The sequence below is a fragment of the Salminus brasiliensis genome, chromosome 3, assembly GCF_030463535.1.
Source record: "Salminus brasiliensis chromosome 3, fSalBra1.hap2, whole genome shotgun sequence".
Lineage (NCBI taxonomy): Eukaryota > Metazoa > Chordata > Actinopteri > Characiformes > Bryconidae > Salminus > Salminus brasiliensis.
The window spans coordinates 25958596-26010146 of record NC_132880.1 but is presented as its reverse complement, the minus strand read 5'-3'; the positions used below and the strand labels follow the sequence as shown (position 1 = coordinate 26010146).

The following is a 51551-nucleotide window of genomic DNA, read 5'->3' as shown; positions in this document are numbered from 1 at the left end:
AACAAACACGTTGTGCTCTACACAGCAGTGTCACAGCAGGGTGGCCCAGAGCCTTGTTTGTCGAGGAGTGTGATGGCCCAGATGCTGCGGTCGATGCAGCATGTGGTGTTAATGCCCAGGATGGACGGGAGGAGAGAGCGCCTGATTATCTTCTCAGTTGTCCTGACTATTCGCTCTAGGCTCTTGTGGTCAGAGATGTTGTGATTCCCAGACCAGACAGTGATGCAGCTGCTCAAGATGTTATCAACAGTCTCTCTGTGCAACATGGTGAGGATGGGAGGGGGGTCTCTTGGCTATGGAGCTGGTGTTGAGAGACCAGGTGAAGTTCTCAAATGTGAACATTAAAGAACGATTTCTACAGCAGAGCTGCTGATGTTCAGTGGGGGTGGTCACTTCATACTCTTCTGAAGTCAACAATATCTTTAGTAAAATATAAATTTAATAAAATAAAATATAATTTATTTATTATTAATCACTCGCCACTTAATTTCACTTAATAACACAAAACTACATAAATAAGGATAAAAAATCTTTTTAATGAATTAGAAAATAAATGATAACCTCGTTGTCCCCGCCTGGAGAGCGCGCATGCTGAGTCACGGGAGCGCGCAGGAGGGGTGTATGTTTTTTTATTTATTTATTTAAAGTGCAGCGCGCATGCGCGTGATCGTACCGCGGGAGTCTCGCGGGCCTTTCTTTTCCCTCCGCACGCGGGGCAGAGTGCGAGCTGCTGGAACAGAGGAGCGGAGCACGCGGAGTGACAAACAACAAACAAGCGAGGAAGCAAACTCACAAACAAGCAACTGCGGAGAGCGAGCGAGAGAGAAGGGAACGAGAGAGCGGGGGATTTCTGAGTGTTTCACTGTTTCATCTGCAGCGCGTTAGCCCCGCTCTTGTAGCCCGAGTGTGAGGCGTTAATCCGGGATGGAGCTGATAACGATCCTCGAGAAAACCGTCTCTCCAGGTGCCGCTTTCATTTTTAAGAAAACTGCACTCTTCCTCTCAGGCTCTCTGCGATCTAGTTCCCCCAAAATTCAGGGAAGAGGGTCTGAAATGATCTGAGGTGTTGTCTGACAGGCTGGGTGCGGGCTCGTCTCCGCTAGCAAGGCGGCTAACAGTGATGCTAGCATGCTAAGGCCCCAGCTGGGACGCCGCTGAAGTTAGCGCTCTTTCTAACTCGCAGTTCCACCTTAAGCGGCGCAGCGCCACCGTGGACCTGCGGCATTGCTTAAGGTGGACTGAAAATTCGAACGAGGAGGAAGCCGACTTTTGCATCCTCCTTCGGCTCTCTCTGTGATGTAGCCTGATTAATACCTGCTGTAAATAAGTAATTAACAGTTCGGTGGTATTGTGTGGTTGGCGGGGACAGTAGTGTAGGGTTGGGTGAGTGTTGTAGAATGCGCGGCTAACCGTTAGCGTTGAGCGTTTACCGGCCCGTTAGCATGTTAGCTCGCTAGCTAGCTAGCGCACTAACTAGGCGCGGGTTTTCGATTCTGTGAGCCGTTTGAATATTTACTGCGGCCATAAATACTCACACAAACGCTTTACTGTCTTTTTAAAATGTGATATTTTAAAATAAGTGATTTATTAGTTATTAGGCTGGCGGGGATGTCGTTTTATCGGGTATGGTTAGCGGTTAATCATGCAGAGAAGTTGTCGATAAGTTAGCCGGGAGGCTAACTTGTGAGCGCTAGCAGCTAGCCGGCTCATTAAAAGTTTATGGGTTCATAACCGCGCTGTTTTTACTGTCTAGAAGAGGATCAGTGGCTTGATTTGCTCCTATGACTGAGATATTGCGTCTGTGACAAGTTGTGTCTATTTAACGCTGTAGGTGGGCTTGAGTTAGTTGATACTGCAGGCGCGGTTGTACCGGGTGTGTTAGCGGATACCGGGGCAGATTCCCTTCATACCCGGCGGGAGGGAGTGGTGTAAAACAGAGCAGTTTGTTTAGTTAGATATATAAAATATAACATTTTTGAATATTTTTTTTTATGTTTAATGATCCATCCACGATTGGTTGTATTTTGCCGATTGATTTGCCTCAGCTTTATTTTAAAGTCTGTTATTTCCTTCAGATCGAAATGAGCTGGAGGCGGCGCAGAAGTTTTTGGAGCAGGCGGCGATTGAAAATCTGGTAAGTTCAGTGAAGCTTTCCTCTGGATGTAATGCGAACTGACTGAAGAAAAGGGTTTATCTGCAGTGAGTGGACGCATCGGGCTCTTTCTCTCTCCCTCCACACGCTGTTCTGAATAGAGCTCACCGTTAGCAGGCCACTGGGCCCCTGTTAACACCCATATCACTATGATTGTTAATCCCTTGAATTTAAACTCTGGCCCTGCTGCAAATGCCTGCACAGCTGTGTCCATTTCCCCAGTGTTAGAGGTCCAATAAATCGGTCAGACTGTAAAGCCAGTATGTCTCGTTGCACACATTAAAAACTGATTTGGACTATAGCTAATATTATAGATGGCACAAAACAAGCTGAGGTCATTAACTGAGGCTTTTGATTAAAGCTACAGATATACAGTATAAACTTGAAATTTATCCCCCTATGAATGCATTGACATTGATACTTGACAACTGCATCCCAAGCAGAGAAACATCTGAATCAATCTCTGCTTTATGGTTGATTGGTTTGTTAGTTTAAATTTGATCTAAAGGCGCTCTAAAAACTAAAGTTATTTTATAGCTGCTTGTGCTGAGACCCATGTCAGCGAAAGTGAAATGTTAAATGTAAAAACAGGTAGGTTATGCACACAGCACTGACCTGATGGAAGAACAGGGACGTGTGTGAGAGAGAGAGCGAGCGAGAGCATGCGCGCATGTTCATTAAGACCCCATATCTGAAACTTTAATGAGTTAAAAATACCTACAATTTCCTATAATATCAGGGTTCCTCAGCTCCTGTCCTGAAGAGGGAAAGGGGGAGGGGTCATCCTGTCACTTTCCACATCTACTTCAACTTGCCTGTTAATTTGTGTTTGAGCAAGAACAAATTGTAAAGTCTGCTGTGGAGTTGAAAAACCATTGTGTAAATACAGAAAATACCAGCAGTACCGCAAACAGGACACAAAGTTCTTTCAAGTCTGCTAGCCTGAATCCGTGTTTGTCTGGAAGTGTTTTGCATCTTATAAAGTAGCTTTTGATTAAAGGCGTTTTCTATACAGTCCAGTAAGTTGAAGATTGAGCAACGTAACAAAAGTATGAATGTGTTCATGAGCTGTTGTGCATCATATAGTTTATTATTATTATTATTATTATTATTATTATTATTTTTATATATATTTTTTTTTACTAAAGCTGTAAAAGTCTGAAATGACCACATTGGGTGGTGAAAAAAAAACTGACAATTATTGATTATTTAATCACACACTGCCCTAAATTCAGTATGTGCTACCACAGAATTGTGTTGTAGGTAATGTTTGATTTTAGTTGTTCTTCCTTTTCCTCTTTAGCCCACTTTCTTGGTGGAGCTCTCCAAGGTGTTGGCTAATCCTGGAAACACCCAGGTAGCCAGAGTCGCTGCTGGCCTGCAAGTGAAAAACTCTCTCACATCCAAGGACCCTGACGTGAAGGCGCAGTACCAGCAGAGATGGTTGGCCATTGATGGCAACGCTCGCAGGGAGATTAAAAACTATGTAAGGAGCCTCGTCCCACAGTAATTTGTCTTCTTTGAGTAACCTGACTGTCAAGGGGGACAGTCATGCGCTACTCTAGGGTGGGTAGCCACACAGAGAGCTTAAGATCAGATGTTGAAGTTCAAGACAAAGAAAAGCCAAGATGTGGTGGTGTGGCAGTGTCTTTACACTACTATGCTAGAGTGAGCAGGTTCTAGGTCATTGCAGGTTTTTAACAGGATGCTCCAATGCATGAGTCATCGGTCTTATTCTTAAAGGGCCAGTGTGGCTGCAGGTTTTCATAGGAACCAAACAAGGGCTCCTCATAACTACTGTCAAGACTAAAAGCCACTGGTTTATACTAGTGAAATCGAGCTGGGACGCATCTGATTGCAACGGAAGCCTCCAGCTACACAATCACTTTGTAAATTGCATTGGTCACTCTTGCTTCAACATGTCTGTAGTATAGTCACTTTCCATGGTCAACAACTAGTAAAAGGACGTCATCTGTTAACTTCAAAGATAAAATTAAAAAATACCACTTGTTTGAGGGGAAACCTTGCACATTAAACCTTCGTTAAAACGTTATCCATAATATTTCACCATTATTGGCACAGTTTACTCGCTAAAGCTGAACCGAGAAAGATTGTTGAATGTTACCGGATTCCTGAATCATAACCTTTTCATTTTCATCTTTTGATGTTAATCTTTGGGTGGGTGGGTGGTTGGTGGGGACTACCCACCTCTCTAACAATTCTCCTCTAACTGCTCTGCTTTTCTCCCTGTGCAGGTGCTGCAGACCCTGGGCACAGAGACGTACAGGCCCAGCTCAGCCTCGCAGTGTGTGGCAGGCATTGCGTGTGCTGAAATCCCGGTTACCCAGTGGCCGGAGCTCATTCCCCAGCTGGTAGCCAATGTCACTGACCCCAGCAGCACAGAGCACATGAAGGAGTCCACCCTGGAGGCCATCGGATACATCTGCCAGGACATTGTGAGTGACCCCTGTCATGCTGGTCAGTTTTATCACCAGTGTTGGCCTTCACAGATTTGTCGTTTTCAATAGGGATGTACCGGTCTGGTCATTTTTGGGCAGATTACTGTATCCAAACTTTACATATGTGTTCAATACTCGTGTGCGTGTGCGCGCGCATACAATAGATTTAACTGAAAATGTTCATATTTTTTGCTTTTACTTATGTGTTCATATTGTTGTTTCAGGACCCAGAGCAGCTCCAGGACAGCGCCAATCAGATCCTCACTGCCATCATTCAGGGCATGAGGAAGGAGGAACCCAGTAACAACGTAAAACTCGCTGCCACCAACGCACTGCTCAACTCGCTGGAGTTCACCAAAGCCAACTTTGACAAGGAGGTACTTTCTTGTCATATATATCTGTCTGTCTGCCGGAAATCTGTTGATAAACCTTAAAACCAGAGTTTAAGCAAATGGTTGAGATGGATCTGAATTTGAGCCGACCCAACCAAGTTCATCAAGTATATGCAGATCAGCGCCAATGCTGGTAAATAAAAGATGTGCCACATATGAGCAGTTAAAGCTGAATACAATTACATGATCTATCAGGAGTGAGGCTCTGGTTAATGGCACCTAATGTGCCTCATTGCTTTCTGTGCTCTAGCATAAAGGCCTGCGCTCATAAAGGCCTTTATAGTTGAACTGAGTAATTATCTGAAGATGGGGGACACTTAATCTTTTCACTAATTGTTTTTGCCCATTTTCTTCTCTGTAGACGGAAAGACACTTTATCATGCAGGTTGTCTGTGAAGCCACACAGTGCCCGGACACCAGGGTGAGATTTTGACTATGATCTGATTAAATTCCTGGATTCTTTATACTAATTTTCTGTGTATAACTAAACTGAATGTTTCCCCAGGTCAGAGTGGCTGCATTACAGAACCTGGTGAAGATCATGTCCTTATATTACCAGTACATGGAGACTTATATGGGGCCGGCACTTTTTGCGGTGTGTATGCTTAGAAATGACTCCACTTTTAAAAGGCCTGTATCAGTTCAGACCCAATTTATTCCAATATTTTGAAACATGCTATTTAGTCTCTTGTCCAGAAATGGAGACTTGGATGTAAAAACACAACCAACCACTTGTACATTTGTCCACCTGTTTCATGTTCAGAATATACATCTGCCATAATTTGTGGTTTTAAGAATTGCAAGGGTGAAAGGAAACAGGACAATGGAAACATTTGTTGTAAAATGTGTAGCATCAAATATGATGTAGTTCAGAGTCTGTTGTACCCAAAACAGCAAAGAGAATATTAGGAACTTTTAAAAAAAAAATTCTCTACATGTTTTTGATTAATTGGCCTTTTAAATGACTATACTTCTAGTACTACCCTAGTTGTAAGAGATTGTGGCCTCCTGAACAAATGTAGCAGTCCATGACCTTTTCTTTTCTCTTATAGATTACAATAGAAGCCATGAAGAGCGATATTGATGAAGTTGCCTTACAAGGAATTGAGTTCTGGTCCAATGTGTGTGATGAGGAAATGGATTTGGCTATTGAAGCCACAGAGGTAAGGGATTCACCAAAGCAGGCTTTCTGCTCTGACTTCTTTTCCATGGTCCGCTTCTTTGGATGGAAAACAAATGCCATGTTAATTAAAAAAATTACCATGTCATCAAACATTTCACCTACAAGGCAATGGGCAGATAATTTTGAAGGAGTCACCCAAACAGGGCCTCTATTCTCTCAAGTCACATTGTATGGTCAACAGAATACAAACTTGATGTTACATGAGTGTTGAAGTTGGTTTCAGTTTCTTGTTTTGTATTTTGTTGATAACCGCTTTTCCCATTTATATCTTTATTTTCCTATTTGTGTGTCTTTTTGTATTCGTTTTCTGATATAAAATCTCCATGGAAGGAAAGTCAGTGTCAGACTCATACGATGATCCTCCTCCTAACCCTTGAATTCTTTTGCCCTCTCAGGCGTCGGAGCAGGGGCGGCCCCCAGAGCACACCAGCAAGTTCTACGCTAAAGGCGCTCTGCAGTACCTAGTGCCCATCCTCACACAGACACTCACCAAACAGGTACTCGTCTAAAACGGCCATCTCCATCCAGTTAGCAGTTTTGTTAGATTATCAATAATGGATATGACTGTGACTGGCGTAGTAAATATTGGAGACTCATTGAATAGAATGGTTCAGTGCAATCTGAGGCAATTCTGCAGGTGTTCATTAGAAAACCACAAGATTCGAGACCTCTTTCTCTGTGACCATACTCCTGGATGTTCTCTAGATTCATCTTGCTTTAGCAGGATGTGACTGGAGGAAACACTTTAATTTAAGTTCAGAACATAGTTTGTGTGTAAGGTAGTTTTTGGTTGCTTCCTACGTTGGCAGGGAGTCTGTTAGGTGGTGGGCCGTTTGTGGGTGCAGTCCTGACTCATTTTAGATAGGTGTGTTAAGAAAATAAATAAGGAAATCAGCACTTTATTTTGTCACGATATTGAGAGCCTTGTTTTTGAATGGATCAACAGGATGAGAATGATGACGATGATGACTGGAACCCCTGTAAGGCGGCTGGTGTGTGTTTGATGCTGTTGGCGACGTGCTGCGAGGATGACGTGGTGCCCCACGTTCTCCCCTTCATCAAGGAGAACATCAAGCACCCAGACTGGCGCTACCGCGATGCCTCAGTCATGGCTTTTGGATCCATCCTTGAGGGCCCTGAAGTCAACCAGCTCAAACCTCTTGTTATCCAGGTGGGTAGCTTATACACCATGTTTAAAGCATGAGTTTTTGTGATGGATTTATTTATTACAATTTTTAAATATCCTTGTGAAACTTGAAAATGAAACACGGTTTAATGTTTTAGAAGTTGCAAGACACCACACACTGACTTTACATTCTGTGAATTTACAAATAAGGTATTCTACACACCCTTATTAATGTCCAAAAACTAATGCCAGTATAGTTTAAATAACAGTGCCCATCTGTAGTCTACAGAGTATAGTCTTTTAAACATGACTTACTGGCAGCTTTGCACTGCAACTTTATAATGCTGAGACAGCACTCGTGACTTCGTCACTCATGATTTTCAGATGTTTAGTGCGCTGCAAGGTGTGGGATAGAGGAAAGAGCATTTATGCAGCATTTTTAAATATTCGTTGGTCACTTGGCTGTGCGCTCTTTGGGTAGAAGAGAGGGCAGGAGTCCCCTTATCCTCGTTACTAGGCAACACACATCAGCCAGTCAGGTGTCTGTGCTGATGAGTTTATTGTGCTGAGGTGCAGTGCACTTTCACCAACCGTTAACCACAGCATTGGCTTTTTGTACCAATTTGTCGTGCTGGTCTACACAGAATGTGATGCTTCAAATTTCAAGTGATCTACAGAGACCTAATAGTTTTGTATCAGTTGGGACCTACTGGTGACCATGTATGTATCTTGTAGGTGGAACTTTATTGTGGAATTAGGGGCCCTGACTTGTGATGGAATTGTTATGAAGGAGCAGTCTCAGGTGGACTTAGATGGCATTATAAAACAGTGTGGCTTTTTATTAGGATAGTGCTGTAAATTCAGAAATTCAGTGCAGTAGTCCAGCATCACCTGAACATTCTGGAGTTAAGTAGATACATCAAATCGGCATCACGTACACATCTAAGCGTGTGTGTGTGGGGTTTTTTTTTTTTTTTTGTCTCTCTATCCCTTTCTGCTGTGACAGAGAATTTCCCCACTGTGGGACTAATAAAGGATGATCTTATTGGCTTGTGATTTTTGCTTTCTATGATAAAAATAAAAATATTCACATCTAGTCAGCTGTTACTCTAAGACTGTGCACTACATATTAGACACAACTAAGGAAAACACACAGGAAAGTCAGTTTAGGGCAGCAATTTGGGCACAGCTCCAGTATTGCTCTGCCAATTTGCATGCTTTCTTGCATGTTTTCTTTCTGGTCAAAGGTTCCATAAAACTCTGCAAGAAAACTGCAAGAAAAAAACACACTGACCCTGTTGCTGTTTCCCTTTGCTTGTAGGCCATGCCCACCCTGATTGAGCTGATGAAGGACCCCAGCGTGGTGGTCAGAGACACCACGGCATGGACAGTTGGTCGGATCTGCGACCTGCTGCCCGAGGCTGCCATCAACGAAGTTTATCTGGCTCCTCTTCTACAGTGCCTGATCGAGGGACTAGGGGCCGAGCCGCGTGTTGCTTCCAACGTTTGCTGGGTAAGCAAAGACCAACCACGTCTGTACTTGTGAACACCAAAGTAGTTTGGCATCTGCCTTTAACCCATCTGTTTAGTGAACACACATACATGCTGGTGAGTGAGGGTGAGCTCACGTTCCTGGAGTGGTAGGCAGCCATTGCTGCGTTGCCCAGTGAGCAGAGGGTAAAGAGCCTTGCTCAAGGCTCCAACAGTGGCAACTTGGAGGTGTTAAGTGGGCCTGGGTTGTGTTCCTTTCATAATGCCCAAATCAGTCAGACCAATTATGGTCCAATTATCTTTGGACTGAAACAGTGTGGCTGTCAGAGGTATCTTATTACTGCTTCTCACTTAATTGAAAGTAACTTGTATACTTTTTGTATCCACTGAAACGGCACATGATGCCCACCCACTTTCCCTAGGATAAGGAATCTGTCTGCAGTTTACAAATCCAGTTTAAAGATACAAGATATAACTTTAATGTGCTTGAATGTTGTCTGTTTTGGGTAGGCATTCTCTAGCTTGGCTGAGGCTGCATATGAAGCCACAGATGCTGCAGAGGATCAGGAGGAGCCCAGCACCTACTGTCTCTCCTCTTCCTTTGAACTCATAGTCCAGAAACTTCTAGAAACCACTGACCGGTAAGCTGCCCAGGCCTCTGAGCTATAGAACATCTGCTACAGCAGGTTTAATTATAATTATTTTCTAGTCATTTGAGTGCTTGTGGAATTTTGTGACCAATGTCTGCTATTTTGCCAGGCCTGATGGACACCAGAACAACCTGCGTAGTGCTGCTTATGAGGCCCTGATGGAGATTGTGAAGAACAGTGCTAAGGACTGCTACCCCGCTGTGCAGAAAACCACGCTGGTCATTATGGAGCGTCTGCAGCAGGTTCTGCAGATGGAGGTCAGTTTCAGTGGCAGGGGAAGTACAGCGTGGCCAGTTGGTTCAAGAATCTTTGGACTGTGAGATCCTCTAGGTGCACATGTAAAATTTGTCAGCAAATTGGTGACAACTGTTCCTCCTGCTGCTGTAAGGTCTAGCATGTCAGGGTTTTAGGTCGTCACAGATTAAAGAGACCTTCTAATCTAGTGTGTATGAGGCAGCAGGCCTCTGTCTGTACGCACTGGATACAGCGGGACTCAACACTTTAAAATTGTACATGTGGCTACAAATGACTTAGGATTGTGGTCAGCTGAGTACTGAACATTACATCCGATATCTGTTGTGCTGCATTGCCAAAAGCTAGACGCACATGCAGACCTTATGTGATCATGAGTAAATGAACATCAACACACCAACAAATTGATTAACGTTTTAGCAACATTCACCAACCCTAATTGATTAGTGTGCCATAACTGGTGAACTTTTATTTATTTTCTTTTCCTAGAAAACTTAGTGTTACACTTGCTGTTTTGTGCTGTTACATTTTCTCTTCTGATCTTACAGTCTCACATCCAGAGCACATCAGACCGAATCCAGTTCAATGACCTCCAGTCTTTGCTGTGCGCCACACTGCAGGTCTGTTTCAGCAGTTTTCTAAACTAGTTCTTTGCTCAGCCTTTCTTGTTATTTTAAAAGCAAGCCTCATCTCTCCCACCCCAGTGACTAATATCTTGCTCTCCTTTTCTGTCTCCTTGTCCTCCTTTCTCCTAAAGAATGTCCTACGGAAGGTGCAGCATCAGGATGCACTGCAGATTTCAGATGTGGTGATGGCATCTCTCCTGCGCATGTTCCAGAGCACAGCTGGGTCGGGAGGAGTTCAGGAGGATGCGCTCATGGCTGTCAGCACTCTAGTAGAAGGTCAGGAGACCTTTTTTTTTTTTTTTTTTTTTTTTTTTAAGCCTATTTTAGGTTCTCAAAAAAAATAACCTGTCACCCCCTCCCCCTAAATACACTCTGTAACCACTGATGACTTCTCTCCTGTAGCTCCACCTTTCTGGTGTAGTTAAACCCTTGGCCATTCTCTTGCCTTTCATAAGTGGTAAATTTCTGACCAGTCTCTCAGCTGTTTGGGTGGTGGACCAACTTGTGGCGACACTGCTCTGGCTAATACACTTGCTGTGTCGCAGTCATTGCTGTGCGGAGAATGGACCGCCACCACAGTGATATCTGGAGAGCAGCAACCCTGTGTTCTAAAACTAACTAGTAATGAATGGGGTAGAGGTGAAGTGGCAACTATGCCATTGTTGGTGTTTCTGATAAAATAGTAAATTGGTGTGGCTATAATGTAGGTGAACATGATGCGGCTGTCACTCAATGGATATTCTGTTCTTCCTTTTCAGTTCTGGGCAGCGATTTCTTGAAATACATGGATGCCTTCAAACCCTTCCTGGTTATTGGACTTAAGAATTATGCTGAGTATCAGGTAACTGGCCCCTTTCTTATGTGGCTCTGGCACTTTAGTCTTGATTTGGTTTCTCTTTACAAAACCAAAAATCAATTTACGTGAAATGAAGTTGCTGACGACCGTTCCTCCTGCTGCTGTGAGGTCTAGCATGTCAGGATTTTAGGTTGTCACAGATTAAAGGGCCCTTCTAATCTAGTGTGTGTGAGGCGGCAAGCCTGTTTCTGTACACTCTGGGTACAATGGGACTCAACACTTCATTCTTCTTATGTGCTGAAATAAATTATTGGCCACAGTTTAGCAGATGAACTCATGCATGCACACACCCTAACCTAACCATTACTCTTCATCTGCAGGTTTGTCTAGCTGCAGTGGGTTTGGTATGTGACCTGTGCAGGGCCCTGTTGGCCAACATTTTGCCTTACTGTGATGAAATCATGCAGCTGCTTTTGGAAAACCTGGGTGTAAGTGTCGTTTGTGCAGAGTTTTCTCTCTATAACAATGAGGTACATTTTCAAGCAGTTATTGCCTCCTGCTCTGCTGTAAACTCTCTCCTGGTTGTTTGTATATGCAGAACGAGAACGTGCACAGGTCTGTGAAGCCCCAGATCCTGTCGGTGTTCGGGGACATTGCCCTGGCAATTGGAGGGGAGTTTAAGAAGTATTTGGAGGTTGTATTGGACACCCTGCAGCAAGCGTCTCAGGCACAAGTAGACAAGGTAAACATGCACACCCTGCCCTATTTAAGGGGTGTAAACAGATGATATACCAAAAAAGGCCCCATCCTTTATTTTTTTTTTTTTTTTTTTGAATAATGAACCAATGATCAAATTTCCACCTCCCCATCCCCTTTTTCTCATATTCCAGACAGACTATGATATGGTTGACTATTTGAATGAGCTGAGGGAAGGCTGTCTGGAGGCATACACAGGAATCATCCAGGGACTGAAAGGAGACCAGGAGAATGTTCACCGTGAGTTTCACCCTCTTGCATACAGCTGCATAGAAGCACACCAGACCTCTGACATTTGGCTCACTTATGTAGTGAGGCATGGAGTTGAAGTAGACTGCTGTTAATATCTCAATTTTGTGCACAAAACCACCCAAGCATCATAAGTGGTAAATGGAATACAAGAAAATGATGATGAATAGCAAAGTAACTTCTACTCATTTGAGGTCAACTAGTCTAGTAACTGGTGGTAATGTACTTGACTGTCTTTTTTGCTCCGTTAGCTGATGTGATGCTGGTGCAGCCACGGGTGGAGTTCATCCTGTCCTTCATCCACCACATTGCTGAGGACGAGGACCACTCTGACGGAGTTGTGGCTAACGCAGTTGGCCTCATTGGGTAAGGCTCCCACCCATCACTGCTGACTATGTTCAGTTAACATCTAAATTTGAATTAAGCCTAGTCTTGGAATTTGTCTTCAAATCCCACCAACTCTAGGTTTAGGCTTAATATGGAATGAGAAGCCAGACCTGTATAGTTCAAAGGGTTGTCACTTCAGTTCCTTGCTTTAATAGTAGATGTTGTATATTTCATAGTAGATGCTGAAATAGCTAATAGATGTAGAATAAGTTTGCAGAGCACTAATGCTTACACTGTAGCTTACACATATATCCTTATTATTAGAAAAACATGTTCAGGCAGTTTATGGGTTACCAAATTTTAATGGAAGCTTGCAATTTTGATCATGTCTTTTAAATAGTTGAGTGCTTCTGATTTAAAGGAGACCGTTGATGAATCTGTCTGCTTCCTCTGTAGTGATCTGTGCACGACCTTTGGTAAAGACGTGATGAAGTTGGTGGAGGTTCGGCCCCAGATTAATGATCTTCTCACTGAAGGCCGAAGATCCAAAACCAGCAAGACAAAGACCCTCGCTACATGGGCCACGAAGGAGCTCCGCAAGCTCAAGAGTCAGGCCTGGTGGGTGCATTGCTCATTACGCACATTTCTCAAACACCTAAGGACCAATTTTTCCAGGCAGATTAAACCCTAGTCATGAAATGTTTACTTTTCAGTGAACAATCTCCAGAATGCTGTGTAGTCCATAACAACCAATTAAACATTTTGCTTCGATTATGATATGTAAGCTGTTACAGTTGCTCAGTTGGCTCTGTGTTTGAGTTCTCCATGTTGCTTCCATGCAGCAGACTGGATAGGGTGGAGTCATGTATGTTTTTAAGGGGAGATCAAATGAACACACAGTGGGGAAAGTACTAACAATGTATTAACAGAATTTCAAAAAATCTAAATAACAATGTTTGACAAGAGTAAGTCGATTAGAGCCTTGGGATGTATTTCGGTTAATGTTTTCAATTAATTGCCCAGGGCTTGGCATCCTGTACTCAAATATTGCTCCATGGCTGCCTTAAACTCATGTGAAATATGTAATTAATCTGTAAAACAGCTATTTTAATTTACTCACTTCCTGATCTCATGAGATTCATGTATACACCTTTTTAGAGAGCTTTTTAGCACCACGCTGTAGGTCTTGTGTTTTCGCTCAGTGTTAAAAAGATATACAGGACAACCAATCATCCTGTTTAAGGCATAAGTTTGATAAAATATCTGATTGATTCTGTCTTCACAATTAATTACTCTAAATCATTATTCATTCATTATTAAAGCCTGTGCGAAACTCTAACGCTCCTCTATTTGTTTCAGATCTGTTGCTGACCTGGGGGAACCTTCCAGAACCCTTGAAGAGAAGCGTCCCATTGGAATTAGTTGTGTGTTTTGCACGCGCGAGTGGGAGCAGAAGAGCAGTGCGCTGAGCTGAGTGTCTGAGAGTGAGAGAGCGAGTGAGAGAGAGAGTGAACGTGACAAATGACATCACACCACCTGAGTACAATTCCAGCAGTCAGTCGCCGGCAGACAAATAGCGCCCCCTTCCCCTGAAAAATACAACACAACCGAAAAACCCCTCCCCTTTTCTTCTGTCCTCCCCCTCCTTTCCTTTCACCTGTGGACTGACTGTAACCCAAACGAGGACATCGTGAACTGGATTCTTTTTCCTGCTGTAGATGGCTAGTTCCTATATAGGCTCTTATAAACCACAAATATTCAACAAACAGCACTGCGAAGAGGAGAGGGGGGCTAACTGCCAAAAGTGTGGTTTGACAAGGAAAGGACCACTTCACTCATTCAATGGATGTGTGAACCCCTCTTTTTTTTTTTTTTTTTTTTTTTTTTTTTTTTTCCCCTTTTTTCTTTTTTTCTGCCTCTAAAGCATTATGGAAGTGGTAACTGTTCACATTGTCTGACGTGGCTCGAACAAGGGAAGGGGAATGGAATAAACAAACTGCCACCGCGCGACCAGGAAAAGATCGCTGCTGGAGTTAACGATGGCCAAGACCGGAGCTGACCGGCCTGCCCGAGAGTGTGTCTGTCTGTGTGTGTGAGGGGAGGGGGTCCGCTGTCTCTACTTCAACCCCCACCTCTTCTGTTCTTTCAGCTAATGAGAATAAAAAAAATAAATAAAAAATGATACGTAGCTTGATGCAAATTCAGTGAGATATATACTTCTGAAGCCTATGTAAGGGAGAGAACAGTGATGTGGATCATTGGCGGCAGCACTTCACTGAATTAAAAAAAACAAACAAAGCTGCTCTACCCTTACTTTCTGCAAGTCAATCACTGACAATGTTTTTCTGTTTGTTTCTTTTCAAAGATCTTATTTTTCTTTTCTTACCTTTATTGTCAGGTTTTCTTTCTTTTTCTATCCCTCTTGGTTGTCAGTGTGGGCTCTTAAGGTTACATAGACCCTTTTCATTAGCCTTCGCTAAGGGAGAACATGGCAACTCTGAGGCAAAAGACTGGTTAATACTGTTTTAGCACTTGGGAATGCACAAGGGATCATTTGTCTTAGGCTGAAGGTGAAAAGCACTTGATTCAACTCAACACAGGTTTATTACGCACCTATGTCTAACTTTTTTTTTTTTTTCTTTTTCTTTTAATTGCAGGAAAAAAGTGCCAAATTTATTGATTCTAAACAGGCTAAGTAGGTTAAATCTGTGCATCAATGCAAATGTAGAATAAGTGATGATGCATTTGCCTTTTTAAAAATATATACGTATAAAAAAAATATGCGAAGCCTGTAATTGACCTGTCAATTAGAATGTGCTTGGGTTTTTTTGCCCCATTTAAGCTCTTTTGCCGCACTTGGTTGGGAAAGGGAGACTTCCAAGCTTGTTAAAAATAATAATAAAATAAAGAAATGAGAGAGAAAGGATCAGATGTTTGTATAAGGTTATATTTTTCCATTGCTCTTGAAAGAACCCAGAATAAAATATCAAACATTCCCCTGTCGGTTGTTGGGTTAATTCATGGTTTTTTTCTGCACCAGGGAAGGGTAAGCAGAACGTGGTGATGCTCTGGTTTCCACGACAACCCTGTTGCTACAAAGACCCTTCAAGCAGGATTTTTTTTTCCCTTTTTTTGTCCTTTTACTTTTCTTACCTTCTCCTTTTGAATTTTGCAGCTGAAGCGCCCCCCACCCCCTTCTGAGGACAATGATTTTACCTGCTTTTTTTGTTTTTTTTTTTGTTTTTTTTTGTAAATGTGTTAGATAATTAATTGGGGTTGGTTGGGGGAGGGGGGACATTCCAGCTTGGTCAAGTCACTTCTGCAATGTTCACATTGCGCAGTTTGTGAACACTCAAGCCGTCGTGTGCTTGTAAAGGTCCTTATTAAAGCTAATAAATGAGTAAAGTCATTAAAACCTGTTGTGTTGCATTTTTAATGCAGGCTGATGTAGGGGTGGATGATGTGGTGTTATTGCTGTTGTGATCATTTACCTTTTCAAAGAGACTTTTAAAATGTACTTTGGCGATTAACATTAGACTGCAGTGAAATTAAGCTGCATTATACGTGTGTATATAAATCCTGATTTGAGTATCTGGAAATGTAAGAACAGTAATGCAGCTACAGCTGAAAGATGTGCACTCAAGGTGAAGGTGGTAGTTGGTGCAAGCAGGGACAAATGTCCCCTGTTGTCTAGAAGTCTTAGAAATTTGTTAGGAAGTGAGTAGCAGTGATGATGGATAGGTGTTGGGGCTGAGCATTGGCTAGTTATCATTAAATGAACTATGTCTGTTTTATTATATGGTAGTTTTGATGTCACGTCCACCGTTACAGACCTACTTGAAGCTAACGTATGCTTTGCTGTTCAGGTGCTTGCGCTCACTGTCCACTTCATTACAAACTGCTACCCCATAGGTGTCCAGTTTCAGACTGTAGCCCCTTTTTTTCCCTGCTGTTTATCAGGCAGTGGACAGATAATGCTGGGGTGTTGGTCAGTTCCCAGCACAGCAGTAGTGTGTGTCAGCACAGCACTGTTGCCCATGTGTTTTTATGCATGTCTGTGTCGCTGCTCGATTGAAAATGTGCCCCTTACCCAGATATATCCAGACAAGGCCTGATTTGTTCACACTTATATCACATCTGGTCAGTGGTTGTCCTAAAGTGGTCATTGATGAATGGGGTAGAGTGGTACTGATTAAAATAGTGACTGCTGTCAGAAGTTGTCCTCAGTCCTGCAGTCTTCTAGGGTTAAAAGCATGTTTAAGGGGTTGCCAGGTGTCGGATTTTAAGCCGTGCTCTGCCCGTTGACTCAGTTTCAGCTCTGATTGCTTTTATGCAAGATCATTTTGGGTAGGTTGAGGTAAAGTTTGAGAACTTTCCACTTAGAGCGGCTGCAATCTAGACCTGGGACACCTGCGCATTCATTGTTTCTTCCCTAATCAAGGGTATTAAAAAGAGGTGGAGGTGGAGTAACTCTGTCTTACATTTACATTTAAGGCATTTAGCAGACACTCTCATCCAGAGTGACTTACAAAGGTGTCTTCTGTCTCTACTTTCAACTAGATTTTGGAGGAGCATTGCTATGAGGATTTGATGGCGCTCATCCCCAACTCATCCCAAACTGGATGGACCATCTTTCCAAAGGTTGACTTTATACCCCTCTAGCCCACACCTGGCCAATAGGTTTGTGTTTATCTGTCCTATTCTATTGGCAGCACTTCTCTACAGGGACTAGTCAAGCTGCAATGTGTGCAGAATGTGTAGAATGCTTTCATTAGAAAGGGTGTCCACAAACATTTGGACATACAGCGTATAACAAACTAGCATGGTGGAGAAAATATCTCGTGTGGAAGTTGATGTTTCCTTATTCTGGTGTGGTGGTCCCCAGCTCCACCACACCAGCTAACATACGCCTGCTGGGAGAGAGCACGGGCAATTGTGCTCTCTCGGACATGCGCGGCATGGATCGGGAATTGAACTCACAACCTCTGGGCTATAGTGTTAGTGCACTAACACTAGTTACTACCGTGTTTACGCTGTATGTGTACGTATAAACACACTTTTTGTTTGTAAACAAATCCAGGCATACACAGTACGCATACTGCTTTCACTTTCAGTGACAGCCCTGTAGTTCTCCACTTGTCCAGAACTGCATGTGTACAGCCTGGTTCTTAGGATTGGCTCAAAGTGCGAATTACACTGTCTGACTATAGGGGAAACCCAGGAGTACGACCCACTACGACTAACAGTCTCTTTCTCTCTCTCTCTCTCATATTATACTTTCAGATTTTAAGTTTTTCCTCTAAACTTGTATCATTTGAGCATCGTTTAGCTGGAACTGAGCCTGTACTGTGGTGTGAGTGGCATTTTAGACCTGCCAACTATAGTTAAGCTAGCTGGCTCTGGAATTTTAGCTTTGTCACTCCAACAGCAGCCATGTGATTCCTGTCTCTCAGATGTGAGTTGTCATCATCTACAGTTGTGTCGGCAGCACAGCACAGTACTCTGCCGCGTAGTGCTAACTGGGTCTTATTATTGTAGTAGGTGAGTCCAGCATGCTAATCTCCAAGTTACCTCCACAGAGCAGCGTACTGGCCCTTCAAAATCAGCTTCACCTCACCTCCCTCCCTAACATGAACATTGAACTGAACATTGCTGTATTTTGTAGGTCCCTGCCCAAAATAATTCTTCATTGTTTTAATAATTAATTATAGTTGTTGTAATAATCAGAATTATTACTCATTAGGCTAAACGCCTTGAAGTAACTGTGGATTTTGTGTAATGTCAACTTTTAAGCTTTACTTTAAAGCCACAGTCTCAATTTAGGTGAACTTCTGTGTCCACACACTCTAGCTACACTGACCTCTCATAGTCGGCCCAGCTCTGAAAACTCAAAAAGCAGGCCGTTTCTTCTCCGCCGGCTCTAAATTAACTAATAATAGACTAATAATAAACTGGATAGTGACGAGATACAAGGAAGCTTTATTGGCAGGACTGTAGTAACAACAACATTGCCTTTGGCAATTACAAAAATAACAATAATAACAACAAAATGACAGTACAATAAAAGTAACAATAATTACAGAATAAGTGTCAATGGTAGTGAATAAAGCAATAATTCAAATAAAGGATACATATAAAATATGTACATATACTTTATATATATATATATATATATATATATATATATATATATATATATATATATATATATATATATATATAAATACTAATATTTGTACACACAATACTACTCATTAAATGGTAAGAATAAGAGCTGCAGTAATTACTGTTAAGGTGAACAGTACTGTTAAAGTAGGTGTTACCCACTGTCTCACACGCTGATATATACTGGCCCAGAATTAGCCCTAATGTTTCCAGTTCCTGAAGTGTTTGGTAGTTTGAGATCAGCTGTTTAAACCTGTGTGTAAAACGATCTCATACTGTGCTGAATTTTGGGCAGTAGAGAAGGAAGTGCAGCTCGATCTCCACCTCCCCACTCTCACACTGACCACACGTTCAACTCTCTCTAGACAGCCAGGAGCGCTTATACCTGCCCGTCTCTATAGCCAGGCTGTGGTCACTGAGCTGGTACTTGGTCAGGATCTGTCTCTGCTGTGGATCTCTGATGGTCAGGAGATACTGTTCCAGTCAGTCTGTCTGTTTTTTGTTTTTGTTTTTTTATCATCCAGAAGCATTCTAGTTTACTCTGAGCCTGGGTGTGAAGAACTGACTGGTGTTTAGACAGAGCTGTTGGGCCACGCTGTGCTGACCTGTCTGGGGGTCAGAGAGTGCTTCCAGAAATGTAGGGATCTTTTTTGGACGTTTATAATCAGAGGGATTCGGCCTAATTCTGCCCTGCATGCGTTGGTTGGAGTTTTTCTTCTGGCTTTAAGAATCATTTTACAGAATTCTGCCTGCAAGGCTTCTGTTGGCTGTTTGTCCCATTTAGTGTAGCTGTGCTCACTGAGTGGACCCCAGACCTCATTCCCATACAGCGCAATGGGCTGGATCACACTATCAAATAGCTTACACCAGACTGAGATGGGAATAGCAATGTTGTGAAACCTCTTCCAGATTGTGTACCGAGCTTTTCAGGCTTTCTCTTTTAGTGCGTTCACTGCAGTGCTGAAGCTACCTGAAGCAGTGAGGGTTAGGCTGAGTTAAGTGTACTGGAGTGTGTGTTCCAGAACAGTGCTACCCAAGCTGAACTGGTACCTATGTCACTGACATCTGGGCTTTTCTGAAAGACCATAATATGGGTTTACAGCCAGGGCCCAGTTTTGACGGTACTGCTCAAGGAGGTCCAGGTCCACATCTGCATAGAGCAAGAACTTTACTTCCCCATCTTGCAGTGCGAGTCCGGGGGCTGTAGACTGTTAACTCATTAATGTAGATGTTAAACAGTGTGGGGCTCAGACTGCAGTCCTGTTTCCTCTTTTTTGGGAGAAGAATTCTTACAGCACATTTTTTCTGGTTTTCTGGATACATTGATTTGATAATATTGTCCACTCTGCCCCCGACTCCAGGAGGAGTGTGTAGTACAGCCCCTCATGCCAAATAATATCAAACACCTGTCAGGAAAACAGCCTGAACTTAGGATGAGGTTGAATAGTTTGAGCACAGCCCTCTGGAGTTCAGCTCAGGGGTGCAGCTTTTAAGCATCTCGTTTAACCTTGCGGCCTTGCGGATCAGTTTGTTGAGTCTGTTGGCATCTGCCACCCTCAGCCTTCTGCCCCAGCATGCAACAGCATAGAGGATAGCACTTGCCACCACAGACTCATAGAAGATCCTGAGCATAGTCAGATGACCTCAGGCGTCTCAGAAAATAGAGAGCCAGTGTTCTTAGCCCAGTCTAGTTTATTTTCAATGTAAACTCCCAGATATTTGTAGTTCTCCATAGTGACCCCCCCCCACCCCGATGGACTTTGGACCTGAGAAGGGACAAGGCAGACAAGTGGTGCCTTGTCCCTTCTCAGGTCCAAAGCCAGTTTTTTTGTCTTTGTCACAGCTCACGCCATGCGACAAAGACCTTCACCATCGCCCTGTACTCGTCTCTGTGCAGTAGCTGAACTCTGTGGTGTAGAGGGTGACGAGGAAGAAAGAGAGAACGGTTCTATGCGGGGCTCCAATGTGGCTGACCACTCTGTCCGACACAGTGCTATAGGCAAACATTCTGAGGTCATAGGCGAACTGGAGGGGTTCCAGAAGTGGTTGCTCCAAGACTAGCCTCTCCATGGTCTTCATGGTGTGTGACGTCAATGCCACTGGCCTGTAGTCCTTGATTGAAAACAAAGAACACAAGGAATTGCCACCAGCTCCATTCCACATTGCTCCAGAATAATAGAAATAAATGCTGCTAAAATTGGCTGAAATAATTAATTAATGGCAACAGGATAATACTGTTGAAGAAAATTTGTCATTTTATTTATTTATTTATTTTTTTTTACAGTTTTTACACTGTAGTGAAACATTTTGTGTTATTAAGTTAATTAATCCTACTGCAGATACTATGATAAATTACTTAATATAATTTAACTTTGTCATTATACATTATACAGGGGTGCTGCCAGGAGTTAAGTGCAAATTTTTCAGTTTAGCATATTTTGTGGAGTTCCACAGGGTTCTATTTTAGGGTCAATAACACTTTTAAATCCTTAAAAAGTTAATTATGACAGTTGTATATTTATGAGAGTGAAGAACTGAAACGTGGGCTAACATAAGGAGTTAAAGAACCTTCTACAACAGTTGGTCTTCTGTCATAGAGAACCATTAATCTTTAATTAACCCGTTTTTAATGAACGTTGTGCACATTTAGATGCAGAACCCTTGCCTTCACTAGGGGCTCATTGAAGCATCAGTGCTTGTTGTCTCTTCTGAATGACGCCAGCAGATGGCGCAGTTCTGCACTTTAACTCGCTATTGCACTGTACAGACTGCGGGCTGTTGTGTCCTTTTACCCCAGTGTTTGTGTACACGCATGCTGGCTCCTGAACTGAAATACACAGCAAGGACTGTTTAAAGGTTCTTTTATTTAAGGACTTTTATTTAGGAGGGTACGAGAACATTTTACAACAGAACATCGCTGAAAAAGTACCAGGATATTCCTGTTACACTTACTGAGTACTCATACTGAGTCTGGCGTTCTGACTACTAAGTACTGATTTGGATGGCATTCTGGCTACTGAGTGCTGATTGGATGGCATTCTGGCTACTGAGTGCTGATTGGATGACTTTCTGGCTACTGAGTACTGATTGGGTGGCATTCTGGCTACTGAGTACTGATTGGGTGGCATTCTGGCTACTGAATGCTGATTGGGTGGCATTCTGGCTACGGAATGCTGATTGGGTGGCATTCTGACTACTGAGTGCTGATTGGGTGGCATTCTGGCTACCGAGGGCTGATTTGGCTGGTGTTCTGATTACTGAGGGCTGATTGGGTGGCATTCTGGCTAGTGAGCACTAGTTTGGCTTGCATTCTGATTAATAAGTACTGCTTGGGTTGCGTTCTGGTCCTGCAAGTACATATACAAGATTCTAATTTTGTCAGGATGCCAGAACGGTTTATATATATATATATGTCAGGTGCATAAGTATAGTAAGGTGCAACTTGGACAGAGTCACAAGTTTCGCATTGTTGCCTCTGTCCACCACCTCAATGGATTTAAAATGCAATTTTGCAAAAACAATCCCTGTAGCTGAACCTTTAGGAGTGGCCAGATCAACAAATTGCTACAATGATCAGGTTCCCAGAGTTCCACCTATTTTTCTAAATTCTGCATAATGAAATTGATAAGACAGTGGAACTAGGTGTCTGAATTTGAGTTTAATGCCTTTCATGTTTATTTATTTATTTATTTATTTTATATATTTTGTGTCATTACAAGGGGGTACATGCAGGGCGTTGTGTGTTGAAATAGTCTCTAAAGAAGATTTTTTCCCCCCCAGATGTGGCACAGATTTATTTAAACGAATTTGCACCCAAACCACCTCTGAATGTGTACATCTCAACCACTTTCGCCAGAATTCAGAAAAACCGGGCGGAGTTCCCCTTTAAGGGACCGTTGGTCGAGTAGGGCCCTCACTCAGTGCACACTTTACTCCGACTGTTGGAACGTGTGGATGCGGAGCGTGTCACTTCCGCCACCCACAGAGAGCCAGTGAGCGCGCCGCACCGCCGCCCTGCTCGAGCCCCGCGCGCACGCGCAGCTCTGACGGAAATGATAGAATAAAAAAAAATTAAAAAAAATAAATAAATCGCGCACGCACACACAGGACAAAGCGCTTTACAGCGGAGCCTCGGGGGGTTTCATCCGCGCTGGAGGCTCCGGAGCCCGGTGGAGAGGCACTGCCGTACCGCTGAGCGATGCTGCACGCCGGGGGAGGAGCGGGGAGCTGCGGTCGCTGATGTAAATAAATAATAATCAGATATTAACAATAATAATAATAATAATAATAATAGCTTATGATGAGCGGAGCGCGGGACGCGTCTCCCGATTTCGTGCTGATGCGTTTGGTTTCCGCCACGGAGTACGAAGAAGATCCGGTGGGTTCAGGGTTGGGCAAGACGGGGCACCTTCATCATCATCATCTTCAGCATCACCATCATCACCATCATCATCACCATCATCTCCAGCATCTCCAGCATGACCTCGGCGGCTCGGAGCGCGAGCGAGACGGCCGTTCAGAAGCAGGTGGTCAGCTCATGGTCCTGCAGGACCTCCTGGGTCCAGGTGACCCCGGTTCGGGCGCACCTGCAGGACTCATGCAACCCGGTTCAGGAGACGTGGGCGAGCAGAGCTCCGGCGTGGACGCTCCAGCCCGCAGGTTCGAGTGGAGTCCCGTTTTCAGTCTCACAAAAGTGTCCAGGGAGGTCTCCGAGACCCTCTGTCAGAGGCATCGCCTCATCTCGGATACTCCAGAGTGGTCTCCCTTAGCAGACCACCTGGGCACCAGCGACCACAAGCCACCCAACGCCGCTGCAGTGGCCTCCGACCTGCAGGACCCCGTCCTAAGCCTGGCCAGGCGGCTAGGGGAGCTGGGCAGGGGGGACGTCCTGCAGAAGGACACGGACATTCCCCTGTGCACCTGCCAAAGCATCCTGGGAGCCCAGCCTGGAGAGGACCCGAGTGAGACCAGCGACGCTCTGCTAGTCCTGGAGGGTTTGGGGGCACAGGATGTGGAGACGAGCAAGACGGGCACGGTGAGCTCCAGGGACGGATTGGAGGGTGGTTCTGCGGCTCAGGCGTTATCCCGGCAGGGCGATGGTGACGCTGGTCAGGCGTCTCAGAACTTCTCCAGCAGCTCCCTCAGTGGACTTATGAACCAGGTGCACCGCCTGACCCGGGAAGCCTGCTACGACCCGGCACCTCCAGCAGAACCTGACGGAACCGGAGCACAGACTCCAGGTAGGGGTGTCCAGTGTGTTCTTTAGAAAAGGCTGTACACAACAACCTGAAGAACCATTTGAATGCTTAAATGTTTCTTTGCCTGGTTAAGTGGTTCTTCACGTAGACCGAAAACCTCTTGATGCTTTTTATAGTATCTTTTGAGTATAGCACCAAAAACAGTTCCACTAGTGCTATGTGACGAAGAACCGTTTGTGCTTTTGAGAGTGTACACTCTTGGAAAGGGGGTTCTTCAAGGGTTCTTCACCAAAGGCAGTGTTTCTATAAATGTTTTTGTAGAGGAAATGAAACCGTTTAGTAAAAGATAAGGGATGGAAATATGATAGTAGCATTTTGCACTTCCAGCTACATGGTTCTGTGCAGTGTGCGCCAAAGGTTCTGTGGGGGTCCGTGGGTTAATTGGACTTTGATATGAGCCAAACGAAACACACTCATCACTCGCTAAATCAGCTAAACCCAACTGAAGTGTCAACGATATTAAGTCTGATTTTAGAGAGAAGAGTGACATCAGATCAAGGTTCTAGCAAAGAATAACCTTTAGGGAAAAAAAATGTTTGAGAAGGAGAACATCTGAACCGGTCGATTTGGGTGATACGACCTCATATCAGTATCGCGATTCATTAAATTTTTACCTCAATAGCAATAAATATACGATCATTTTAAGGAGCGATGGACACCGCATTTTTCTATGGTACAAGCTGTTGCTCAGTCTGCTCAGTGTTTAAGTTCTCCTCCATGTTGCTTCCATGGCAGAGATTGGACGGGGCACGTGACACACACCCACACATGCAGTAGTATGTTTTTTAATGGGACAGCACATACAGTAGGGAAAGTATTGACCAAAAAAAACATAAAAAAATCAGGCAAGATATTGTTGTTTAGAGGTTATGAATGTTGGTACTGGTTCATTTTTGATGAACTGCCCAGCCCTAGTTTGATTGTAGATATATATAGAAATCTATGGCAGTCACACCGGAAGAGGTCCCTGGCTGCAAACAGTTGCAAACAGAACCCCTGATGTATGCAGTTACTACACACTGGCTGTTGTTGTTTCCAAGCTCTCTCAGACCAGGGAACATGTTTTTATGTGGATGAGTATTTATAAGAGTTAGTAAAGAGCTGTGCGATTGGCCGCGGTGATGGACAATATAGTATAAAGCTAAGTCCTTCTCTAACTCGAAGCCTTTTTCCAGTCAGCAGGGCCCTACTGACTAAACGAACGCTGACAGAAAAGCTTCATTTAATTCGGCAACACATGTCGCTTCTCGACTGATGCATCGGCATGACGACAGTGGCCGATATCACTGTCCTATGTGTTTTCCAGTATCAGACCGTTCACAATATTAAGCCCTTATAATCGGTGCCTTTTTGGTTGAAGCTAAATGTGGTAGTACACTAAACTCTGTCATAGTTCAGTTTTACAGTACAAATATTTATGAAAATGGTGATATTGGTCAGACTTATGATACATGCACACAACATGTGGCAACAGTGACAAGTTAAAAAACTCCCTCAGAGCGAGAGGAACCAAGGCTCAAAAGGGGAACCCATCCTCCTCTGGTCGACACCGGTTACCACAACAGACAGGAAAACAGCCGTAGAATAACTGGTCAGATAAAGTGACTGTGAAAGGTCATGAGTTATGAAGACGTGAGGGAGCGCTGGATTCCAGATTTCATTAGTCCCTCGACTGACGCCGTCGCTTATATTCTTAAAACGGTGTGTTTGTTGGCCTTTATTACTTGTGTATTTACAGTGTGTGGAAATCTGAATATTTGTGTGTGTACAGTAAACATCTGGAACTGGTTTCTCAGACCCAGACTAAGCCTAAGCCTGCACTCTTAAAGAAGGGTTCTTCAAGGCCTCTTAGTAAAGGCAGTGGTTCTTTATTTGAATATTCTGATTAATCATTCAAATTGTTATTTGAGTTCGTCACAGGTCTATACAGAACCCCTGCCTTTACTAAAGAACCCTACGGTTCTCAACATACACTAAACAAACGGGATTCTATATAGCTAACTAAAAATAGTGGAACCGTTTTGTGATACAGTTAACCCCTTAAACGGCCTATGGCTTGTTGAGGGGCCTAAAGTGTTTGTATATCACATAGAAGTTCCACTTAGTTTTCCACTAAGTTAGAGACCTCTGTTTTAGAGCTATATAGAACATTTTTGATTTAGTGTGTCTTGAGAACCCTGCACTCTATTAAAGGGGGTTTTCAAGGTGAGGTAAGGTTTTCTTTAGTAGGGCTTATGGTTCTGGAAAGAACCAAGCCAAGGCAATGAAACATTCGAATGCTTAAATAGGTCTTCTTGGTGATGGAAATGCCAATGATTCTATCAAGAACCTTAAAAAAGGGGGGTTGTCTAGTAGCAGTAGGTTCAATATAGAACCATGAGAAGATTTGAATGCTTAACTGTTTTTTTGCATGGTTAAAGGTTGCAAAGGGTTGTAGAGTTCTTTAAATAAATGAAAAATCGCTTGTTGATGGTTCTATCTACAACCTTTTAAAAAGACCTATGCTCTTTTTAAAAGGGCAGCAGGTCTGTGTTAAGACAATTGTTTTGGCAAGGTATGAGTCAAAGAACCCGTTTTCGGTCAGAGTGTAGAGATGATAATGAATATTGTGAAAATGCTTATCTATTGGTATCTAAACATTGTTACGTGTTTGCCCACTCTTGTTTCCAGTCCAGGACGCAGCGGCTCCTGTCCAGGCTCCTCTGAGCCGTCCCCCCACACCCAAACACGTGGGTTCACCCCTGACCTTTGCGGCCTGCAGCAGGGACAGGGACAGAGGCGGTCAGAGGAAGTCGAGGAAAGGTTCGCTGAAGGTGTGTTTGAGCAAACTGTTTCGCACCAAAAGCAGCGGCAGCGGAGGCAGCAGCTCCAGCGTGGGCCATGCCGCCGACAAGAGGCCCTCACTCGCCTCCTCCACCTCATCCGGGGGCAGCCTGGTGGACGTGTGGGGCTCTAGCAGCACTGACCCTGACACGGGCAGGTAAGAGGACCTTCTCTAGGTTATTTAAAGTCTCGTTGAGCAGATTGAATTAAAGTCACATTAAAGGGTGTCATAAAATGTCATGTATAACAATAACCAAGTTTATATAGTCCATGTGTAAAAAAAAAAAAAAAAAAAAAAATAGGCTGCAAAAACAGCAAACAACCCTTTTTCATGTAGCTGCTTTGCCATCTAGCACAATTTAGCCCTGCCCACAGTGTCAGCACAGAGAACTGATATCAGGCCATGTAATCTAGGTGCTTGGCTTGCGTTATAGTTGTAAAGCGATAACAAAATGTAATGTAATTGATTATACAAGACATGTTTGGCATCTGAAGTTGGTTTCTTTAATGGATTTTGATTTCCCACCAGCTAGCACTCATGCTACGATGCTAATGTGGCTAATAAGTAATAGAAACTTAGTCACCCATGTTAATTAAGTGCTAACTTTATAGTATACAATATAAGTAGAACGTTTTCTGCAATTTTCCACAGATTAGATCAATATCAAGAACCATCTAAGCATTCAAATTGTTCTTTGTCACGGTTTTAAGATAGAACCATGCCTTTACTGAAGCTGCTTTTTAAACTATTTCTTATAGTTGACCGAGTATAATATGCTGTTGAAGTAAAGTAGAAGTAAAATGAAGTAAAACGTAAGCAACTAATGTGTGTGAATTGTGCTCTATATATTTTTGCTTTTGCAGGAATTTACACAAGTTACACATTCCCATAATACTAACAATGATTCAGCATAGTTTTGGTTCTTTAGAAATGGCGGTGGTTCTACAAAGAACCATGACAACTCAAATAACCACTGGTGCTCAAATAATTCCCTTTTTGAAGAACCCTTTTTGTTCGCTACATAGCAGCAGGGTGTCCTTAAGTCCAGATTTATAGATAACAGAGATTTATATTGTGTCAGACTTTGTGCAAACATTGTCCGTTAATGTTGTTGTATTTGTTCATTCATCTCTCTTTTTCATTTCCTGTTGCAGCAGGCCTCAGCTGTCCAGGCCTCGAAGTGCCTACTCTCCTGTTCCCTTCACAGGTAAGAGAAACAGCTGCTTGTGTGTGTTTGTGCTTCTTGTGTGTGCAGGTTTCTTAATGTGAAGCCTGTTTGGTTTCTCTCTGAAGCTGTAAAAAACGAAGGACAGATCAGCAGATCAAAATCCATGAATCAATTAGACAAAAACTGTCAAAATCAACAAAAACAATCAATTAAACAAAAAATTTCAAAATCAGCAGAAACAAATCAATTAGACTAAACTATAAAAATCAACAAAAAAGAATCAATTAGACAAAAACTGTTAAAATCAGCAGAAAAGGCAATTAAACAAAACCAATAAAAATCAACAGAGAAGAGTCAATCAAAACAACTATCAAAATGAACAAAAAAATCAATTAAACAAAAACTGTTAAAATCGGCAGAAAATAATTAGACAAAAAATGCTCATTTTACGGGATTACGGGAAAAATGATGGGAAAATCATAATTGTGTTTAACTCCTGCTTACACATTTTACACTGAAAGACAATCTTACGTTCAAATAAAAAGTGTGGGATTAAAGCTTATCTCTCTAAGGGTTTCTCAGGCACCTGTGTTTACACTGACCTTCATTTTTGCCCTGGTCAGCAGTGTTGAGTTTGGATAGCAGGGGTCTGTCTCATGACGCACAGTTAATCTAGACAGAGTTCTTTACTGAGTCTTAGCTTCCCTAATTCTAACAAACACAACCTGGTTAACTCGTTTTTTTCTGACGGTAAAAAATCAACATGAACATGGCTGATCGTGGACCTCCGGTGCAGTCGCTAGGCTAATGCTGCTAACAAAGACTCATTTCCCTAAACACATTTACAGTAAGCCATTTTTGAGTACTAAATAGAAGCATTTTTGCTCAGAGTGCAGCTTAAAGAAAGGCTGCCTTGTAAGACCTGTGGGCGGTCTAGGGCAGGAACTGATCATAAGGGACTTGGTTTGAGGAAATTAGAAAAGAAAAGAAAATCTATGTTTTGAAATTTGAAATATTTCAAATATTTTGATATTAATGTGAGGTAATTATGTGGGCATAAAAAGCCATCATAATAGCCTAAACTAAATGTACTGTACATTTAAAGTGATTAAGCAAATTGTAATAGTGAGAATGGCTTATGCATACATTTATTTTTACAGAAAATGCAGTATTTTTGCTATACAAACTTGACCTGAGTAGCATTATCAAAATGGATTGAAAAATTAAGCTTTCAAAATTTTCAAAAGCTTTTTATCCATGTCTTACATAGTCCCTCCATTTTGCGGGCTTAAAAGTAGTTGGGCAAACTGATAAGTGGTTATTTCATAACAGTTTGCATCTGGTAGCTACTCATGGAAACTTCAAACGGTCATCATGAAAGTGAAGGAGGCCATCATTAGACTGAAGGAACGAACAAACAAACCCATTGGAGCGATAGCTGAAAGGAGTGGTGAAAAATAGAAGAAAAATAGAAGAAATGCACCGTCTAGCTTAGATACACCAAAAGACCTGGAAGACCACAGAAGACAGCTAAAGTAGATGAACACAGATGTCTTGAAGAAGAAAGAACCACAATCAAAAATTTAAATACAGAGAATTTACTTCAAGATGATCAAACAACTGGTAACACTCATGAATAGAAAGATCATACTAGACTGATAGAAAAAAAAGAAAACCTGCCCAGGTCTGGAAAAAGGATTCTTCAGACAGATGAAACAAAAGAAATTGAGTAATGAGAAGCAAAGAAAGAGTTAATGATCCAAAGCATACCACATTATCTGTCAAACATGATGGAGGCAGTGTTGTGGCATGTATAGCAGAACAGGGTCACTGGTGTTTATTAATGATATGACTGATTGAAGTTGCAGGATGAGGAGCTCTTTCTGCTCAGATTCAGACAAATGTTGTGAAACGTATATAATGACACATCACAGTGCAGATGGACAATGACCCAAAACATATCGCAGAAGCAACCTAAGCACTTCTTAAGACAAAAATATGGATTGATCTTAAATAGTTGATTTGGCAACCTGACCTCAACCTGACTGTGCAACTCTTTACTTACTGAAGACAACACTAATGACAGAACGGCCCACAAACAAGAACAAGGCCTGGCACAGAATTTCAACAGTGGAAGCTCAGCATTTCATAATGTCAACGGGTTTCAGACTTCAGGCAGACACTGACAGCAAAATATAAAAAATGGCATTCAAGTATTTAAAAAAATACTTACATTTATTTACATTATTCATTTTGTTAGTTTGTCCAGTTACTTTTGATCTGTTTAAAATGGAGGGACAGTGTACAATTCCTAAATGGTTAATGCAATATTTTTAATGCAACATTTGTTTAATACAATATGTTTTTAGTTGCAGGTTAAAGCTGGTTAAACTTGGTGTCTAAATGATCTCTAATGTGAAATGCGTTCCAGAGCTCTAGTGCAGAAGGACAGATCGCCGCTACACCAGACCAAACCAATTACATACATAGAGAGGAAGGTTGGAGAGGCTGTAGTGTGATGCTGTTTGGGTGTCTAGAGCCCAAAGATGATTCCAGAATAGGTTCACATTCACTGCATATCGTTGCTAACTTCAGAAACCCTGTATCTTTAAAATGTCTGCTTTACAGGAGCAGGGAAAAACCTACGGAAGTCAGTGTAAACAGATTTTATTCCGGGTTGTTCATTTTGAAGCATTTCTATTGGTCCATTTGTCATGCGAGACTGACTCAATGTAATATTATGTCAAAAACTAAAAAATAGCAAAAATGGAGATACATGGCTTTTCTAGGACAGAGGCGATGTGTAATAACAGGTGACCAAAGCAAAGTTGTGTGGCGCATATCTTCCTCTCTGGTTTTAAGTTCCAAGCCTGCGCCTCCTAAAGCCACCTTGCAAATGAAAGCATGAGCAGAAAGGCTCTCTTCTGGGGCTCTTCGGCTGTATCAAAGACAGTACTGTGTAAAAGGTTCAGGTTCATGAGACATTTCTCTTTAGGAAGCAGTTTGTCCAGCCCCAGTTTCCTAAAAGCTTCAAAACGGCCAGCTTAATAGTGGTAGAGAGAGTGTCTAATGTGATGCTCGCCCAACTGTTCAACAATTTCCATGCAAAAGGACTTATTTGTCTGCTAGCTGTTCCCGTAGTTTTTGAGATATTGAGTCTGAATCACTTCTGCAATGTTCAGTTGGACTGGCAGCGGCAGATTTGTAAGCAGCTTCTTATTCGGATGTATGCTTTCCATTAAGAAACCTTAAAATTATTGCCGCCCCCCTTTCTGTCACTGTTATGGTAATACTTATTACAACAATATGACGATATTTTATTGTATTGTGATAACAATAAGCTTTTCTTAGCACTAATAAACACTGATTGGCTGCAGGTTTCATTAATAACAGTGTGATTAGACTGGTTTAATTGGATGAGGGGCAGCTGATGTTGGGTATAAATCACTGTATTCTGAATAGTAGTTTATAAGAATGTGTCACTACTAATGTTTTTAGTATGTGATTCCAAGTATCAAGATAAATATTGTGTATTTAAATGTAAAAAGTAAATGTAAAAATATTGTGATATAGTATTTTTACCATATCGCCCAGCCCTACACGCTAGCCACCATGTGGAATACAACTGTAACCACCTAGCAGCAGCCTCATTGTAACACCCTACAGTGAGCAACTGCCCAGCAGCCCCCCAGAAACCATTCTGGGAACCGATTACCGCTGGGAACAGTGCTTAGCTGCCTGTGACTTTTGCGCAGTACTGTGTTGGTGAGAACATCACAAAACCCCAGGACATTAGCGTCACCGCAACAGATTCCAGACTAAGCAAAAGGTGCTGACACTGATCTCATGCGCAACTCTTGGCTCCGTCATCGGATCGCAAGTCTGATCCCTAGTGATGCCACAGCCATTTGTGCCTGGGAGTCTTAGAGTGCAAAACTGGCCCTTGCTCTCTTTGGGTGTGTAGGATGGCCCTCCCTCTCCCCTTTCTCTTTCTTTCCCCATCAGTCAACAGAATTAGCAGTTAGCGCTCTCCTTTAAGCACAGTGAGCTCCAGTGGTGTTGCCTTCACCCTCCTAGTGCTGGTAGCATCTTGTGATGGGGTTTTAACTGCTGAGGGGGACTGGAAAGGACTAAATAGGGGGGAGAGTTTTTGATGTCATTCTGTCAAAAGCATTGAATTGAGATAAGGATCCACATATCCACACACTTCCCTAACAAGTACGAGTTTAGAAATGTCACGTCACTTTTTAAAAACCTGCTGGACTTTGGGACTGGCTGTACCTTTCCTCACCTGTCTCTCTCTCTCCCTGTGTGTCTCTGGGCTATAGGTGAGACTGTGTCGCTGGTTGATGTGGATATTTCTCGCAGGGTGAACTCTCTTCATCCTCCTACTCCTCCTCCTCCTCCCAGGAGAAGCCTCAGCCTGCTGGGTACTTTCCTTCCCGTCCTCTTCCCCTGTCCCTTTTTTCCTTCTTTCTCCTCTTTGTTATGCTCTTTCTTTCTCTCTCTCTCTCTCAGTCTCTCTCACTCTGCCTCTGTCTCTGTCCTGGTTTCTCTTCCGCTTCTCAGTTCTCCCTCCTGCTGTATTTTTTTTTGTGTAGATTTCCGGTTAGTTTAAGAATTTCCAGTTAACCACATGAGAATTAAACCGGCCATGCGTCACACGTTCCCTGTTTTCGCCGTTATTCATTTTTCTGTACCTTGTTCATACATCACCCGTATCTTTGCATTTTCGCTTGGCTCTGCAAATGAAAGCAGCTGTGAGATCAAGTTCCTTTTTACTGCGTTACTTTGTACACTTTTTTTCACACGTTGACTTTTTTTACTTACTCCTATTTGTTGTTTTCTTCATGCTTAACATGTTGAGCTTGGTTGTTCGTTAGCTGACGTAACAGAATCAAGAGCATGGCGGACAGTTTTGGCTACTTTTCTGTAGAACAGAAGGGAATAGAACCCTGGTGTCCGTGTTTTCTACAGTGATTGGTGTTTCCTGGTATTTTTTTTATTGTTCTGTTTTGCTTGGTCAGCAATTTTGGCCATTGAGTCATGCTTACGTTTTGATTAAGACCTGATCTGATCAAATGACTTAGACCAACAGATATTTTAAGCTGGTTAGTGCAGGTCTGGTACTGGTTTAGCTGCAGTCACCTAATTGGCAATAAGCATCCCTCGATTTCCGGGCAGCAATGCTATTAATTTAAGAAACCAGCTTTAGCCTTGCATACAAAATAGCTATGGCAGTGCTAACATGGCTAACATGGTGATATCTCTGTTAAGTTAATACTGACCAACCTGGGAAAGTTTAATTCAGGCTAACAGATACTAACAGAAGCTAAAAGTGCAATAGTTAATAGCGTGGCAGAGGATACAATAGCGGGCTGGGGGTCCATGGGAGTGTGTGACCATTTATCTCCATTTCTTTGCAATTTTTCTTTTTTTTTTTTTGTTAAATTTGAAAATTTAAATCACCCTGAGACCATAACTGGCCTCAGAGAGAGTGTGTAGAAAGTGCTTCATCCACCCCACCGAATCATATGACGTTTATGTAGTGTAAAAAAGAACATGAACGTATTAACACTGTATGTATATATATATATATATATATATATATATATATATATATATATATATATATATATACACACACACATTATATACACACACACACACTGTATACACACTATATATACTCTCTATTTACAATATTGCACTGGTTTAAAGCAATTTAAATGTACAGGTTATATATTTCCATTCATTTACAAACAAAACACTGGATAGGTGTGAATACAAGTGTAGCGAGGGTGGGGAGAAGCCTTTGTGGGTGCAGTTTGACTGAGCATAGGTGTTCCAGTAGTAAGTGCAGGGTGCAGAGTGTGTTTGTATGGGGTTGGAGGTGTGATGATACTGCGGACCGGTCCGCTGTGCTATTGTCTGTTCAGCAGCCTAATTGCTTGAGGGTAGAAGCAGTCTCTGAACCGGCTGGTTCTGGTCTTCAAGCTTCTGTACCTCCTGCCGCTGGGCAGCTGTGAGAACAGGTAGTGGCTTGGGTTGGTGGAGTCCTTCATAATCCTCCTTGACTTCCTCAGACAGCAGCTGGTGTATAAATCCAGAAGGCTTGACACCAAGCTCCGGGAGTCTGAACAGCTCTCTGTGCAGCTGGATCCTGAACTTCTTGATGGGACGACAGCAGGTGGTAAAGATGGGCAGCATCACGTCCTCCTTACTGACCCTCAAGACCGGAGCCCCCCAGGGATGTGTGCTCAGCCCCTGCTCCGGTACTCCCTGTACACCTATGACTGCACAGCCAGACACAGCTCTGGTAATCCAAATAATTATTATTGTGGAACTTACATGGACAGAACACACCACACGGGTGCCAGACGGCTGCATACTCTGGACGTTCTTCACCTGCACTGTGGAGAGTATTCTGACGGGCTGTATCACCACCTCCTACAAGAACTGCACCGCTTATGAGCGGAAAGCTCTGCAGAGGGTGGTGCTCACAGCCTAGCGCATCATCTGGGTTCAGCTTCCAAACCTTGGTGGAATGATGATGTTGAATGCTGAGCTGTAGTCCACTAACTGCATTTTCAGTGGATCTGTCCATATGTGAATTGTGCCATTTTGTATTTCATTCAACTTCAACATCATTTTTTAATGTTTTCAAGCGTTTGTTTTATGACCCCATAACCAGCCATGGTCACATTTTAAATGTAACTTCGAAAAGAAAGAAAGATCTAAGGCCCAACTGAGGTATTTTGAGGAACGTGTGTCTGTGTTGAATTGTGGGAATTTCAACTTTTTGCAATTTTCATGCAGACATAGGGAGTCCAGAGGTTTTGGAGTGCGTGTTATCTCTCGGTTGTAGCGCTAGCATCAGCTATAGTTAGCAGCTAAAAAAGGAAGTGCAGAGCAACTGCCACACACTAACCGCAGCTTAGCTCATCACATCTCTCTCGTTGTGTGTGCCTGGCTGACGTGTGTTACACTGGAACAATACAGCCCACAGATCTGAGAAACAGAGGGAGGAAACCAAAACCAAAGAGTTTCGTACTTCTTTTTTATCTTCAGCTTTTGTTCCCCTGTTAGCAGAGCACCTAGCTTGCAGGAACAGTTACCAAGTGGTTTGCCAACAAGAACTGTCTACAGGCCTTAAATCTGTACCTTTACCGATGAACAACTTTTGCCTATGCTTAGAAAACGTTTAAAGTGACAGTTTGTGAAAATCTGACGTAAACATTTTACAGTTTCCTTCCTAACCCCAAATGTAGTTGATCAGCCAAGACTGAACTGAAGTTACACTATTGCAGCCACTTGAAACAGCATACCAACTGTCAGTAAACGATAGCCAGCGACCCCAAATGTTGTCTATTATCCAAGACTGATGAATCTGATCTACGAGCCTAATGTAACTGATACATTATGGCAGCCTTCCTAACCAATTAGCATGGTGTGCAGGCCTACATTAGCCTGGAAGACTGGTCTCAAACTATGTGGAGTTGTTCAGTGAACTCTACTAGACTTGTTTATGTGGTTTCTGGCACTGAATGACTCATTTACATTTAAGACATTTAGCAGACTTTCTTATCCAGAGCCACTTACAAAAGTGCTTCACTGATTAGTTAGATAAATACCCTTAGCTAGTTTGTATACACTAGGATCCAAAATATACCTCTAAGCTTAGATACTACTAAACACAAAAGTCAGTATGGAGACCATAATACCCTACACTACTCTTCGCCCAAGTACTCTCGGAAGAGGCGGGTCTTCTGTCCACCTTTGAAGACAGCGAGCGACTCTACTGTTCGGACACCCAGGGGAAGTTCGTTCCACCACTTCGGTGCAGGACAGAAAAAAGCCTAGACACTTGTCTTCTGTGGATCTTAAAGGATGGCGGGTCGAGCCGAGCCGTACTTGAAGCTCGAAAGGCTCTAGATGCGGATCGGCTTTTGACCATTGCCATCAAGTACGGAGGGGCTGGCGTTTCATGGCTTTGTAGGCCAGCATCAGAGTTTTAAATCTGACGCGGACAGCAGCTACAGGAAGCCAGTGAAGAGAAGAGCACAGCAGAGGAGCTGAACATGGCTGAACTCAATTGCAGGGGCCTGATGGTGCGCAAAGGGGGACCACACTGTATGTGAACTATGCACTATGGTCATAAATGAGATAGAAGTTTCCATTACTTGTTTGCAGTATTAGCCTACATTTGTGGTAAGGGAATCGCTTTAACTACTACTCTCAGTGTTCATTAGGTGCAGGTGTGGTTTATATTAAACCTGCTTTAAGACCACAGGTGAAGACGGAAATTAGCTGGGTTGCCTGTGGCCTGTGTTGTGTTTCTCTACTGGTCTCGTTCAGGCAGTGGTTAAGAATTGTTCACAGTGATGGTGAAATGAACCAGATGTATGAAGGGCTTAATGCCTCTAATAGCTCCCTCACAGAAAGTTATTACACTAAATGGTTGTGAATACACAGCCTGATTACCATAGTTTTGAGAAGGTCTAAAAGGTTTGTGGCTAAAATTGGATTTTAGCATGAAATGGTGGAGGGATACTTGCAGGGCATAGTATGGCAAAAAAATTGGCCCAAAAGAGGTGGCACTGTTTGTGCAGGGCATAGTGAGGCAAAACTCAGCAGACACGTGTAGGTACACTGGTGATTTTGGATAGTAAATATAATGTCTGTATTTGTCTTGTAGTCATGGTGCCCCCTGTGTCCCATCACCATCACCGAATAAAAAAAACAGAAGAAGAATCTGAAGATATTATTATTATAGATTATTATAAATGATTAAGCGTAATTTGTCTAGTACCCCTAGGCAAGTCCCAGAGCAAGCACCTGGAATTCCAAAGCAACTGCTTAGCGACACTATAGCAACCACCTGGGATACCATAGCAGCTGCTTAGCATATCTGTAGCAACCACTTGAAATTGCATAGCAACCGCCTAGCAACCACCTAAGAACCATATAGAACTGCATAGCAACTACTTGTACGAAATGCTAGAGCTATGTAATCACTTTGTATTGTTTTCAGAAGAAGTGTGTGTTTCAGTTAAACAGCGCTTTATTAAATGCTGCAGTGAGACTAACGCTCCAACATAGTCTTAGAGTGTGTGTTTGTGCTTGTGTGTGTGTCTGTGTGTGTGTGTATACAGTGGTTTTCGTCAGTAGGGGTTAAACTCTTCTGCAACAGGGTCACACACAGCACTGCTTGCAATGAGTTACATTCATGTGGGATTTGGAGGAACACACACTTACAGCTCCTTCTGCTACCTAGGTGCCTCTCAGTCAGTGTGTGGAGGGTCTGAGTGAAAAGTCTTCTCTCTATATATATGTAGTGTGTGCTTTGACACCGAACAGGTTAAAGAACAGCTTATAAATAATGTTTTTAAAGTACTAACTGAAGTTGAATGTGCTCTGGCTCACACACACACACACACACACACACACACACACACACATATATATATATATATATATATATATATATATATATATATATATATATATATATATATATTAGAATACGATTGTAGTATATTGGCCTTTAAGGCAGTGGTTCCTTACACTACTCCTGCAGACTCTATGATCGGAATTCTGAATGATGAAATTGGTGTTTATATAAAAAGAAAAAAAAGTGGTAAATAAAGTAATGAATTTCCTCTGTGTTTGCAGATGATTTTGGAGGCCCTCAGCCCGGACGTTCACTCTCTAACGGGGGCGCAGCATCCATGCAGCCACTCACACACAGTCACACCACCATCCAGTACAGCCTCAGCCTCAACGGTAACACACAAACACACTGTTTCACTGTGACATTTCAGGAGCTTTACTGGTAAACCAGTACACATTTAAAAACAGTAATAATAATAATAAGTATTTGCCCCTAAATTTACAATTTAATAAATAAATTTGCTGTAAAAACTGCATCCTGTAACTACAGATGCCTCGATACGATCCAGAGGATAGGATCGGAGCTGATCCAAGCATATTTTAATGGATCGAGGATGTGCTATTTTTATCCCAATCCAGTTCAGAGTCTTTGTTTTAGCAGCAGTGATCAGAGAGCGCCATCTGGTGTCCTCAAAGCACCATTAACGGACATTATTGCCCAGCTGACAGTAGTAAGGATGCTCTCCTAAGGTAAACCAAAGAGTTTGCAGTGTGGAGCTATTTTACCAGCATGCTTTTTTTTTTTTAAATCTAGCACTGAAGAGCATGTTCAGAACCGAGTGGAGGCTAACGCTAATGCTAATACACGACATAGAAACCCAAAATAGCACATCGACAAACCACAGCAGATATCAGTCCAGATTGTATAGCTCTACACACACACAGACAGGAAGTGACCTGGCTGCAGTGTTTTAAAGTCTCTACTAAACTAAATGAATCGGTCCAGAATGTGTCATTATAGAAACTGTTACTGTTAAAGGATTTTACTGAACGTATTAATCAGCAGCTCATCTTAACTAGACACAAAGATCAGATCAGAATCAGTATTGGCTAATACTCAGTTTTAAGAAACTTTGTTTGGATTGGGGGCAAAATAACTGGATCGGGACGTACCTACCTGTAACTGCAGATCAGTCGCTGTGAGAGAATTCTGGGCCACTCTGCTTTACAGAACAGAAGGGCCTTGACCGTCATTTCAGAGGGGGACTTGATCATTGTCTTGCTGCATAACCCAGCTGTGCTTGATCTTCAGATCACAGACTGTTAGGCAGGTGTTCTCCTACAGGATTTTTGATAGAGAACAGAATTCATAGCACATCACTTCTGGCAAGTGGACCAGGCCCTGAAGCAGCAAAGTACCCCTAACACAAGGCACTACCACCACCATGTTGGACTGTCGGAAATAAGCTTTTACAGCCTTGTATGTTGACTTATCAGAATGACAGTATTAGCCTTGTTATTGTTTGCTAAACCAGTGGTGTTGCCCATCAGTACTGTTCAGAAGTTTAGTCCATCCTCCATTGTGTTGCAGATACATTTCTTCGAGTTGTCCCAAGGCCCCTCCCTCTCCAGCCTGATGGACAATCAGCTGCAGCAGTTGAACAGCGCCCCTTGCTGTTCCCTCTGAGCCGGCCAGACTCCAGCAGCTTTGCCACCAGCCTCAGAGAATTGGAGAAGGTAACGCACACTCCTCCATCCTCTCTCCCTCTCTCTCTCTCACTGCCCATTTAGGGATATTATTAGGGATGATATTTTAGTACTCTGTTAACCCCTCGAGGTGCCAGTATTCTAATACTGAAATTACTATTTAGGTATATGTTACACTGTATGGCCAAATGTTTGTGGACACACCTTCTAATGCATGCATTCAGCTACTTTAAGTGGCACCCATTGCTGACACAGATGCACACACACATACAGCTTGTCTAGTCCCTATAAAAATATAAAAAATTAAATGGGATTTTCTGGAGTCATGTTAAAGTACATCCTCTCGAATTCTATGGCTTTACGTTTTAGGATTTAAATAAAAAAATCTGGTAGCAGGTAAATACAACATTCATCCCATGAATCAATATCTTGACATTTAGCAGCAGTAACTTGAAGTAATAGTTTTCTGCATGACTCTCACATCGTTCTGGAGGAGTTTTGGCCCACAGCACTTCTTTTACGCACAGCATTTCAGTTGGATTGAGGTCTGGACTTTGACTGGGCCATTGCAACACCTTGATTCTCTTTATTTTTCAGTCTTTCTGTTGTTGATTTGCTGGTGTGCTTGAGATCATTATCCTGTTGCATGACCCAATTTCGGCCAAGTTTTAGCTTGGCTGGTTAGAGGGCCTCACATTTGACTTTAGAATACTTTGGCATATAAAGGAGTTCATAGTTGACTTAATGATGCACACTGCAAGGTGCCCAGGTTCTGTGGCTGCAAAACAAGCCTAAATCATTACTCCTCCACCACTGTGCTTGTCAATTGGTAAGAGGTGTTTGTGCTGATATGCTGTGGATATGATGTGTTTTTTACCAAACATGGCGCTGTGCAGTATGGTCAAATGACATTGTTTTAGAAGTCTTGTGGTTTGTTCAGATGCAACTTAAACCGTTCTGCCATGTTCTTTTTAGAAAGAAGAGGCTTTCTCCTGGCAGTCCTTCCAAACAAGCCATACTTGTTCAGTCTCATTCTAATTGTGCTGTCATGAAACTTGAACCTTTACATGAATGTGCTAACTTAGCCTTGTGTTCATTAGGTTGTATTTACCTCATAAAACCTGCTAAGAACCAGGTGTTTTCTTCAATTATACCCTGATACATAGGAACATAGAATTCAAAGAGGTGTACTAGGTTTTCACAAGATTAAGGGGTCGAAAGTCTCCTAGCGTTGAGCTGTGGAGCAGTGGAACAGTGTGAGCTCTGGAATGCTGGTGCTCCATCCAGTACTTTTGGGATGAGTTGGGGAGTTGGAGATCACTAACACTCTAATCAAATTCTTACAGCAAAGTCTAGTGGAGTTTTTATCGACAGGACTGGAAAGTGTATCTATTTTGAGTATACTGTATATGTGTGTCACACTTTGCTATGTTAAAACCATGCTGTAACGTTAGCATGTTGCCAAAGAATGTCCTAAATTTACTACTTCCACACCAAAACTGGACCAGCTTTCCCTCCTTCTTATTTGTGACTGTGAAAGATGTGTGAACATGTGCAAAGCATTCCAGAAGAGTAGCAGAGGAAAGACAAACTCCATATTAATACCTTCTGCTGGAGAAGCAGTCATCTACAGACGTCTAGACACATAGAGCCAGCTTTGCAGTCCCAGATTAAAAGGAATTTCTAATGGTGAAGCATGGCTTACGCTGTATATGTACACTTGTACCTCAAGACTAGGCTGTCCATGGAACCGGCCCGTAGCGTATCGTCAGTGAGTCTGCAGTGCGCGTCGTACTGACGTTCTGATTTTAGTCTAAATCTAGAATCCTGGTTACCGTGGTTACAGGATGTGTAACCGCTCCTGTATGTGTGTCACTGAATCTATACTGCAATGGTTTTGTGCTCTTTTTCCTATGTGGTGTGTTTCCTGTGCACCTGTGTGACGCTGTCTTATGTGGGTGTGTGTGTTTGTGTGTGTGTGCTTTTTGCAGTGCGGTTGGTACTGGGGACCAATGAACTGGGAGGATGCTGAAATGAAGCTGAAGGGGAAAGCAGATGGATCCTTCCTGGTGCGGGACAGTTCAGATCCGAGATACATCCTCAGCCTCAGCTTTCGCTCACAGGGTGTCACACACCACACACGCATGGAGCACTACAGAGGTACTATAACACACCACACACACACGCACACACCATATACATGCATGGAACACTACCTGGTACTTGCACTAGCTCTCTCATGTATATACATGCCGCTTTATCAGAAACTCCTCCCTTGTAGGCTTCACCTCTGACATGGTAGTGGACGTGGGACTTGCTTTTTTATTTTATTTTATTTATTTATTTATTTTTTTTATTTGTTCACTATATGCCCAAGTGTCCAAGCACTCCCTGTATGTAGTGGGTCCAACTACTTTAAGTAAAGGCACACTCATTGATGACAGCTGTTAAAATGTCAGTGATTGGGATGAATTGGAGGGATAAACCCTTGAATTTGAAAGAAGTGGTGGATCTGGCCATGTATTGTAGTTAAGATGTTGAGAGCAGTGGTAAACCCAGGCAAGTTTAGGCTTACTTTTGATAAGAATTATTTACGTAATTATATGTACATACATACATACATACATACATATATATATATACATATATATAATGATATTTTGACGTTTATATACATATACGTTAATATACATATATCTTTTCTTTTATTTTTTTTGCCATTGATTACTTTTCTTTACATTAGATTAAAATTTAGACCAATAGAAATGCTCCAAATAAATTGAAGTTTTTTTTTTTTTTTTTTTTTTTACATTGAGTTCCATTGAAAAGTTTCATTGAAAGATTTTTTCATTTTTTAACAGTGACGATATGACAATATAAGTATACATGTCATCACGTTCATGCAAAAACATTGGCATAATTGAAAATAATTAATCTTTTTCAATTATTCTCATTGTGTACAAAAATTATGATGAATGGACCAACAGAGATTATTTGAAATTACTTGAAATAAAATCTCTTTACTTTGACTTCTGTTACTAGTTAAGAACATTTCTGGTTTCTCCTGTATAGCTGTTCATTTGGAGGCAGGTTTTTGTCCTGACAGGGTTTTTGTTGGAACAAAACCTTACATTGTAAATTCTTTATTTTGTTTCATTTTTAACAAGCTGCCCTTTGTTACACTTAGTCAAAATTTCATGTAAAACGGACCCAAATGGCTAATAAATCTTGTTGAAGTTAAAAATGTTTTTTTTTCCATCTCCTATAAAAGCCACTTTCTGAGATACAAGGTTTTGTTCTGAGAGTTGTGAGCGGGTTCTGAGAGGGTTATCATGCTAAAATCAAGATGCATGAACTAAAAACAGTTTCAGTCAGAGTAAAAAAAAATCATCACGGTATACACTGGAAATGGCATTATCTGTTTCTGTTAGAGAAACAGGAAGAGAAGAAGCTTCAGCTTCAGGCCTGGCGGCTTTAAAAAGCGGAACTGCTCCAATTCTGGGGTGAAGTGTTTTTCCTTCAAACAGTCGAAGAGACAGTTACATCTCTGATCCCTCAACTTAAAGTTAAGATTAAAAAAAACAAAAAACAATAAATGTCATTTCCAGGTATAAAACCTCTTTTTAACCTAAATGACTTTAAACCTTCTGTTGAATAGTAAGCAGGTTATTTGAAAATATTTAACCAAGTAAAAGTTGCTGTTTATGCAGTAAAACTAAGACTCCGTTCACATCTGGTCACTTTATGCATCAGGATTATAGCTGGATAGGGGCCAAGCCCCATAAAAAATGCAAGTGTAACCATCTAACCTTGACCTTAACCTTCAATTAACCCTAAACCCTAACCCTAACATTACCCTTTAATCAACTCTGAACCCTAACCCTAACCTTGACCTTACCCTTTAATCAACCCTAAACCCTAACCCTATCATTACCCTTTAATCAAACCTAAACCCTAACCCTAACCTTACTCTTTAATCAACCCTAAACCCTAACCCTAACATTACCCTTTAATCAACCCTAAACCCTAACCCTATCATTACCCTTTAATCAAACCTAAACCCTAACCCTAACCTTACTCTTTAATCAACCCTAAACCCTAACATTACCCTTCAATCAACCCTACACCCTAACCCTCACCTTAAACTTACCCTTTTATCTCCCCTAAACCCTAGCCTTACCCTTTAATCAACCCTAAACCCTAACCCTAACATTACCCTTTAATCAACCCTAAACCCTTACATTACCCTTCAATCAACCCTACACCCTAACCCTCACCTTAAACTTACCCTTTTATCTCCCCTAAACCCTAGCCTTACCCTTTAATCAAGCCTAAATTCTTACCCTAACCTTAACACTACCCTTTAATCAACTCTAAACCCTAACCTTACCCTTTAATCAACCCTAACCCTAACATTACCCTTTAATCAACCCTAAACCCTAACCCTACCCTTACTCTTTAATCAACCCTACACCCTAACCCTGACCTTAAACATACCCTTTAATCTCCCCGAAACCCTAACATTACCCTTTAATCAACCCTAAACCCTAACCCTACCCTTACTCTTTAATCAACCCTACACCCTAACCCTGACCTTAAACATACCCTTTAATCTCCCCGAAACCCTAACCTTACCCTTTAATCAACCCTAAACCCTAACCCTGACCATAACATTACCCTTTAATCAACCCTAAACCCTAATCTTGACATTACCCTTTAATCAATCCTTAGATTTAGGGTTTGGGTTGATTAAAGGGGAAGGTTAGGGTTTAGGATTTAGGGTAATGTTAATGTTAGGATTAGGGATTTGGGGGTCATGGTTGTTTAAAGGGTAAGATTAAGGTCAGGGTTAGGATTAGGTGTAGGTTCGGTTGCATTTAGTAGATATAGAGTTGAATGTCAGGTGAGCTCGCTGATAAACAGCAGTAGCAGTGAAAAGGTCATGCTGGAACATCTGAACTGCAGAAATGACTCCTGAAAAACATTTAAGAACTGACTGGATGGTAGTGCCCTCTAGTGGACATTAATAACATTACAGCACCCTTGCTGCCCAGGCTGCAGTAGTCACTGTCTAGGCCTTTCCTACTGATCAGCAGTAGCTAGTGATTTTCTCAAAACAAACTATATTTAACGTTTTTATGCAAGCAAATTTAAGGACCTCCTTCTCTGTTCTTTTAATAGACAGAACCTGAAATGTACTAATCTGACTGTAAAAACGGACTCAGTATTGATGATGGCCAGATCATATTAAGCTCATGATTAACATACATATTGTATGTCCAATTTGCCAGAATAGAATAATTCTGTTTGTCTAATGTGCTGCCACTATGGCCCGGGGGTCGCAAGGTCGAATCCTCAGCCATGCTGCTTCACCATCAGCGTCCAGAGTCCATGGGAGCACACTTGGCCATGCTCTCTCCGGGTGGGTAGATGGTGCTCTCTCCCCTCATCGCTCCTAAGCAGTGATGAGCGTCTGTTAGCTGATGTGGCAGGGCTGGTGACCCGGCGCTTTCCTCTGAGCGTGTCGGCTGCCGGCAGTGCTGAGTCGGTGGCAGTTTAAAAAGAGGTTGTGACTGGCTTTGCTTGTATCGGAAGAGATGTGTGATAAGTCCTTACCTTCCTAGTGTTGGGAGCATTGCTAGTGCTAGGGGGAGCCGTCATTTGAATCAGCTTTCCAACCTAAGCTCATAAACCATTCAACTAGATCTTATTTGGGAGTTGTAACAGTGTTTAACCAATCCCGCTGTGTGAAGTCTGTAAATTCAGTGACTTCTACACACACCTCAGTAATCTCAAACCCATTGATACTTTGTAGAAATGTAGAATCTGTCCGACTGACCAACAGCACGCCCTTTTGGAACCGGTTTAACTACAGACTTCTATCCATGTTACATTTACACTGTTAAAATTTTCTTTTTTTTCCTTAAAGCCTCTGTGGCTTCATGTCTTCAAATCGTCTATTTGATTTTTCAGTCTGCAGTTCTTTCACTCCCCCCCCCTTTTCTTTTTTTTCTTCAACCACACTCTCGCTGTCTGAGGTCTAGACACATTAATTGATTGTATTTTTTCGCTGAGCTTTTCATTGAACAGAAAAATGATCAGCTCCACATTAATTCAGCTGAACACATGAGCGAACGTCAGAGCATGAGAGTGAAGAAAACAGCCTCGCAGTCAGTCTATAAAAACTCCTGTATACAGACAGAAGGATATTCCGGTGATGGAAAAAGAAACCGGACTCACTAGACTAGGCTACCTTCTTCCATCGCTCCAAGGTCCAGTTCTGACACTCTGACCTGTCCTTTATAGGGACTTTCGACAGTGCACACCGTGTGTAGTCTGCAGCTACCTGTCTCGATCACCCAACATCCTGTCGTCAAGTTGTGGTCTGACCCTTCTCAAATCCATTGTCGATAGATGCTGACCACTGCTGACCGAGAGCCCACCAGGCATTCCTCATCTTTTCTACACAGTCTGGGTCTACAGAGCTGTAATTGTAGTGGTTCTCTGTAGCTCAGATTCGGTTCTACAGAGGCTGGTTCAGCAGAGCTGTAATTCTACACAGGTCTAAAGAGCTTCAGAGCAGTACAGTTTATAAGCTCTTAAGAAACAAACCTTGTCTACACTATAAGCCCCACCCCTTTTCTCTGATAGGCTGTGTAGTGTTGATGATTGACTGCCGTTTCAGAGTCGTGTCGGCTGTCCAGTCTTCCGTACACTGTTACACACTCAGCTGTTCTTTTTGTTCTGTACTGTACTGGAGTTCTCTCCGCTAACTGTTGCTAATGCTAGCTAATGCTAGCTAATGCTACCCAAGAACAGCATCTAACAATTAACTGAATGTTAGTTGGTGAACACTAACTAACTCTAATGTAGCCTAACTACCTAAGTCTCATAACTCTAATACCTAACAGCTAATGCTAGCTAGGTCTGCTACCTAAACATAGATAAGGTTAGCCGACTTTCCTAACCTAATTTATTTAAAACAAGCTAATTCTGCACTAGCCTATTGCTCACACAAATGGAACAGTCATGTATGAGGATGTATGGGTGCAGAGAACTGTGGTCAGGAAATATATATCAGTTGTACCCTTAAAATCGCTCCCACCAGAGGCTGCCTTTCTAGGCTGTACACGAAGGGTCCTTCCTTTTGGAACAACCTTCTATGACATAGCGGCCGAGAAACGCAGCCTACCTCGGCTTTAGCCTGGGACTGGGAACGCAGCTTGCTTGTGCTGTTTTGCGATAAGACCCCTCTCTCTCTCTCTTTAGGTCTAGAGAGTTAAAGACACACAGCAACACCTACTGCAACGAAGCAGCAGCTGTGTAAAATGCAGGCTCATTTCTAGAAGCTTTTAGTTGGTTGTGTCTTAAAGCTTTGTTTGTTTTCTAGGAACGTTCAGCCTGTGGTGTCACCCCAAGTTTGAGGACCGCTGCCACTCGGTGGTGGAGTTCATTGAGCGGGCCATCATGCACTCCAAAAACGGACGCTTTCTCTACTTCCTGCGCTCACGCGTTCCAGGTGAGTTCAGAAGGTCATCACAGTCAAGTGCAGGAATACACAAAGTACACGAAGTACAAAACTACTGTACTACTGTCATGTATACATTCAACACAGAATGATACTTTTAATGACTTCTGCAGTCTCAGAATTATTCAACCCTTCATGTCAAGCGTCTTTAGTACTTAATAGAGCCCCCTTTACTGTTCTGACCTGCTGCAAATGTGATGCATAGCCAGATACCAGCTTCTGGCCGCGTTTCTGAGGAATCTTAGCCCATTCCTCATGGGCTCCAGTTCACTAATATTCTTGGGTTTGCTGCTGCTGCAACCACCTTCTTCAAATCCTACCAAGGATTTTCTGTGGGGGTTCAAGTCAGGTGACTGTGACGAACACTCCAGAGTCTTCCAGGACTTCTGCTAAAACCAAGTTTTGGTGGAGGTATGCTTGGGATCATTGTCGTGTTGCCCTTCCATGCGCAAGCAAAGCAGAGCCCCAGAGCATCACTGAGCAAAGGCCATAGGTGATAGCTTCCTCTTTCTGCCACATCCAGGTAGTGTAGCCAGTGGTCCTTTAACTCTGAACTTGTGAACTGTGCTTCCTGCCGGATCTCTAGGATCGTTCAGGTTCTGTACACTCTTACACTCTTTTATCCTTTTCTCTTGTCTGTACAAGGCAATGATCTCTTCTCTGAACATTTTGGACTCTCTTGACTTCGCCATGTTTCTAACATTCAATAAAACATCACAGTCAGCAAACCCAGAGCCAGTCCATTTACATTTACATGGACAGGTATTTGATTTAGGTTTCAAGCACATCTGATGCAACTAATGATTTGCCACCTGATTTGCAAATATGTGCTCTAATGAGTGATTCTTTTCAAGAAGTTAAGTAATTCTGAGACTGCAGTCATCATTAAAAGTGGCATTTAGTGTTGAATTTGGAGAAATCACTTGTTATATGAGTTGTGTTGAGCTGTAAAAATGGTTATTGTTTGTTTGGTTTATTGCAAACAGCTGAAAGTGTATCAATTTTACTAATTTGCAAGGATGGTTGAATAATGTTAATTGCAACTATATACCCTAAAATATATAGCAAAAATCGAACTGTCCCTACATATACAGTGTGTGTCATCTAACTATCTATTATGCTGTATTTATTCTTTATATGTTTGTTACTGTCTTTTCCCCCTTTGCTCTTCTGTAATACAAAATACAGACCGTAGCTGGTTCTTATTGTAAACAGGAGTGTTACACTCAAAAAAAGTAATTGTTTAACACCTCTGGATTTCTCATGTCTCTCTGTCTCTCTCTGTCTTTCTAGGTCTCCCACCCACTCCGGTGCAGCTGCTGTACCCAGTTTCCCGCTTTAGCAGCGTTAAATCTTTGCAGCACCTCTGCCGCTTCTGCATTCGCCAGCTCGTCCGCATTGACCACATCCAGGAGCTGCCTTTGCCTACGTATGGGCCACACACACACACACAAAACAGCAATTATAATGTTCTTGCTCATGCATCACAGAAGACTAATTCTGGTGTTGACAAAAAAGCAAAATTCAGTCATTCTAAATCTTCACTGCTTGCACTATCTATTTTTTTTTATTATTTATTCTCTTACTGACATTAGTAGTAGTAGTGTTTGTAGTGTAGTGTATCTTAATTAGTTTAATTGAATCTTTGTATCTCAGACACAAATATGCATGAGGATCTTTTTGGAAGGTACTGGTTCCAGTGGACTTTGTGTGAATCAAAGCCTCTTAGCTTATCTACTAATGTGTACAGTGGCAATATGGTTTATGATTTTTCCCCCTTTTTCTCCCCCTTTTCAGACCGCTGATAGTGTATTTGCGGAAATTTTATTTCTACGACCCTGAGGAGGAGAAATACCTGTCAGTCAAAGAGTCGGGTCGGGATAGTGGTGCCACACAGGAAGCGGATGCTCAGACGTAGCAGGCTGGACAGAACCGGATAAATAATGCATAGAGTGAGTCTTTGACACAGCACCTCCCTCTAGTGGTTGCTTGGGGCGTAACCGAAAGTTCAAGTGCTGATTCCTACATAACAGCTGACATGACGACCCTGTAATAGTTTATTTACTTAATTAAGACACCCATGAAAATATCTGCCTTTTCTATGAGCATATGGACATTTAATCTTGATTTTTAACAATACTGAGAGATGATTTGGTCATCCCCATATTTATTACTACTTCAAATGCCTATTAAGAATCAGATGCAGCACACATCAGCTGCAGATTATTAGAGTGATTAGAGAGGATTCTGGAGGAGCCTGTCTTGTTTAAACCCTCAGACATTTAGATAACCTGATACCACACTTGAGAGTATGTCACTCAGCCCAGTGAGAAGACAGCAGACTTAGCAAAAAAAATGTAGTCCAAAAAATGATCTGATCTGTGACGGGGACATGATCCGACAGTGATTCTTGTGATTCATTACGCCAGTAATAATTGCAATTTGCAAAATCAGTACCTGCAAATATAAAATGAAACACTGTAGTGTTTCATTTTACGTAAGTTACTCTCTCTGAACTGCCTCTTTCCTTTTTGTAGGTGTTTATTTTTATTGTACGTGGATAGCTGCTGCTCGATGACTCCGGACAAAACCGGGGACTGGACTTTCCCAGCTGAAGTTTTCCAGACGGACACCCAGACTACTGATGGACTATAATCTCTCCTCTTCGAGCCGTTTTGACCACGATGGCCAGGTTTCAGACCATGATCCTCCCTCTTTTCTCCGCCGGAGGGACGGGGATGTGGAAACCGGACAAATTTAGGCCAGTGCTGTGGCAATATTAATGAAGCAGCCGGACACCCAAGACTGGAAATGCAACCCCAGGGGCTGGGAGCGTGGCCAGAGACTTGTGCTCGGGATGCACTTGTCTTTGTGGACACCTCTCTGTCCTCTGTCTGAGTACTCCCCTCTGCTTGGTGAGAAATTGTTAGAACGGAGAGTTTAAGAGTAGGCTTAAAGGAATATTTCATATTTTTTCAATGTAATCTCTGTCTGCTGCATGTGAAGCATACAGTCATTTGCCACAGACAGGAATTTGAGTGAACATACTTACAGTAGGAGTCAGTGGGCAGTTGCAGAATTCTGTGAATACATGAATACATATGTGGCACATATAAAACTTGATTGCAGTTTTATATTTATATATAAATATTGCAAACATTATTTTAAAAATATATAATGATTATAATGATTTTCCCCACCAGGTGGTTTCATGTCACATTTTTGTAACAAATTAATTTTACTATGTGTAAAACTTGGTGAACTCTGACAGGTGAACTTGCATCCTTGACCAAAAGTACTACTACTGGTGATAAAATTGTTCAGCATTGCTCAAACAGCCTGTGATTGGTTGCCAAGACTGCACCTATTGCACAACGGCACCAGCATTAGCAGGGTGAAAGCTAGCATGTACTTCATCTGATACACTTTAAGCTTTACTGCATCTTTCTTAAATGCTACTAACACTATACTAGTGGTCAACTGTTATTATTAGGCTTAATTGAGCTTTACAGCACCTGTTATACCAGGCCTTCTGGTATCCAAGGCAATCAGGCATAGCCAGTGGAAACTGTGGCCACACTGGTAACAAATTATCATTCTAGTTCCATCTCTAAAAGAATCTGTTCTGCAAAAATACTCAAGGTTTAAAAAAAAAAAGTTAGCTGTCGCTTTTCAGCAACTGCCCATCAGCTTCAGTTATAGAGTCATGTTCAAATTCTTGTTTGTAGTAAAGGACCATACATTACAGACCCAGCAGGTAGAGATTAAGGGCAAAAACGCTGGAGCATTCCTTTAATATTATGCTTCAAATTGTGGGGTCTCCTCCAGGCTGAGATTTCTCTGGAAGGTCTGCAGAGATACGAGGTTATTCTCATACTTGTTCTCTCATGGTCAGCAAAAGGGTAAAGTGTGAGTTTGAGTTTGAGTGTGTGTGTGTGTGTGTGTGTGTGTGTGTGTGTGTGTGTGTGTGTGTGTGTGTGTGTGTGTACATAGTGTATGTATGGCCTATTTCAATCTGCTTGAAGATGTCAAATTCTTTTGTGGAGATTAGATCTCTGCGCTAAACACATCACTCTGATAAAGGACTGCCCATACTAATACCACACTGTCTGCTGTGGGTAAAAAAACTATTTTCAATCAACGCATCTCAAAGACACATTGTGAAAATAAATATGAGTTGATGGCTTCAAATGAATTGTTCTGTTGTTTTGTACATTGCGTTTGTAGTATCCCGCCGATGATTACCCGTAGCTGCCCCACAGATTACCATAGAGTACTGGACTTACAGGCCACCCCATGTATCACTCACAGCAATGGCTCCTCAAAAGGTCACCAATAAATGTCCCATAGATCCCCTGTACAACAACCATAGCTCCCAAAGTCTCAAATTATATTCATAGTTCTAGAAGACGACTCTGGACACATGAGTGCAGTAAAGCATATATTGTATCTCGACAAATAATAAGATGGGAACAATGTTAGCAAATTAAAACCCATAGATCTTTGGCGTAGGCCCCGTCATCACCCCAGGTCTTGTAACATCGGGACTCTCCAAACTGGTGATTGAAGGGAGGAAGAAGAGATGTAACATCACAGTGGTGGCTCAGCGGTTATAGCTCCAGGCTATTGATGACAGGGTTGTGGGTTTGATACCTAGGCTCGGCAAGCTGCCACTGTTGGGCCCTTTAGCAAGGGCCTACATCCGAGTTGGCTGCCCACCGCTCTGGGTGTGTGCATGCTCACTGCCCCTAGTTCACTTAACATATGCTGTAACATGAGGCTCAAATGCATCTCAGTGGTTTAAGTGATCAGGATCAATAGATCAGTGTGGTCAGCTGTAGTAATCATACAATAATTTGTGGTAATTATAAAATGTTCTACTTAAGTACTGAAAGTAAAAGTACTACGTTATGTAGTTCTTACAGAAAGCAGTCAAAAGTTTGAGTATCATTGTTTTTATTATTTAAAATGCTTAGACTTAAGGACTGTCACAATTCCTTTGGCTGTAGTAAAAGGACAGGAATGTAGAAAGCAGAGTTCAGGTACATG

The 51551-nt window shown here is 42.3% G+C and overlaps 2 protein-coding genes and 2 non-coding genes across 5 annotated transcripts; all 4 read left to right on the top strand.

Annotated features, from left to right (window-relative positions):
- The first annotated feature begins 704 nt into the window (after positions 1 to 704).
- On the top strand, positions 705 to 15874 carry kpnb1 (karyopherin (importin) beta 1). The gene is made up of 22 exons (XM_072675714.1): positions 705 to 964; positions 2076 to 2134; positions 3456 to 3638; positions 4408 to 4608; positions 4836 to 4988; positions 5365 to 5424; positions 5509 to 5598; positions 6056 to 6166; positions 6582 to 6683; positions 7133 to 7357; positions 8634 to 8825; positions 9314 to 9444; positions 9563 to 9710; positions 10254 to 10325; positions 10463 to 10607; positions 11090 to 11172; positions 11508 to 11615; positions 11726 to 11869; positions 12018 to 12123; positions 12384 to 12498; positions 12916 to 13077; positions 13819 to 15874. Coding segments are annotated over exons 1-22 (2631 nt in total). The 5' UTR covers positions 705 to 924; the 3' UTR covers positions 13820 to 15874.
- Positions 9814 to 9955, top strand: LOC140552649 (small nucleolar RNA SNORA79). Its single transcript, XR_011979565.1, has one exon. It is a non-coding gene; the product is annotated as a small nucleolar RNA SNORA79 (small nucleolar RNA).
- LOC140552650 (small nucleolar RNA SNORA79) lies at positions 11268 to 11409 on the top strand. Its single transcript, XR_011979566.1, has one exon. It is a non-coding gene; the product is annotated as a small nucleolar RNA SNORA79 (small nucleolar RNA).
- Positions 15875 to 22535: 6661 nt separating the features above from the next.
- Positions 22536 to 50693, top strand: LOC140551914 (suppressor of cytokine signaling 7-like). Of its 2 annotated transcripts, XM_072675712.1 has the most exons (11): positions 22536 to 23864; positions 26553 to 26862; positions 27861 to 27913; positions 32203 to 32304; positions 37550 to 37660; positions 38859 to 39004; positions 40966 to 41134; positions 46365 to 46493; positions 47796 to 47931; positions 48300 to 48454; positions 49040 to 50693. In XM_072675712.1, the coding sequence occupies exons 1-10, from the start codon at positions 22922 to 22924 to the stop codon at positions 48418 to 48420; spliced, it is 2220 nt and encodes a 739-aa protein (XP_072531813.1). In that variant the 5' UTR covers positions 22536 to 22921; the 3' UTR covers positions 48421 to 48454; positions 49040 to 50693. The 2 variants fall into 2 exon arrangements, with proteins under 2 accessions (XP_072531813.1, XP_072531814.1); XM_072675713.1 differs by lacking the exon at positions 32203 to 32304.
- Positions 50694 to 51551: the final 858 nt, after the last annotated feature.

Coding starts and splice junctions, on each gene's coding strand:
- kpnb1 (XM_072675714.1), top strand. CDS start 925: ATGGAGCTGATAACGATCCTCGAGAAAACCGTCTCTCCAG. Junction 12,124..12,383: donor AGACCAGGAGAATGTTCACC/GTGAGTTTCACC, acceptor TTGCTCCGTTAG/CTGATGTGATGCTGGTGCAG. Junction 12,499..12,915: donor AACGCAGTTGGCCTCATTGG/GTAAGGCTCCCA, acceptor CTTCCTCTGTAG/TGATCTGTGCACGACCTTTG.
- LOC140551914 (XM_072675712.1), top strand. CDS start 22,922: ATGATGAGCGGAGCGCGGGACGCGTCTCCCGATTTCGTGCTGATGCGT. Junction 32,305..37,549: donor GAGAAGCCTCAGCCTGCTGG/GTACTTTCCTTC, acceptor CTGTGTTTGCAG/ATGATTTTGGAGGCCCTCAG. Junction 46,494..47,795: donor CCTGCGCTCACGCGTTCCAG/GTGAGTTCAGAA, acceptor CTGTCTTTCTAG/GTCTCCCACCCACTCCGGTG.